The sequence below is a fragment of the Pristiophorus japonicus genome, chromosome 14, assembly GCF_044704955.1.
Source record: "Pristiophorus japonicus isolate sPriJap1 chromosome 14, sPriJap1.hap1, whole genome shotgun sequence".
Classification (NCBI taxonomy): domain Eukaryota; kingdom Metazoa; phylum Chordata; class Chondrichthyes; family Pristiophoridae; genus Pristiophorus; species Pristiophorus japonicus.
In genome coordinates, this window is record NC_091990.1 from 58,117,739 (window position 1) to 58,189,827 (window position 72,089).

At 47.5% G+C, this 72,089-nt stretch overlaps 2 protein-coding genes across 2 annotated transcripts in view; both read left to right on the forward strand.

Moving 5' to 3' along the window:
• Positions 1–12,065: 12,065 nt before the first annotated feature.
• LOC139279398 (PLAC8-like protein 1) lies at positions 12,066–39,083 on the forward strand. The gene is made up of 5 exons (XM_070898513.1): positions 12,066–12,151; positions 27,041–27,200; positions 31,452–31,588; positions 35,600–35,715; positions 38,848–39,083. The coding sequence occupies exons 2-4, from the start codon at positions 27,095–27,097 to the stop codon at positions 35,690–35,692; spliced, it is 336 nt and encodes a 111-aa protein (XP_070754614.1). The 5' UTR covers positions 12,066–12,151; positions 27,041–27,094; the 3' UTR covers positions 35,693–35,715; positions 38,848–39,083.
• Positions 39,084–52,639: 13,556 nt separating this feature from the next.
• oscp1b (organic solute carrier partner 1b) overlaps positions 52,640–72,089 on the forward strand; it is a 97,432-nt gene continuing 77,982 nt past the window's right edge. The window contains exon 1 of the mRNA XM_070899243.1: positions 52,640–52,838. Within this exon, the coding sequence (XP_070755344.1) occupies positions 52,727–52,838 (112 nt within the window). The 5' untranslated portion in view covers positions 52,640–52,726. The remainder of the gene's footprint in view (positions 52,839–72,089) is intronic.

The following is a 72,089-nucleotide window of genomic DNA, read 5'->3' on the forward strand; positions in this document are numbered from 1 at the left end:
CTCCCTCTCTCCCTGAACCCCATTCTCCCTCTGCCTCCATTCCCCAGTTTCTCTCTCTCCCCGAGCCCCCATCCCTCAGTCTCCCCGAGTCCTCATTCCCCAGTCTTCCCAAGTCCCCATTCACCAGTCTCCCCGAGCCTCCATTCCCCAGTCTCCCTCTCTCCCCGAGTCCTCATTCCCCAGTCTCCCCGAGTTCCCATTCCCCAGTCTCCCCGATTTCCCCATTCACCAGTCTCCCCGAGCCTCCATTCCCCAGTCTCCCTCTCTCCCCAAGTCCCCATTCCCCAGTCTCTCCGAGTCCCCCTTCCCCATCTCCCCGAACCCCAGTCTCCCCGAGTCTCCATCCCTCAGGCTCCCTCTCTCACCGAGTCCCCATCCCTCAGTCTCTCTCTCTCCCCAAGCCCCCATTCCTCAGTCTCCCTCTATCCCTGAATCCCATTCTCCCTCTACCCCCATTCTCCAGTTTCTCTCTCTCCCCGAGCCCCCATTCCCCAGTCTCCCCGAACCTCAGTCTCCCCGAGTCCCCATCCCTCAGCCTCCCTCTCTCCCCGAGTCCCCATTGCTCAGTCTCCCTCTCCGCCTGAACCCCATTCTCCCTCTGTCATGCATTCAACTATCATTGTAACCCATGCATAAGCTGACCTAAGTTGTACACCTTGAGAACATTGACCACAGGGAGCGAACTTGTGGGAGACACTCCTAAACTGGACTTTCCGGTATAAAAGGGGAAGCTCCACCCATCTTCAATCTCTTGAGGTCTTGGTAATAAAGGTAACTGGTCACAGAGTGACCTTCTCTCAAGTATGGACCTCGTGTGCATTTATACTGTATAGTAAGGACATATAATTGGCGACGAGAAACTGGGATTTAAACCATGCGAGCATGGCCACGAGCAGCACAGAAGAGAGGTACTGTGTTGGTGATGATTGGGACGACTTTATTGAGAGACTACAGAAAAGTTTTGTCACTAAGGAATGGTTGGGACAGGATTCGTCCGACAAACGCAGGGCTCATCTCCTGACGGTTTGTGGATCCAGAACGTACTCCATGATGAAGGACCTTCTAGCGCCAGAGAAGCCGGTGGACAAGACGTTTGAAGAGCTCAGTAAGTTGATTGGGGAACACCTTAAACCGGCGAGCAGAATGCACATTGCGAGACACCGGTTTTACACACACCAGCGGCGAGAAGGGCAAAGCGTTCCAGACTTCGTGGCAGATCTCCGGCGACTGGCGAGCCTATGTAAGTTCCCAGATGCATGCAGAGCGGAGATGCTGCAAGACTTTTTTATTGAGGGCATCGGGTACGCTGGGGTTTTCAGGAAACTGATTGAGACCAAAGACTTGACCTTGGAAACAGCGGCTCTGATAGCCCAGACAATTATCTCAGGGGAGGAAGAGACCAGAATGATGTATCACAAAAATCTTGGCTCAAATACGGGAAACGACCAGGTGGTCAACATTGTTAATGCGGCACACAGTTCTCTAGGCAGACAAGGGCAATCGGACATGCCCCAGCATGCAGTTGAACCCAAAGGGGGAATTCAACAGAGACAATGGCTAGCTGAACGGCGATTCATGCCATCGCAATGAACAATGCAGCCAGTAATGGGGCCATTAACACCTGTTAATGGTGCGCTTAAGGACAGTTACAGAGACAGTCAGAGACGATCGACTGATAATGGACCTTTTGTTTCCAACAATGGGGCCTTCAGCTCATGCTGGAAGTGTGGAGGCAAACACCCAGTCAGAGCTTGCAGTTACCAGCAATATACCTGCAGAAACTGCAACATCAGCGGTCACTTGGCGAATTTGTGCCGGAAGCCTGCAGCCAGGTTGATGTACAAGGAGGACGGGCCCGATGTAAGCCTAACGAGGCCAAATGAAATCGCTGGAAGCTGAAGTTCAGCGAGTTCATGTGGAGCACATATACAGTTCATATACCAGGATGCCACCGATAATGATGAAAGTGCTCCTCAATGGCATCCCAGTATTAATGGAGCTAGACACGGGACCCAGCCAGTCCCTGATGAGTATCAAACAGTTCGAAAGGTTGTGGGCGTCCAAGGCCAGGAGACCAAAATTATTGCCGATTGACGCACTGCTACGGACATATACAAAGGAGATCATTCCGGTGCCAGGCAGCGCCACAGTAGTCGTGACCCACAAGGATTCGGAGAACAGGTTGCCACTTTGGTTTGTCGAGGGGGACGGTCCCGCACAACTGGGGAGGAGTTGGCTTGCTGTCATGAACTGATAATGGGGCGATGTCAATACAATTTCTTCTGTGGAGAGAGTATCGTGCTCACAGGTCCTGGACAAATTTGACTCATTATTTCAACCCAGCATCAGCACTTTCATGGGAACCAAGATAGTGATTCACATAAACCCAGACGCCTGGCCAGTACACCACAAGGCCAGAGCGGTGCCGTACGTGATGCGGGAAAAGATAGAATGCGAATTGGACCACTTGCTGAGGGAAGACATCATCTTTCCAGTCGAATTCAGTGACTAGGCGAGCCCGATCATGCTGGTGTTCAAGGCGGATGGGTCAGTCAGAGTATGTGGCGATTACAAGGCCATCTTCAATCGGGTGTCACTCCAAGACCAGTACCCACTACCGAGAGCAGAGGACCTCTTTGCGATGCTATCCGGTGGCAAACATTTTTCAAAATTGGACCTGACCTTAGCTTACAGGACCCAGGAGCTGGCGAGTGAGTCGAAGAAGCTGACCACCATCACGACACACAAGGGGTTGTTTGAGTATAACAGATGTCCGTTCGGTATTTGTTCAGCCACCGCGATCTTTCAGTGAAATATGGAAAGCCTCCTCAAGTCGATTCCAAGGACGGTGGTTTTTCAAGACGACATCCTCATCATGGGTCGTGATACAGAAGAACACGTCCACAACCTGGAGGCGGTGCTATGCAGACTGGACCGGGTAGGGCTGCGACTGAAAAAGGCGAAGTGCGTCTTCTTAGCTCCAGAGGTAGAATTCCTAGGGAGGAGGGTAGCAGCAGACGGGATCAGACCTACTGCGTCCAAAACGGAAGCGATCCAGAGAGCACCCAGACCCGGTAACACGACGGAGCTGTGTTCGTTCCTGGGGCTCCTGAACTATTTTGGCAACTTTCTTCCTAAATTGAGCATGCTGTTAGAGCCGCTACATGTGCTCCTACGCAAAGGTCGCGATTGGGTCTGGGGGGACAGCCAGGAAAGGGCTTTTGATAGAGCGCCAAATTTGTTATGCTCCAACAAACTGTTAACGTCATATGACCCGTGTAAGAAACTAGTTTTAACGTGTGATGCGTCGTCCTATGGGGTTGGGTGTGTGTTGCAGCATGTGAATGCCAATGGTCAGTTACAGCCGGTAGCTTATGCCTCCAGAAGTCTGTCCCAGGCAGAAAGGGGCTATGGAATGTTAGAAAAGGAAGCGGTTGCATGTGTATATGCAGTAAAAAAAATGCACCAGTACCTGTTTGAAAGGAAATTTGAGCTGGAGACAGATCACAAACTCCTAACGTCCCTTTTGGCTGACAACAAGGCCATAAATGCGAATGCATCGGCCCGCATACAGAGGTGGGCACTTACATTAGCCGCCTATGACTGCACAATTCGGCACAGACCTGGCACTGAAAACTGTGCTGATGCACTCAGCAGGCTCCCACTAGCCACCACTGAGGGGGCAACTGAGCATGATGCTGAGATGGTCATGGCTGTTGAAGCTTTCGAAAGCGAAGGCTCCCTCTCTCCCCGAGTCCCCATCCCTCAGTCTCCTTCTCTCCCCAAGCCCCCATTCTCCAGTCTCCCTCTCTCCCTGAACCCCATTCCCCCAGTCTCCCTCTCTCCTTGAACCCCATTCTCCAGTCTCCCCCTCTCCCGATCCCCCATTCCCCAGTCTCCCTGAACCACAGTCTCCCTGAGCCCTCCTTCCCCAGTCTCCCTTTCTCCCCGAGCCCCCATTCCCCATTCCCCACACTTCCCTCCACTCTCAAGCTTCCTGATTGCGGACTCCCCATGGCCAGTTGGGACTCTCTGCCTGGGCTGGCCCTGAGCAGCAGCCAGTGACACGCTCCTTGGAAAATGCTGCAAAATGATTCTGTTTAAAATGAACACAGTTTAACTTCATTCTGACTCCTGACCCCAGGCTAACTATTATTAACCATTTACAGCACCTCACATCAGCATCTGTTGTTCGATTGGGTGCGCTGAGGCAGGAGTTTTAAATCACGGATCTCCCGGGCTGCTGGAAGCAGCGCTCCGGTCTGCTGATCTTCTTCGAAATAGTGCCATGGGACCTTTTACGTCCACTTGAGAGCAGACGGGGCTCGGTTTAACATCTGATGTGAAAGACGGCACCTCCGACAGGGCAGTTCTCCCTCAGCACTGCACTGGAGTTTCAGCCTAGATTTATGTGCTCAAGTCCCTGGAGTGGGACTATGAACCCTCAGCCTTCTGACTCAGAGGCGAGAGTTTGACCCACTGAGCCACCGCTGACACAGTTGGTGCTGGTATTCTGACGTATCACACAATCCACATGTGGCCAAGTCTGTTCATGAGATAGGCAGGTCAGCCAGTTTGGGATAATAATGTTTCTGACTTCAGAGTTCCGTGTCCCAATCCTCAGGGTTATTATCCGGTTCCTCTGAATGCTGCCGACAGAATCTGTTTTAGGTGATGATTTTTTGAGGGATAAAAACTGGCCAGGAGCCCTGGGCAAACTCCGCTGCTCTTCTTTGAAATAGTGCCATGTGATCTCTTACATCCACCGGAGAGGGGAGACGAGGCCTCAGTTTAAATATTTCATCTGAAAGGCAACACCTCCGCCAGTGCAGCACTCCCTCACTGTTGCACCGGAGTGTCAGCCTAGATTTTGCGCTTTAATGTGCTCTATAGATATGTGAAGAGAAAAAGATTAGTGAAGACAAATGTAGGTCCCTTGCAATCAGAATCAGGTGAATTTATAATGGGGAACAAAGAAATGGCAGACCAATTGAACAAATACTTTGGTTCTGTCTTCACTAAGGAAGACACCAATAACCTACCGGAAATACTAGGGGTCCGAGAGTCTATCGAGAAGGAGGAACTGAAGGAAATCCTTATTAGTCAGGAAATTGTGTTAGGGAAATTGATGGGATTGAAGGCCGATAAATCCCCAGGGCCTGATAGTCTGCATCCCAGAGTACTTAAGGAAGTGGCCCTAGAAATAGTGGATGCATTGGTGGTCATTTTCCAACATTCTATAGACTCTGGTTCAGTTCCTATGAATTGGAGAGTAGCTAATGTAACCCCACTTTTTAAAAAAGGAGGGAGAGAGAAAACAGGGAATTATAGACCGGTTAGCCGGACATCGGTAGTGGGGAAAATGTTGGAATCAATTATTAAAGATGTAATAGCAATGCATTTAGAAAGCAGTGACAGGATCGGTCCAAGCCAGCATGGATTTATGAAAGGGAAATCATGCTTGACAAATCTTCTACAATTTTTTGAGGATGTAACGAGTAGAGTGGACAAGGGGGAGCCAGTGGGTGTGGTGTATTTGGACTTTCAAAAGGCTTTTGACAAGATCCCACACAAGATTAGTGTGCAGAATTAAAGCACATGGTATTAGGAGTAATGTACTGACGTGGATAGAGAACTGGTTGGCAGACAGGAAGCAAAGAGTAGGAATAAACGGATCCTTTTCAGAATGGCACGCAGTGACTAGGGGGTACCGCAAGGTTCAGTGCTGGGACCCCAGCTATTTACAATATACATTAATGATTTGGACGAAGGAATTGAATGTAATATCTCCAAGTTTGCAGATGACACTAAGCTGGGTGGCAGTGTGAGCTGTGAGGAGGATGCTAAGAGGCTGCAGGGTGATTTGGACAGGTTAGGTGAGTGGGCAAATGCATGGCAGATACAGTTTAAAGTAGATAAATGTGAGGTTATCCACTTTGGTGGCAAAAACAGGAAGGCAGAATATTATCTGAATGGTGACAGATTAATAAAAGGGGAGGTACAACGAGACCTGGGTGTCATGGTACACCAGTCATTGAAAGTAGGCATGCAGGTACAGCAGGCGGTGAAGAAGACAAATGGCATGTTGGCCTTCATAGTGAGAGGATTTGAGTATATGAGCAGGGAGGTATTACTGCAGTTGTACAGGGCCTTGGTGAGGCCACACCTTGAATATTGTGTACAGTTTTGGTCTCCTAATCTGAGGAAGGACATTCTTGCTATTGAGGGAGTGCAGCGAAGGTTCACCAGACTGATTCCCGGGATGGCGGGACTGACATATGAAGACTGGATCGACTAGGCTTATATTTACTGGAATTTAGAACAATGAGAGGGGACCTCATAGAAACATATAACATTCTGACGGGATTGGACAGGTTAGATACAGGAAGAATGTTCCTGATGTTGGGGAAGTCCAGAATGAGGGGGTCACAGTTTAAGGATAAGGAGTAAGCCATTTAGGAGCGAGATAAGGAGAAACTTCTTCACTCAGGGAATTGTGAACCTGTGGAATTCTCTACCACAGAAAGTTGTTGAGGCCAGTTCGTTAGATATATTCAAAAGGGAGTTAGATGTGGCCCTTACGGCTAAAGGGATCAAGGGGTATGGAGAGAAAGCAGGAATGGGATACTGAAGTTGCATGATCAGCCATGATCATATTGAATGGTGGTGCAGACTCGAAGGGCCGAATGGCCTACTCCTGCACCTATTTTCTATGTTTCCATGTTTCTGACTCTGGAGTGGGATTCGAGCCCATAACCTTCTGATTCAGAGGTGAGAGCACAGGCAACTGAGCCATGGCTGGTCTCATTCGCTATCTATTCCAGCGATATGCCTCTTTGAATGGCTAAAATTGATTAAACTGTGGAGCATGAAGCAGATACCATGATCTTGGAGATTCTGGTAGAGCTGCACTACATGCCTCTTGACACACAATAGCTTGGTACATGATCAATGTGGTAGATGCATGAGTATCTGCATTCACTTTGCCGCAAGGGTATTATTAGCTTGGGCTTCAGATGATAATCTTTGCCTCTTAGGGGCCATTCTTCAAGTCTGCCTTCTCCTTCAAATAATATAAGCACAGAGGACTGTCTCAAAATTTATTTCATTCTGCTGCTGCTTTTCCCTGGAAAAAGTGACAAAGAGTCATCAGCCTGAAACATCAGGGTGGACTGGAAAGGTTAACTCTGTTTCTCTCTCCACAGATGCTGCCTGACCTTTTTTTAATGGGTGTGTGTATTTGTACTAACTGAAAGGCAGCCATTTCTCTGATTGGCTCTCCATGTTCATATGACCTATGGCTGATTGGTCCCCTTGGAGTATAAGCCACACCCTGAAGTTCCTCTGGAATGCGCAAGTGCTGCCTCCGCTAGTTGAAGACCCTTACCCCAGCACATGTGCTCCCTCCCACAGCAGAAGTCCCTTACCCCAATCCCCCCACCATAGATGGAGCATTGTGTGCAGATTGTTAACAGGTTTATTGGGTATGAAGTGAATAGTGACAGTGTCGTGACTTCTGGATTTCATCCACCCCAACGATGTCCCTTATAACACATGCACCGAGCTTGCACGCACCAAAGGCTTGGAAGAGCGTGATTCATCTTCCCTGAGTTCCCTCTCTCCACTCCGATCCTACCCCCCCCCCCAGTCTCCCTCTCTCTCTCCCCTTTCCCCCCCCCCCCCCCCGAATAAGCTCTCTCTCTCCTCCCAGGCTCTCTCTCTCTCTCCCCCGTCTCTCTATCTCCCCCCGGCTCTCTCTCTCCCCCCCACCCCCCAGGCTCTCACTCTCTCTGGCCACTATCACATTGCTTTTTGCGGACCTTGCAGCATTTCCAACAGTGACTCCAGAGGTAATTGATTGGCTGTGAAGCACCTTGGGATGACCTCTGGTGGTGAAAGACACTATAGAAATGCAAGTTGCTTTTTTATTCTTTTTAAAAAGTTATAAAATACCTAACACTGGCATAATGGGCAAGGAAGGATAGTCTGCCTTAGTAAATACAGCAGGTCATTACAGAAACAAAACAGGATAATAGTGACTTCTTCTTCCTGAAATCGTAGACCAACAGGTGATGGGGGCGGGGTTGGGGGAGGTAAAGAGAAGAGAGAACACTTTACCCTAACAGATATAAAGCCATGAAAAAACACGTTTTTTGAGCCAGAACAGGATGATAAAGTAAAGGAGAACTGCGACATACGGAATGGACTCCTTATAGAGGAGCCCACATTACAACCTGAAGAATTAAACTTTCCTTGCACATGGTGGACAACCATCAACTACCTCAGAACTGGTCACGGTCGATGCTGCTACCTTCTCCATAGGTGGAAGATTAAAGTATCCCCATCATGTGACTGTAGAGCTCCTAATCAGACCCAGGAGCACATCATCGAGCACTGCCCTCAGAGGGAATTCGCAGGCAGCCTACAAGATATCCACGCTGTTACCTGGATATTCAACTTGGATAGTGACGTTTGCATTACTTTGCTACTACCATATGAAAGAAGGTTAAGAAGCAGAAATGTAATAGAAAATACTGGACAAAGAAAAAAGCGGCATAAGACTCCAACCTTGAGAAAGTAGAGATAAGAGTGGGGCCTCAGCAGAAGCAATGGCCTGAACAGCTTCTTCATGCTGCATGACGCCAAGGCGGTCTCCTGCAAGAGAACTATTATCCCTGCACAAATAGGACTACAGGTTCTACCGCTGAACTGGGAACATATTCCTAAGACATCAGTAGAGAGAGAACCTTACCTTATTTATGGTATTGTTTGTCACAGCAGGATGTTAATATGTTTGTATTTCGTTTTTTACCATTATTCTGCTTTTGGTATAGAAACATAGAAACATAGAAAATAGGTGCAGGAGCAGGCCATTCAGCCCTTCTAGCCTGCACCGCCATTCAATGAGTTCATGGCTGAACATGAAACTTCAGTACCCACTTCCTGCTTTCACGCCATACCCCTTGATCCCCCGAGTAGTAAGGACTTCATCTAACTCCCTTTTGAATATATTTAGTGAATTGGCCTCAACTACTTCCTGTGGTAGAGAATTCCACAGGTTCACCACTCTCTGGGTGAAGAAGTTTCTCCTTATCTCGGTCCTAAATGGCTTACCCCTTATCCTTAGACTGTGACCCCTGGTTCTGGACTTCCCCAACATTGGGAATATTCTTCCTGCATCCAACCTATCCAAACCCGTCAGAATTTTAAACGTTTCTATGAGGTCCCCTCTCACTCTTCTGAACTCCAGTGAATACAAGCCCAGTTGATCCAGTCTTTCTTGATAGGTCAGTCCCACCATCCCGGGAATCAGTCTGGTGAATCTTCGCTGCACTCCCTCAATAGCAAGAATGTCCTTCCTCAAGTTAGGAGACCAAAACTGTACACAATACTCCAGGTGTGGCCTCACCAAGGCCCTGTATAACTGTAGCAACACCTCCCTGCCCCTGTACTCAAATCCCCTCGCTATGAAGGCCAACATGCCATTTGCTTTCTTAACCGCCTGCTGTACCTGCATGCCAACCTTCAATGACTGATGTACCATGACACCCAGGTCTCGTTGCACCTTCCCTTTTTCTAATCTGTCACCATTCAGATAATAGTCTGTCTCTCTGTTTTTACCACCAAAGTGGATAACCTCACATTTATCCACATTATACTTCATCTGCCACGCATTTGCCCACTCACCTAACCTATCCAAGTCACTCTGTAGCCTCATAGCATCCTCCTCGCAGCTCACACTGCCACCCAACTTAGTGTCATCCGCAAATTTGGAGATACTACATTTAATCCCCTCGTCTAAATCATTAATGTACAATGTAAACAGCTGGGGCCCCAGCACAGAACCCTGCGGTACCCCACTAGTCACTGCCTGCCATTCCGAAAAGTACCCATTTACTCCTACTCTTTGCTTCCTGTCTGACAACCAGTTCTCAATCCACGTCAGCACACTACCCCCAATCCCATGTGTTTTAACTTTGCACATTAATCTTCTGTGTGGGACCTTGTCGAAAGCCTTCTGAAAGTCCAAATATACCACATCAACTGGTACTCCTTTGTCCACTCTACTGGAAACATCCTCAAAAAATTCCAGAAGATTTGTCAAGCATGATCTCCCTTTCACAAATCCATGCTGACTTGGACCTATCATGTCACCATTTTCCAAATGCACTGCTATGACATCCTTAATAATTGATTCCATCATTTTACTCACTACTGAGGTCAGGCTGACCGGTCTATAATTCCCTGCTTTCTTTCTCCCTCCTTTTTTAAAAAGTGGGGTTACATTGGCTACCCTCCACTCGATAGGAACTGATCCAGAGTCAATGGAATGTTGGAAAATGACTGTTAATGCATCCGCTATTTCCAAGGCTACCTCCTTAAGTACTCTGGGATGCAGTCCATCAGGCCCTGGGGATTTATCGGCCTTCAATCCCATCAATTTCCCCAACACAATTTCCCGACTAATAAAGATTTCCCTCAGTTCCTCCTCCTTAATAGACCCTCTGACCACTTTTATATCCGGAAGGTTGTTTGTGTCCTCCTTAGTGAATACTGAACCAAAGTACTTGTTCAATTGGTCTGCCATTTCTTTGTTCCCCGTTATGACTTCCCCTGATTCTGACTGCAGGGGACCTACATTTGTCTTTACTAACCTTTTTCTCTTTACATACCTATAGAAACTTTTGCAATCCGCCTTAATGTTCCCTGCAAGCTTCTTCTCGTACTCCATTTTCCCTGCCCTAATCAAACCCTTTGTCCTCCTCTGCTGAGTTCTAAATTTCTCCCAGTCCCCAGGTTCGCTGCTATTTCTGGCCAATTTGTATGCCATTTCCTTGGCTTTAATACTATCCCTGATTTCCCTAGATAGCCACGGTTGAGCCACCTTCCCTTTTTTATTTTTACGCCGGACAGGAATGTACAATTGTTGTAATTCATCCATGCGGTCTCTAAATGTCTGCCATTGCCCATCCACAGTCAACCCCTTAAGTATCATTAGCCAATCTATCTTAGCCAATTCATGCCTCATACTTTCAAAGTTACCCTTCTTTAAGTTCTGGACCATGGTCTCTGAATTAACTGTTTCATTCTCCATCCTAATGCAGAATTCCACCATATTATGGTCACTCTTCCCCAAGGGGCCTCGCACAATGAGATTGCTAATTAATCCTCTCTCATTACACAACACCCAGTCTAAGATGGCCTCCCCCCTAGTTGGTTCCTCGACATATTGGTCTAGAAAACCATCCCTTATGCATTCCAGGAAATCCTCCTCCACCGTATTGCTTCCAGTTTGGCTAGCCCAATCTATGTGCATATTAAAGTCACCCATTATAACTGCTGCACCTTTATTGCATGCACTCCTAATTTCCTGTTTGATGCCCTCCCCAACATCACTACTACTGTTTGGAGGTCTGTACACAACTCCCACTAACGATTTTTGCCCTTTAGTGTTCTGCAGCTCTACCCATATAGATTCCACATCATCCAAGCTAATGTCTTTCCTCACTATTGCATTAATCTCCTCTTTAACCAGCAATGCTACCCCACCTCCTTTTCCTTTTATTCTATCCTTCCTGAATGTTGAATACCCCTGGATGTTGAGTTCCCAGCCCTGATCATCCTGGAGCCACGTCTCCGTAATCCCAATCACATCATATTTGTTAACATCTATTTGCACAGTTAATTCATCCACCTTATTGCGGATACTCCTTGCATTAAGACACAAAGCCTTCAGACTTGCTTTTTTAACACCCTTTGTCCTTTTAGAATTTTGCTGTACAGTGGCCCTTTTTGTTCTTTGCCTTGGGTTTCTCTGCCCTCCACTTTTCCTCATCTCCTTTCTGTCTTTTGCTTTTGCCTCATTTTTGTCTCCCTCTGTCTCCCTGTATAGGTTCCCATCCCCCTGTAATATTGCATAACCAGCAGTAATTTTGTTTCACTATTGTTCAACTGTAATTCTCATACACTATCCTTCAGCAAATCTGAATACTCAGATTCAATTAACAGTTGATTTCAACAGTGACAAGTGGATTGTAGGGTTCTGAGATGTTTTTGCGACACCACTTCTCATTCTCACTTCCACATTTCCCTGCTTAAAAAAGTCTAATTGCAAAGTTTGTACAAACAGAAATAACAACTGCTGCAGAAGGTAAGTCATTTGTCTACTGAAAAAGCGCATGATTCTTCTGTCTGCCGTTATTCATTCATTTAGATTAACTTTAAGAATATGAGTTTATTCACACGTCTGTTGACCCTCAAACCAGTGACATCTAAGGTTGCTGTTTAATTTATTAACCCCCTACCCCCAGTTTTCTCCCCTCCTGTGTTAAGGACGGAATAATGTACCAAAGGTGCCAATGGCCCTCCAGTGCAGTGGGAATGCACCCTGTGTGAGAAGGTCATTTAACCATGGAGGCATCACAGCCAAGCCTGGACTTGCCCTCATATGCACTAGCAAACTATCTAGCCAGGAGCACTGGAATAGTGACCTGTCGGAGGGATTCTGGCTGACTCTTCCCCTCCCTAGTCCCAGAGCACTGTGACCAATTCTGCCGTTCCAGCATTTTGCTTTTGTAGATATGTTTCCCCATTTTTCTATAAATTGGTAATCATTTGAAGAATGAAAAACAGTGGATCCCATTACTGCAGAGAAGCCAGCAAGGACTGTCAAAGAAAGAGGGACCATCAGGGAGCTAATCAATCTATATCTATTCCTTCTGAGACTGGTTAAATGCTGTAACATCTGTAATAGTTCAGTCTCCAAGGATTTCCCCTTCCCCCAACTTTCCCCTCTTTGTGAAGTCCTGCTAAGACACGGGTTGTCGTTGCACTGCTGGGTCTGCAGGGATGAGCCGAGACAGTGATTGTCGGCAGAATATTTGAGTGGAGAGTATCACAGCTGAGCCCAGTTCTAGACTTGCTGGACACGCACTTTCCAGCATGGTCACTGGATAGTGGCTGGGCCCAGCAGTCCTGGCTTGTCTTCCGTCACACCTCCCGAGCCTTGGGAGCAGGGGGCTGAGACCCCGGCTCAGACCAACTCATTCACACAGACTGACTATGGTAGCTGTGACATTCTGGTCTGCATGCATGTATCCACTGAATCAGTGAGGGAGAGCTTTCTCACAAGGGCAATGCCGGAAATATCTTCCTCTGTTGTCTCAGTAGATGTGTCGCTTGCACTGTAGTCTGTGCACTAGGTCCGTGCAGCAGAGTCTTGGTTAACCCTTGCCACTGAATCAAGACCTAGCTCTGTCAAGCCCGTGTGGTGGCTGGTGTGCAACGGCCACCGCACGTTAAAAAAATCCACGCACAGGCATCTTCCACTCTTCAGCATGTAGTTCGGGTCCTTCATTCGAAGCACCTGTGAACTCATCTTTTTTTGGCGTAGAAACAAGTCATCCTCGTTTTGAGGGACCACCTATGATGATGATGATTCCTAGTTACAGAGCCACATTGGTAGAAATGGAGCATTTTGTTCATGACAACTCTTTGCTGGAGCAATCCAAAACTAACCTCAGGGTCGCTTAATACTCTTGTGAAGCGCCTTGGGACATTTCACTACTTTAAAGGCGCTATATAAATACAAGTTGTTGTTGTCCCGCTCTCTTCCTGTATCTACCTCTGCTTCAAATGCTTATCAACACTTCCGTTAAAAGATGCTTCAACTATGAAAGAACTTACATTTATAAAGCGCCTTTCAGTTTCAGTGCGCCAAATGCTGTCCTAGCTGATATCAATTAACTCAGCACCAATGCAGCATTGCCTTTAAAAAAAATTAAGCTGTTGTTTCACTTTCCTGCTTGTTGGTTTACACTGCTCTGGTCGGAGCCGACAGGCAGCCACAGCATGGAGCTGGGTCTCTGTAGCAATCATTCTTAATGTTTGCAGTGTGCATTACCACAGGGCACATGCGGAGCTCAGTGACGGAGACCCAATCTCACAGCCAAGAGATTGGGATTCTTTTCTCTAGAAAAGAGAAGGATGAACGGCAATGTTCCACCTAATTTTTGGGGGCTGTGGTGGGTGGGGGGTGCGCGGCCCATTCACTGTTTCGTGCATGTGCAAAATTAACATTGGAAAAGCTAAGCAGGACTGGCAAACAGTTACACGGCCGCACAACTTAGAGGGATCGTTGCTGAGGGGTGACCTAATAGACATCATTAAAATGATGAAAGGGTTTGATAGGATAGATGTAGAGAAGATGTTTCCACTTGTGGGGAGACTAGGACTAGGTATCATAAATATAAGGTAGTCATTAATAAATCCAGTAAGGAAGTCAGGAGAAACTTCTTTACTCAGAGAGTAGTGAGAATGTGGAACTCGCTACCACAAGGAGTAGTTGAATCGAATAGTATAGGTGAATTTAAGGATAAGCTAGGTGATGGAGAAAGGAATAGAAGGATATTCTGATAAGATTATATTAAGTAAGGTGGGAGGAGGCTTATGTGAAGCATGAGCACCAATATGGACCAGTTGGGCCAAAAGGCTTGATTCTGCGCTGTAAAATTCTATGTAATTTTATATAACGTTGACTTTCTCCTTTGAAATCCTATTAATTCCTGTTTCGTGATTAGCTAAGGTCAGTTTGTTAAGAAATGGGAGTGATTTTACTTGCTGCAGTTTGTTACCTTGTTGAGTCACCAGATATTCACCACAATTGATGTAAGTCAAACATTGAATTCAGAACAGGAAGCCAGAGTCTGGTGAGAACTGGTGATTGTGCTCCTGCATTTTCACAAGACCCTAAAATAATTACGGACGATGTAGGCCATTCTTGGTTCAACCATCCAGAATGCCCTAAGGTCCACCCATTGTATCATCCAGTTGTTGCTTAAATGCTTCCAGGGATTTTGTCTCCACTCGTCTATCTCGTCGTCTATTCCACATGTTGACCACTGTTTGTGTGACGGAGAATTTCCTGATATCAGCCCTTAATTTTCCTTTTACTAATCTGAACCTGTGTCCCTTTGACCTACTCCAGTTTAAAGTAAATTTGTGAATTTATCTATTCCATACTATTTACTCCCAAAATACCTCTATAAGATCACCTCTCAGATGCATCCTTTTCAAGGGCTCAAAAGCTCAAGAGGCCGAAATTCGGTACTGCCTGCATTGAGGCGGTGACGTTGCCGGGGCACTACCTTTAGGGCTGGGCAGTGTCTACCGCCTCAAATTGTGATATTCAGTTGCTTTGCCCCAAGAGGAGTGCTAAGAGAAGCATTCCACACTCCTCTTTGGACGCTAACGGAGTGATAGCGAAGGAAGCCTACTCAATTTTTTGGCACTCAGATACCGGCATCCTAGCGCCTGAAGCTGGAAAAAAAAATCTTGGTGAAAATTTTAATGAACTGCACGCACACTTCCCCACTGCTGCAACAAATAAATACAAGTTGAAAAACTTACATTTCAGCACTTACCTTGCTCTCTGGACGATACTGCTCCGGGATCGTCACTGGACCAACTGCTATCCCCTGCCGGTGTTAGCACCAGGCGCTACGGCAGGCGAAAGAGTGAATTTAGCAAACGCGGGACTACAGCAGCATTGCACACTCGGTGACATCGTCGAGTAGGCGGCGCTAGCGAGCATAGCGCAATTTGTCAGCGCCACCACTAAACCTTCACTGAAGTTAACGGCAGGCGCTTACAGCACTGCGCTCAGGCATCGGATGTTTAGCAGCCGCTTAGCGCCCCTCTCTGGCGCTAATGGTGGCACTAAACAGCTGAATTTCTACCCCAAGTTTTTCCAGTCTTTTCTTTAACACTGGGGACGAGCCTTGTAGCTCTTTTCTGCACTGCGTCCAAGGCTTGAATTTCTTCATTGTGTTCATTCCCGTGACCAGAATTGGATACAGTACACGAGGTGCAATCTTACCAAAGCAACGTAGGAACAGGAGTAGGCCATTCAGCCCATCGGTCCTGACCTGCCAGTTTAATTATGCCTTCCTCCGACTTGTGTTCTATTCTTTTGGCTGCCCAGTTCAACACTTGGCTTTGTTGATTATGTTGTGCACTGTTTGGATATGCTGAGCATTAAGTCTGCTGAGACACCTAGGTTTCTTTTAATTGTATTGTTAGTTATCTCAAACAGTTCAAGGAGTAAAGTCTAACCACTTCTGATGGGTTCACCCCTAATCCTTCTTTACCTATTAATGTTCTTAGCTTCGCTATTTCTTTTGAGCTCAAATGAAATTCCCCTCTCTCCCACATTGCTAAAACTGCCTCTAACAAGCACATCTATACTAATGCCAAATGTTTCTTTTTCCCTCTATGACTCAATTCCAAAACTTGATTACTGTTTCTGTATCTGGGGAACACGAGAAAAAGCTGGTCACCTGATTGATGATCGGCCTCACAGCTCTAACCACTTCATTACTCTCGATCACAACCTCTCCCATCTGTCTCAATTTTAGCAATACTATTAAAGTCTTCCAGACTTTCCTCTCGTGTTGCTCCTAAGTTTGCAACTAAGTCATCCTCTGTGCTGCTCCTCCTCCCTGCATCGCTCATTCAAGACTCATTTCACTATCAAAAAACAGCACAGTCTCCTACTCTAGCTGATTTGTTCACTGTCCTCCCTCAGTATTTCTTTCCTCTTCAAATATACAGGCTTTTAAAACTCTAACTTGCTGTCGTCAAAAATACATGGGGTGGAAATTCGGTTGGAGGCCGATTAGGGCGCTAATAGCGGCGGATCGGTACATTTTGCACCGGAAATGGTTTGCATCGGCAGCCACAAAATTCATCAGCTGGGCCTTGAGTGTGGAACGGAGCGCTAAGCAAGATCTCTCTTAGGGCGCTAGGCCGGCTGAGCAACTGAAAACCCCGAGCCAAAGAGCCGGCCTCGGAACGCCCTAAGAGAGGCTTCCCTGTGAAAAAAAATCGGCAAATAAAACACAAAAAACATTCCCAATGCTTTGCTCACCACATAAACATAAATCGCAAAAAAAAACACAGCACACTTACCTCAGGTATTCATTCCTTCCCTCACCGCGGCCGGAAGAGCTCGGAATGACTGCTTTCCCAGGCAGTCCCACTAGGGCGCGCTCCGGGGCGCTATGGGTCCCGCTGCAGCCAAATTTCAGGACGGTGTCGCCACGGCTTGACTCTCCTGGGCGCTACTGCTCCACGCCCCCACAAAACCGGCACCAAATGTCCCGGCAGGGCACTGGAAGTTGGCCTCCCGCCCGTAAATCATTACCACTGCCATTACCGCAACTCCTGGGTGCGAGCAGAAGCGGCAACAGACTTAATTTCCACCCCATTGGCTCCTTTTCTACTGTTTATAACCTTGGCGATGTGCTACATTATGATCCTTGGACTCTATAGGTAACCCATCAGTACATTCTGATTTGCATTGTTCTGGCAAGTTGCGTGTTATACGACAGCGTAAAGACTGATTGATTGTGATTCGCACTGAAATGCTCATAATCTGTGGGCTTTTATCGCCTTCCCTTGGATTATTTATCTCAGTTTCATCCTCTTATTATGGTGAGAGGGTCACTTTCTCCTTCCCTTGCCTGGGCGCCCGTTGCTATGCTGTTTTATTTGGGAGGGGTTGATAATTTGACTGAACAAGTAGTTGCTTCAATAGTACCTGTTTTGTTTCGACCACTACCTTGTTGCCTTTCCGGAAACAGGGGAAGTGGGGACTTTGGGCAGAAAAACTTGATGTACAGTTAAGTTAGATAAAACATTTACCCTCCCTTCTGCCTCGCTTGCTATTTGCATTTGTCTCGTAGCGGTTTTTTACAACTGAGTGGTTTGTTGTGCCATTTCAGAGGGCAGTTAAGAGTCAATCACATTTCTGTGGGTCTGGAGTCACAGGCCAGACCAGGTAAGGACGGCAGATTTCCTTCCCTGAAGGACATTCGTGAACCAGAAGGGTTTTTACGACAATCCGATAGTTTCATGTCACCATTACTGATACTAGCTTTTTATTTCCAGATTTATTTAATTAACTGAATTTCAATTCCCCAGCTGCCGTGGTGGGATTTGAAATCACGTCTCTGGATCATTAGTCCAGGCCTATCCAGTACCATTATCACTATGCAACTATTCCCGTAAACTCTCCTATCAAACACTGCTGTAGGACCCTAACTCTCCCACTGAAGCTTGCCCCTCTAGAACCCTAATTCTTCCATCTAGTACCTGAGCTCGCTCACTGAAGCTTCTTCTCCATCTTACGATTAAGTTAGATTAAAAATTCAACCTCCCTCCTGCCTCACTTGCTACGTGCATTTGACTCTTACCTCAATTTATCTCATGCTTGAGCTGCTTCTCTCTATCAAATGATCACCTCTTTGTTCCTTTTAGTTGTGGACCCAGTGTGTTTATAGATGAGGTTGGGCCAGTCACTATTTTCAGTATTTCCCTGCAGCTTCTCTTTTTCTGTTTTCAGATTGTAGGTGGTTTCGATACCTATTTGCTTTTTTGCTTTCATGGTCAAAGTGGCATGGTGATGGCTTACCCACACTTCAGAGGGAACATAAGAACATAAGAAATAGGAGCAGGAGTAGGCCATACGGCCCCTCAAGCGTCCTCCACCATTTAATACGATCATGGCTGATTCGATCATGGACTCAGGTCCACTTCCCTGCCCGTTCCCCATAGTCCCTTATTCCCTTATCGGTTAAGAAACTGTCTATCTCTGTCTTAAATTTATTTAATTTTCCAACGTCCATAGCTCTCTGAGGCAGCAAATTCCACAGATTTACAACCCTCGGAGAGAAGAAATTCCTCCTCATCTCAGTTTTAAATGGGCGTCCCCTTATTCTAAGATCATGCTCTCTAGTTTTATTCTCCCCCATCAGTGGAAACATCCTCTCTGCATCTACCTTGTCAAGACCCCTCATAATCGTATACGTTTCGATAAGATCACCTCTCAATCTTCTGAATTCCAATGAGTAGAGGCCCAACCTACTCAACCTTTCCTTGTAAGTCAACCCCCTCATCCCTGGAATCAACCTTGTGAACCTTCTCTGAACTGCCTCCAAAGCAAGTATATCCTTTCATAAATATGGAAACCAAAACTGCATGCAGTATTCTAGGTGTGGCCTCACAAATACCCTGTATAACTGTAGCAAGACTTCCTTGCTTTTATACTCCATCCCCTTTGCAATAAAGGCCAAGATACCATTGGCCTTCCTGATCACTTGCTGTACCTGAATACTATCCTTTTGTGTTTCATGCATAAATGCCCCCAGGTCCCGCTGTACTGCGACACTTTGCAATCTTTCTCCATTTAAATAATAACTTGCTCTTTGTTTTTTCTGCCAAAGTGCATGACCTCACATTTTCCAACATTATACTCCATCTGCCAAATTTTTGCCCACTCACTTAGCCTGTCTATGTCCTTTTTGTGTCCTCCTCACACATTGCTTTTCCTCCCATCTTTGTATCATCAGCAAACTTGGCTACGTTATACTCAGTCCCTTCTTCCAAGTCGTTAATATAGATTGTAAATAGTTGGTGTCCCAGCACTGATCCCTATAGTACCCCACTAGTTACTGATTGCCAACCCAAGAATGACCTATTTATCCCGACTCTCTGTTTTCTGTTAGTTAGCCAATCCTCTATCCATGCTAATATATTACTCCCAACCCCGTGAACTTTTATCTTGTGCAGTAACCTTTTCTGTGACACCTTGTCAAATGTCTTCTGGAAATCCAAATACACCACATCCACTGGTTCCCCTTTATCCACCGTGTTTGTTACATCCTCAAAGAATTTCAGCAAATTTGTCAAACATTTATGGTTCATTCTCTGGTTGGCAACCAGTAAATAGTGGGGTGCTGCAGGGATCAGTGCTGGGACCCCAACTATTTACAATCTATATTAACGACTTGGAAGAAGGGACTGAGTGTAACGTAGCCAAGTTTGCTGACGATACAAAGATGGGAGGAAAAGCAATGTGTGAGGGGGACACAAAAAAATCTGCAAAAGGACATAGACAGGCTAAGTGAGTAGGCAAAAATTTGGCAGATGGAGTATAATGTTGGAAAGTGTGAGATCATGTACTTTGGCAGAAAAAATCAAAGAGCAAGTTATTATTTAAATGGAGAAAGATTGCAAAGTGCCGCAGTACATCGGGACCTGGGGGTGCTTGTGCATGGAACACAAAAGGAGAGTATGCAGGTACAACAAGTGACCAAGAAGGCCAATGGTATTTTGGCCTTTATTGCAAAGGGGATGGAGTATAAAAGCAGTGAAGTCTTGCTACAGCTATGCAAGGTATTGCTGAGGCCACACCTGGAATACTGCATGCAGTTTTGGTCTCCATATTTACGAAAGGATATGCTTGCTTTGGAGGCAGTTCAGAGAAGGTTCACTGGATTGATTCCGGGGATGAGGGGGTTGACTTACGAGGAAAAGTTGAGTAGGTTGGGCCTCTACTCATTGGAATTCAGGTGATCTTAGCGAAACGTATAAGATTATGAAGGGGTTTGACAAGGTGGATGCAGAGAGGATATTTCCACTGATGGGGGAGACTAGAACTAGAGGTCATGATCTGAGAATAAGGGGCCGCCCATTTAAAACAGAGATGAGGAAGAATTTCTTCTCTCCAAGGGTTGTAAATCTGTGGAATTCGCTGCCTCAGAGAGCTGTGGAAGCTGGGACAGAAATAGACAGTTTCTTAAATGATAAGGGGATAAGGGCTTATGGGGAGCAGGCGGGGAAGTGGAGCTGAGTCCATGATCAGATCAACCATGATCTTATTGAATGGTGGAGCAGGTTCGAGGGGCCGTATGGCCTACTCCTGTTCCTATTTCTTATGTTCTTATGTTCTTATTATGACTTCCCCTTCATGAATCCATCCTGACTCTGCCTGACCGAATTATGCTTTGCCAAATGTCCTGCTACTGCTTCTTTAATAATGGACTCCAACATTTTCCCAACCACAGAAGGACTAGCTGTTGTCTTGATGATGTTGGAAAGGTCCATCTCATTTTCTCCTCTACGCTCCTATCAGCAGAGCGTAAGAATATGATAAAAGTCAAGAATGAGAAAAGAACATTCGACCCATTGAAGCTTGTCCTGCAACTTTCCCTCTGAAGCTTGCCTCTCTCGGGCCCTAACTTTCCTATCAAACACTGCTCTACGCATGACTATTCTAATGTAATCCTGGCTGGCCTCCCACATGCTACCTTATGTAAACTAGAGGTGATCCAAAACTCGGCTGCCCATGTCCTAACTTGCACCAAGTCCTGCTCACCCATCACTCCTGTACTCGCTGACCTACATTGGCTGCCGGTTAAGCAACGCCTTGAGTTAAAAATTCTCATCCTTGTTTTCAAATTCCTCCATGGCCTCGCCCTTCCCTATCTCTGTAATCTCCTCCAGCCCCACGACCCCCCGGGGATGTCTGCGCTCCTCTAATTCTGCCCTCTTGAGCATCCCTGATTATAATCGCTCAACCATCGGTGGCTGTGCCTTATGCTGCCTAGGCCCCAAGCTCTGGAACTCCCTCCCTAATAGTCTCCGTCTCTCTACCTCTCTTTCCTCCTTCAAGACGCTCCTTAAAACCTACCTCTTTGACCAAGCTTTTCGTCACCTGCCCTGATTTCTCGTTATGTGGCTCGGTGTCAAAACTTATCATCTCATAATACTTATGTGAATCGCCTTGGGACATTTCATTATATTAAAGGCACTATGTAGATTCAAGTTGTTGTTCTCGGACAGTAACTCTCCCACTGAAGCTTGCATCTCTAGGATCCTAACTTTTTTTTTAGTTCATGGGATATGGCCATTGCTGGCAAGGCTTGCATTTATTGCCCATCCCTAATTGCCCTTGCGACAATGGTGGTGGGTTGCCTTCATGAACCATTGCGGTCCGTGTGGTGAAGGTACTCCGATGGAGCTGTTAGGGAGGGAGTCCCAGGATTTTGACCCAGCGACGATGAAGGAATGGCGATATACTTCCAAGTCAGGATGGTACATGATTTGGAGGGGACTTGGGACATGGAGGTGGTGGTCTTGCCATGTTACTACTGCCCTTGTCCTTCTAGGTGGCAGAGGTCGTGGGTTTGGGAGGTGCTACTGAAGAAGCCTTGACGAGTAGATGGTACACACTGCAGCCACGGTGTGCCTGTGGTGGAGGGAGTGAATGTTTAAGGTGGTGGATTGGGTGCCAATCAAGCGGCCTGCTTTGTCCTGGATGTTGTTGAGCTTCTTTAGTATTGTTGGAGCTGCACTCATCCAGGCAAGTGGAGACTATTCCATCACACTCCTGACTTGTGCCTTGTATATGGTGGAAAGGTTTTGGGGAGTCAGGAGGTGATGTGGCTGGTCCAGTTAAGTTTCTGGTCACTGGTGACCCCCAGGATGTTGATGGTGGGGGATTTGGCGATGGTAATGCCATTGAATGTCAAGGAATGGTGGTTAGACTCTCGCTTGTTGAAGATAGTCATTGTCTGGCTCTTGTGTGGTGCGAATGTTACTTGCCGCTTATCAGCCCAAGCCTGAATGTTGTCCAAGTCTTGCTGTATGCGAATGAACATTGTGCAGTCATCAGCGTACAAGCTCAGACTGCTGCCATCATGGCTGCATTTACCAGGGTGTCACAGCAGTCCAGCGATCTGTTCTCCAACAGATTACTAGGATTGCTGAGGTGCCATGCTGGGGTAGTGGCAGTGGCTTCATGGAGCATGAACCTGCTGTCCTCTCTCAGGATGACAGCAATCATCCTCCTACCACTGCCACTCCGCTAGTGCCTTGCTGTTACTTTTCTGCCAGCCAGGTCAGACTGCTGCTGCCCATGCCGAGGTGGTGCAGTCTAAAGCGGGGCCTTCTAGGCCCAGAGCTGCTTGAGGTCATCCTGCAAGGCCATCTGCAGTCTCCCCCACTGAAACTCAGCAGCCTCCCACCAGCCATGCTGCAATCACTGGGGTAGCACTTCATAGGACCATGAGGACAGGCAAAGGCACACGATAGACAGGCACTAAGTGAATGCACAATGGTGATTAGTTGAACTTGCATGGCACTGAAACTTACCACCTTGATCTCCTGCGCCCCGGAGATCAGGACATCATCCGGTGCACTGTGCCTCATTATCGCCCCGGATCTTAAATTTGCTTCTGCCACCTGCAGCATCACCGGTCGTCAACAACGGCAGCTACAGGAGGTGCTGTGATCTCGGCCGGCCGATTGGGGAGCAGTAATTAAGGCAGTGCTGGTCAGGCAAGCCAAAATGTTATCACCCCAGTGTGCTGTTCTTTAAATTCTTTCCATCCCGTGATTGAGCAGGCCTGCACTCTGAGTGCTTTGAGGCTGCTCTTCGTGGATTACGATGCCATCTCCGACCATTCCCAGCCTTGCCTTGAAATGGCCTCAGCATTGGCCCTTCCCTTTAAGGGCGGGAAGGAGCCGGTGGATCCGGCAGAGCTGCTCGGAACATTGTGCAACGCTCTGCCGCTACCGCCCCTCTTGCTCCCTTTAATGCTCCGAGGGAAGCGGTGCAGTGCTCCATTTCCCTCCAGGAGCGCTAAACCGGAAGTTTGCGTCTGATTCACTTGAGTAGCGCCCGGCGATAACTTTGCGCTCCCACAAAAGTTATCGCCCCAAACGGGGCGCTGCGCAATTTCTCGCCCTTTATATTCTCTGGAGTTTGAATGAATGAATGAGAGGTGATTTCAATGAAACTTCTAAAGTTCTTAGAGGACGTGACAGGGTATATGCCAAGAGGCTGTTTCCTTTGGCTTGAAAGTCTAGAACTAGGTATTGGCCATTTCGGACTGAGATGAGAGGGTTGTGAATCTTCAGCATTCTTTACCCCAGGGGACTATGTAAACTCAGTCGATGAGTATATTCGACACAAATACAAAAGCAAAATACTGCGGATGCTGGAATCTGAAATAAATTCAGAAAATGCTGGAAATCTCAGCGGGTCAGGCAGCATCTGTGGAGAGAAACAGAGTTAACGTTTTAGGTCTGTGACCCTTCGTCAGAACTTGCGAATGTTCAAAATTAACAAATTCTTAAGGAGCACTGAAAGGGGGAGGGGAGGAAAGAACAAAAGGGAAGGTCTGTGATCGGATGGAAGACAGGAAAGATTGGAGATTGGACTCAACATCAAGTTCAACAATTTCAGACCATAACCTCTGCCCATATTTGCTCCCTTTCCTCTTTTTTTTAACCCCTTCCCCCTCCCCCCGACCCCCCCAATCTTATGTATTTTTTCTCTCTCTCGATTTCCCAGAGCAGCTGGTAATTATTCCGCCATTCACACCCTATCTCAACTCATCTTTTTCTAACTTCTGTCATTACCATCTCAAGTCAGCCCATCGTCCTTTTTGTCTCTCAAATATCTCCTGCCTTACACCCTATCACAGACCTTCCCTTTTGTTTTTTCCTCCCCTCCCTCTTTCTGATTTAATGTAGAAGTTCAGCCATGAGCTTATAGAATGGTGCGGCAGGCTCAAGGGGCCAAATGGCCTATTTCTGCTCCTATTTCTTATGCTCTTGTCTATCTAACCCATACCATACCTGCCCCTGGGTGTGTTTGATGGGACAGTGTAGAGGGAGCTTCACCCTGTATCTAACCCCATGCTGTACCAGCCCTGGGAGTGTTTGATGGGACAGTGTAGAGGGAGCTTTAATCTGTATCTAACCCCATGCTGTACCTTCCCTGGGAAGTGTTTGATGGGACAGTGTAGAGGGAGCTTTACTCGGTATCTAAACTGTGCTGTACCTGCCCTGGCAAGTGTAGTCCCTGTTGTAACATAGGAAAACATTGTAGGATATAATAGGTATGTGATCAGTAGGGAAGCCTGCTATGGGACACTTGTACTGTACTTGCACTATATACATTGAAGTCTTTGGAAATAAAAATGGGGAGAGATGTACAACGGACTGCCGATTCACTTTCACCCATTTTAAACTTGCACAAAATCAAAATTACCCCCACTAACTCCTGGTAGAATAGAGTTCCTACGATTAAAAAAAATACTTGCATTTATATAGCATCTTTCACAACTTCAGCACGCCCCAAAGCACTTTACAGCCAATGGAATACTTTTTGAAGTGTAGTCACTGTTGTAATTTAGGAAATGTGGCAGCTAATTTTCGCATAGCAAGGTTCCACAAACAGTAATCTGATAATGATCAGATAATCTGCTTTAGTGATGTTGGTTAAAGGATAAATTTTGGCCAGGGCAAGATCTGTTCCCCTGTTCTTCTTCAAAATAGTGCCATGGGATTTTTATATACACCTGACAAGGCAGAATATCACTTTAATATCACATCTGACAGTGCAGTATTCCCTCAGTACTGCATTGGAAAATTAGCCTAGAGTGTGTGCTCATGGCTTGCAGAGTGAAACTTGAACCCACGACCTTCTTTCCCCGAGGTAAGTGTGCTACCAACTCATCACCATCATCATAGGCGGTCCCTCGAACATGGATGACTTGCTTCCACATGGGTTCACAACTGAGCTATAGCTGACACCTGATGCCACCTATTCTCTGGTAACTCTCCAAGCCTTACTTTGCATGTGTGAGCTCAAACAATAAGTGTTGGCAAGGTATTCAAGCCTGGAGTATCACAGTCAAGCCTGATCCCACCTTCATCCAACATCCAAAGTGTGACTACGTCCAGCAGAAGCAAGTGAAATAGTAATCAGGAGCGGGAAACCAAGCTGATTATTTCCCGGCCTATGGGCTCATGGGATTGGGGGTAATATACTAGCATGGATTGAGAATTGGTTAATGGAGAAAAAACAGAAAGTAGGAATAACCGGATCATTTTTATGTTGGCAATCTGTAACTAGTGGGATGCCGCAAGGATCAGTGCTTGGGCCCCAGTTATTTACAATCTACATCAATGATTTGGATGAGGGGAACAAATGTAATATAATCCAAGTTTGCCGATGATACAAAGCTAGATGGGAATGTAAGTTGTGAGGAGGATGCAAAGAGGCTTCAAGGGGATATAGATAGGCTACGTGAGTGGGCAAGAACATGGCACATGGAACATAATGTGGAGAAATGTGAAGTTATCCACTTTGGTAGAAAAAATAGATAAGCAGAGTATTTTTTAAATGGTGAGAGATTGGGAAATATTGGTGTTCAGAGGGACCTGTGTGTCATTGTACACGAATCACCGAAAGTTAACATGCAGGTACCGCAAGCAATTAAGAAAGCAAATGGTATGTTGGCCGTTATTACAAGAGGATTTGAGTATAAGAGTAAAAACATCTCACTGCAATTATATAGGGCCCTGGTGAGACCACACCTGCCGTACTGTGTACAGTTTTGGTCTCCTTACCTAAGGAACGATATACTTGCCATGGAGGGAGTGCAACGAAGGTTCACCAGACTGATTCCTGGGATGGGGGGATTGTCCTAAGAGGAGAGATTGAGTAGACTGGGCCAATATTCTCTCGAGTTTAGAAGAATAAAAAGTGATCTCATTGAAACATACAAAATTCTTACAGGGCTTGACAGGGTAGATACAGGGAGGGTTTTTCCCCTGGCTGGGGAGTCTAGAACTAGGGGTCACTGTCTCAGAATAAGTGGTCGGCCATTTAGAACTGAGATGAGAAGAAACTTCTTCACTCAGAGGGTGGTGAATCTTTGGAATTCTCTACTCCAGAGTGCTGTGGAGGCTCAGTCATTGAGTATATTCAAGACAGAGATCGACAGATTTTTGGATAGTAAGGGAATCAAGGGATATGGGGATAGTGCAGGAAAGTGGAGTTGAGGTAGAAGATCAGCCAGGATCTTACTGAACAGGGGAGCAAGCTCGAGGGAGCTACTCCTACTCCTAATTGTTATGTTCTGCCAAGTCCAGGGTAATTACTTGGTATTTACAGCACAGAAAGAGGCCATTCTGCCCAACAGGTCTGTGCCAGTGTATCTGCTGTCCCGGCTGAGATTACCTAACACAGCACAGGTTGATAGGTCAAATGGGGAAATTCTGGTCTGTGGTGAGTTGAGCCATTCGTGCATATCCTCTTTTTTTGTTTTCAAAATTAGATGTAATTCTGATGTTCGGGGAATCTAACTGTTTTCTCATCAGAAAAATTTGATGTGTTTTGCAGCCTGCGTATATCTCTTATCTTCTACATAAGGCATCAGTGTCACTACTCTCAAAGATGACATCGACGACTGTGATTATTCAGCAGCCTATGAGTCAGTTGAATGCAGGTACTGGGAACTGGAGCACAGGACTATGCAACATTTTTGAGGATATGTCTGTCTGTAAGTCCCTTGATCATTGAATTCTTTACTGTCTAATTGTAGCACGTTGAATTCAACTTGCTTTTATAAGTAACACTTTCCATTAACTTGTAACCAGGAAAGAGAGGAGAGGAGAGTTCTATATACAGGAGGATGTACTTTATGCTCAATCTATCCCCAAATGTCTATTTATAAAATGGCAAAAAATGCCTCGAGGTTTTTTAAAGACACATTTTAAAAATTTCATTGGAGACCCTCATGATTTGAACCACTGTAGTGACATCACTGACCAAGAGGCATCCCAGAGAGACTCCAGTATTTTATAGGTGGCCGCAAATGCAATTCCGCCTATACACAGAGTCAGCAGCATCTGATTCTATGGAACAACAACAATAACTTGCATTTATGTATCGATTTTAACCTGATAAAACATCCCTAGGTGCTTCAGACAAAATATGACATTGAGCTAAAGAAGGATACATTAGGACAGGTGACCAAACGCTTGGTCGAAATTGTAGGTTTGAAGTAGGAGTGTCTTGAAAGAGGTGGAGAGGCAGATAGGTTTGGGGAGGGAATTCCAGAGCTTAGGGCCTAGATAGCTAAAGACATGGCCACCAATTGTGAGGGGAAGGAATTAGGGGATGCACAAGAGGCCAGAGATGGAGGAACTCAGAATTCTCGGAGGACTGTAGGACTGGAGGAGGTTGCAGAGCGATACCCCTCACAGCTGGGCATGTCGTTTACCCAGCTATCAAAGCATATTCTAATGAAAGTAGAAAATAAAGTGGTGGTTTTAAATAAAGCATATCCCACCAAGAGTTTCTATTCCCTTTGAGACAATGTTGATTGAACGGAAAGGATATTCATCTACAGTGCGATTTGGTCCTGGGAATGCTTGATAGGAAGGTTTTCTCCTTAAACCTCTCTACCTCTATGTCTCCTCATTTAAGACGCTCCTTAAAACCTAACTATTTGACCAAGCTTTTGGTCACCTGTCCCAATATCACCTTGTCAGTGTCAGTATCAGCTGTGGCTCAGTGGGTAGCACACTTGCCTGAGTCAGAAGGTTGGGGGTTCAAATTTCAGTCCAGGATCTTAAGCATATAAAGCTAGGCTGACACTCCAGTGCAGTGTTGAGGGAGTGCTGCACTGTTGGAGGTTCTGTCTTTTGGATGAGACGTTAAACTGAGGCCCCGTCTGCTCTCTCAGGTGGATGTGAAAGATTCCATGGCATTATTTTGAAGAAGAGCAGGGGAGCTATCCCCGGTGTCTAGGCCAATATGTATCGTTCAATTAACATAAAAAACAGATTCTCTGGTCATTATCACATTGCTGTTTGTGGGAGTTTGCTGTGCGCAAGTTGGCTGCTGCATTTCCCACATTACAACAGTGACTACACTCCAAAAGTACTTCATTGGCTGTAAAGCCTTTTGCGATGTCCGGTGGTCATGAAAGGCGCTATATAAATCCAAGTCTTTCTTTATGTGGCTCGGTGTCAAATTTTGTTTGATAATTCCTCCTGTGAAGCGCCTCAGGACATTTTACTGCATTAAAGCTATATAAATGCAAATTTTTGTTGTTTTCAATTCCCCATTTCATGATTTTGATGAGCCGAAACTTTTGCCCACATTATTTTTTTAAATAGTTGTGGTATACGTTGGTGAGTTCTATGGCCTCCTTGTTTGTATTAGACTGAGTTTGGGGCACACTCTATAGTTCCTAATGGGTGTGGGTTCACTATACAAAGCAGCTGTAATCCAGTTTCAAATAACGCTAAGTTTGACAATCTCATTTGGAAATACAATAAGGGCTGCTAAGTTGGGAAATAGCAAAGTTAACTTGGAATCGTTGATGCGTGCATATTATGATGGTGTGACTTAGTGATGAAGAGGGGATGCATTTCCTGCATATCTTATTTCGTACTGTGTGGTATCTAATTGTGAGTTCTTGCTTCTGGTTAAACTATTTATAAGCTTTCACTTCTAACGATAAAGAGGAAGTCCTCAATGAACATCTGCACAATTGCATTCCTGTTCCTTTTTTAATAAATCAGTTATTTGTCTTTTCTCTTGTTTTGATCAGACTTTCCTTGGTTGAGAGAAAAAGCCAATTGTAGCCAATCTGTATGGTTTCCATTCTCTAACTGGGCTCCGCAACAGCCTGGGGGCAGCTCAGCATTGATTGCACCTCCATCTCTGTGGAACATCCATTGTTCAGGCTTTAGCACCTGCAGTATAGTGTCTTCTTTGGGAGACTGTGTGATGTAGCAAGTTAGCTCACCCCACTTTGACAGTTGAGATTTAGGTTGAAATCTGGCTCAGACCAATCTGCTGAAGGACTCTTCATTCTTCCAGATGCAAGAAAGACTAGGATTTATATAGTGCCTTTCACGACAACCGGACGTCTCAAAAGGCTCTTCGGCCAATGAAGTACTTTTGACGTGTAGTCACTGTTGTAATGTGGGAAACGCGGCAGCCAATTCGTGCACAAGCAAGCTCCCGCAAACAGCAATGTGATAATGACCAGATAGTCTGTTTTTTGTTATGTTGATTGAGGAATAAATATTGGCCAGGACACCGGGGTTAACTCCCCTGCACTCCTTCGAAATAGTGCCATGGGATCTTTTACATCCACCTGAGAAAGCAGTTAGTATGGGTGATAAAAATAGAAAAAGAATGAAAAGGAAGAGCTTGTATTTATATAGCAACTTTTACAACCTCGGGTTGTCCCAAAGTGCTCCATGACTGATGAAGTACTTTAAGAGTATTACTCGAAATGACTGTGGCTGGATGGGGGTAGGGGGTCCCCTGATATCTCAGTAAGGTCCTTGTCAATAAGGTCCAGGTCCGATTTCCGGTCAATGCTGAGTTCGCTGATTCCAGCCCGTGAGATAGTAGAGGTTCTACAATTGGCCACAGAGAGGGGAACATTCCTTGCTGGGCGTGCACATGTGTGGGGACAGGAACTGGCTTTGTGTGTGATGTCCATCTAGCCTGTTGACAGTCACAGTCAAAGGCTCACATAAGAATAATGGCCGCTTGGGCGAGGCTTGGGCGAGGCTCCATTCCAGCTGATTGTCCCACCACAGATGAAGTGAATGGATTTGGAAGAGGAGGTGAAAACAAAATTCAAATTTAGAACTCTACAGGGGAGGACTTAACTGAGGGCCGAGTAGATGCAGATAATTGCCTCCAAGTTACATTGTCACCCAGGAAGGTCATGGGGAGAGGTGGGGTGGGGAATGGAGAATGTCACACACTACTCTGTGCTTGACAGTGTTGTACCTGACCTGGCAGTGCTTGATATGGAGTTTTCCATTCCCCAATTCTGGACTTTGATGTGCAGAAACTTGTACCCGCACTATTTTTTTTAAATGATTGGGCTGTGCATTGAAGAGTTCTTCGGCTTCCTCATGAGAGTGCGTTGCTGTGTAAAGACTTCATAGGAGCAGATGCTGTAACCTTTAGGATACAACATAGTTTTACAATGTTGATTATAAATATTTTAGTCAAATTAGTGTTTATAAAAACTGTGGGAGACTGAAATGTGGCATGTAGTGTCATATTGCGATACTAGATTTACAAACCCAGTAAAATGGCTGTCAAGCCACTTTAACGGATCATGGTGCTCATCCCTTGCATTCCCTAGGTAACAAAGATTAGAAATAAGCCATTCCCCATTACCCTGGCTGCTCTGGTGTACCATCCAGTGGTTGGCACCAGAGTCCAGCATCACTGGCAGAGGTTTGAAAGGCAGCACCTGTTTACTCGCATTACTCCAGATTGTCATTATTATTAATTAATTTGGTCATCGCTGACAAGGCCATAATTTATTGCCCAGCCCTAGCTGCCCTGAGAAAGGGGTGGTGAGCCGCCACCTTGAACCGCTGCAATTCGTGTGGTCTAGCGGTTTGATATAACGGAGTGGTTTGCTAGGTCACTTCAAAGGGAAGTTAAGAGTTAATTACCTTGGTGTGGGTCTGGAGTCATATATAGACCAGACCGGACAAAGACGGCAGGTTTTCTTCCCCAAAGGTCATGAATGAACCAGTTGGGTTTTTATGACAGCTTCATGGTCACTTTTACTGATGCCAGCTTTTTTTTTTCTATCCATATTTTTAAAACTGAATTCAAATCCTCAAGCTGCCACATGGGATTTGAACTCATGCTTTCTAGATTACTAGTTCAATAACATCACCGTTACATTACTGTATGATAGTGGATGAATTTAGGGAGCAAAAAAGTACTTTAAAAGTAATATTTATTTTCACAGGCTGTTGTGGTTTCTTGTGCCCAATGTTTATGGGATGCTACTTGGCCAGTAGTTATGGAGAGAGTTGCTGTGTGGGTATGTTGCCTGGAGGTATGACTGCACTGAGAACTCACATGCGTCTTTCGTACGGTATCCAGGTAAGTGGATGATCTACTGTTGCTCTTCCTCAACCCTTTTCCCCCCATACAGATCTTTCCATTACTGAGGCCACTTATGATATTTAGTAGTTTGTGGGTCACCGCATTGCTCTTTCACCTCCGCAAACTGTGTTCGCATCTATCGCAGATTGTCGGGACAATATAATCGGCTCGGAGGCTTTGCACCAATTGTTCTGGCAGTGCCATTGTTTGGGCGTATGGGAATCCCCCTGTGGGTATTTTGGGGGGAGGAAGAAAGTGCAATGGAGGGATGCCATGTTTTAGGTGCTCCATGGGCAGATTGTGTCCATCTGCACCGGTGATCCCTCACCCCCCATTCCCCCAACCACCCGCGTTCACAGGCGTGTGCCTGGCAATAACCATGCAGAACTGTCAACACAGACTTGGAGACAGCAGACCACTGGATGCAATGCTACCGTTTTAAAAGTTCAATCTGGATACAGATGTCGCCAGCAAGGCTGGCCTGTATTGCCCAACCCTAGTTGCCCTCGAGAAGGTGGTGGTGAGCTGCCTTCTTGAACCACTGCAGTCCATCTAGTAAAGGTACAACCATGGTGTTGTTAGGCAGGGCGTTCCAACATTTTGACATATTGACGATGAAGGAACGGAAATACATGTCCAAGTCAGGATGGTGTGTGATTTGGAGGGAATCATGGACCTTCTAGGTAGTAGAGGTTGTCGGAGATGCTGCCAAAGAAGCATTGGTGAATTGTTGCAGCGCATCCTGTGGTTAGGACACACTGCAGCCTACTGCAAGGACACCTACAACTAATGAGTACCACAGAGTTGGCACTACCAGTGGCAGTAATGGTCTTCCTCTGATCCCTTCAGGCATGATGCTATACTGTACTATGGGGAAGGTGCTCTGAAGTGTGGTCCTCCCTCTTGCTGCCACCTCACTCTGCACCATTTCCACTTCACCGGCTATTAAATAAAAGGTTGGCAGGTTGTGCCAGTGAGTCATTTTCCTACTTCCACATTTATTGTACCTCACCATCTCCTGGGGCCTCTCTTCTACCATAGTCTCGATCACGAACAAGAACATCCCCAAACACTTCCATACATCCCTCACCACCCATATCTTCTAACCCTACCCAGTCACATTTCCTTCTGCATTCACCCCTGGAAAGAATTCTCCCCTAAGTCACGTACAAATTTCACACTCCCAACTGTCTGGCCCTCCAGTCGCCACAATACTTCTGCAGCTGTTGGATTTGCTCAACTGCTCCCACACCTCCATCTTTCATTAACATATACGCAGCAAAATCTTCACTGTCTCCCATCTCGATCCTTCCCCCGGTAAAGATTCCATATTTCAGTCCATGGGGTGCAGACATGAGAATGTCTGGTGCACAATTGGCTTATCCATCCATTACTAGATCTGGCTGGAGCACATCAAGCTCCACTGGGCGGCACTCCACTCTGCCAGAATTGCCCACTACTCCAGGATCATCTTGGAGAGCGAAGAAAACTGACAGCTTCTTTTCTCCATCACCAACCGTCTCTGAAACCCTTTTCTCCTGCACTCTCGATTCACCAGTGCAGGAAGCTCATGGACTTCTTTGTCACCAAGTTTCAGCTGCCTCTGCTTCTTCTCTGCCTTCTTCTAGCTCTCCAAATCTACTCTCCATCAGCTCTATCCCTACCTTAACTCTGAACCTCAGTCTCCCTCTAGTTTCTCTCTCATCTTCCCCATTGGCTCATCTGACTTTTGAGACCCACCTCCTATTCACTCGACCCCATCACCACTAAACTGCTGACCACCCAGCTTTTTCCTGCTCTACATGCTAGCTGATATTGTAACTGGTTCCTCTCCTCAGGGACTATCCCCTCTCTTTCAAAACTGCCATCGTCACCATCTCCTTAAAAAACCTACCCTTGACCACTTTGTCCTGGCAACCGCTCGGCTGATCTTCAAGCTCCCTTTCCAACGTCCTCAAATGTTTTCTCACCTCCCAGATTCATGCCCACCACTCCCAAAAGTCTTTGCTTGAATTCCACCAATCATGTATCAGCCCCTCCCACAGCACCAAAACAGCCCTAACAAAAGTATCTCCCATTGTCCCGCTTGGTAGAACTGCCCTCACTTGATTCCACTCCCTCTCCTTCCAATCATAACCTTAGCATTTCTACCAACAGCTTCTCTTCCCATCTTTACCAACAGCTTCTCTTCCCACCCTTTCCCCATCCTCTTCCTCATCTACATGCTGCATTTGGCAAAGTCAATCATGGAAATGGGATCAATTTCCATGTGTACACTAATGACAGCCAACTCTGTTTCTCCTCCACCTCTCTCAACCCCTCTGTGCTTTCAGACCACTTGTCTCACATCCAGTCTTGGATGTGTCACAATTTTCTTCAGCTAAATATTGGGAAGACCAAAAATATTATCTTTGGCCCCCGACACAAACTCCATAACCCCTTCCCCGACCACTGTTTCAGTCTGTACCAGACTGTTCACAACCACAACATCCTATTTCACACAGGACATAGCTTCCAACCCCATATACCCTCCATCACAAAGACTTCCATCTCCATAACGTCGCTCACTTCTGTCCATCTGCCACTGAAACCTTCAATCAGGTCTTTGTCACTTCCAGACTTGATATTCCAATCTTCTTCTTCTTGGGCAGTCCCTCGGAGTCGAGGATGACTTGCTTCCACACTAATATGAGTTCTTAGGTGACTAATCAGACCAAAGTGGGACCTACAGTCTCTGTCACAGGTGGGTGGGGTGCTTGGGTTGCCGTGCGCCCCTTCCGCTGTTTGCGCCTGGCTTCCGCGTGCTCCCGGCGAAGAGACTCGAGGTATTTGGCGCCTTCTCGGATGCTTCTCCTCCACTTTGAGCGGTCCTGCCAACCTTCCATCCTCCATAAATGTCCGCTTATTCAAAAATTTGTTGGTCCTATCCAATCCCGCACCCAGTCCTGCCCATCCATCGCCCCTGGTTTCAATGTCCTACATTGGCTCCATACCTCAAATTTTAAATTCTCATCCTTCAACCTCTCCACCTCCCACTCCTCCTTAAAACCCAGCTCCTTGACCAAGCTATTGTGGATCTCTTTTAATAGCTCCTCTTTTGGCTCGGCATCCACGTTATTTTCTTACGACATTGTGAAGCGCTTTTGGATGTACTTCTACGTTTAAGGTGCTCGATAAATTGTTGATATCGATGTTCCAGCCATTTTTGTTACCCAACTAATCTATACAAATGCTGAAAGAAACATTGAAAATATAGCACCTTGTAAAGGCTAGCACCATTTTTAACCCCATACCCCTTTAAAGTTATCTATAATCCATAATCCACGTGATTTCACACCCCATTGTGACAAACTCCCACCACCAGGCACATGTGTAGGAGCTTGCACACACTACGCAAGAGCAATCTGCAAAATCAGGTATGGTCAGCACACTAATAATTTGAAGGTGCTTATAACACCTCACCCCTCCCTCCCATCACCACCACAACCCCACCACCACCCACACCCGCCCCCCCCACACACCCCGCTAATGACCCATTAGGCCACTTTGCCACCCAGGTATTAAAATTTTCCCCTCGGGATCAGTCTGGTGTCTGTTCTCTGAACTACCTCCAGTGTTTGAATATCTTCCTTGAGTCTCAGTAACCAGACCTGGGTAGAATGCGGTTGGACATGAGGGCTATACAGTTTAAGCATGACTCCTTCTGATCAATGCTCTTCTGCTTTGACTTCTTCAGCTATTAAAGCGATAAGCTCTGGAATTCCCTCCCTAAACCACTCCGCCTCTCTAGCTTTCTTTATTCCTTTCAAGATACTCCTTAAAACCTATCACTTTCCTGCCCTAATATCTCCATGTGTGACTCGGTGTCAAATTTTGTGGGACGTTTTACTACGTTAAAGGCGCTATATAAATAGAAGTTGTTATTGTATTCTCTACTTTGTTGGCTGCTGCTCTGCAATAGTTGAACATCTCGAGTCAACTAACACCCTTCCCTTCTCCATTGTACAGGGAACCATCTGTGGTGACGCGATGATGACGTGCTGCTGTGGCACATTTGAAACTTGTCGAATGGCTCGCGAGATGCGTAAACATAATCGCTAGGCCTGGGAAGATAAAAATAAAAGGTGCCTCCTTTGTGAAAATCAAAGCCCCGCCTATTTTCCCCCTTCATTGTTTTTAATATTCCGGATGTGGACAACGCTGGCAAAGCTTTGGTTCCTTTCTAGCAAATGGTTGGCAAAGTGTCTTCTTGGTCCTCGTAAAAGTTGCTGTTCTTAAAAGGTGACCCTAAATAGTGTGCATCAGCAAACTGTGCGACCATGGAGCTGTGAAAGCTGAGTATAATCCTCCCCTCATCAAACACCCACACACCATTTTGTTCCTCTCCATTTCTCTTCCTCCTCCCATGAAGGTATGGAATTCTTTAATGGGATATGGGGGGTACACAAACAACAGTCACCCTTTGCTATCATGTCCAGGTGACCATTACCTGTATCTGAACCTTCAAAGTGTGAACTGGCAGCTGCTCGACCGTACACAACAACTGAGTGACCCCTGATCCCGTCCTCGCACACGGCCTTTGACCAGGGGATGCTGAATAGCCATCAGGTCCAGGAACCCTGGCGGATTTACCCTTCAATAACCATGGGGTAGCTTTGGCTAGTTGTAACACCCCTACCTGTAATGTATTTGCTTCATGGGTTCTTTGTTTAAGAATTCATAGCAACACATTGCTATTAAGAACTAGTTGGTTTATTAGCAAAGGTTTAACAATCACACTACACATTAGCAGTTCATCCACCAGGCTCACAACCACCTGCCTCATTGTGGATCCCCTGAAACCAACTGGCTGGGGTTTTATTGAGTCTTGTGAACATCACGTGACTGGCTCTACAAACTTGTGAGCATATTCACAGGGGCATACATTACACTACCCACTGCCCTGGCAAAAATCAGCTGACTCAGCACAGACCTATGATTAAATCTGTGATCTTCATGCTCTGTGTGGCTCAATTCTGCACCGGTATTTGTAGAATAAACCACCAGGGAAGCTACACAGACCACGGTTTTGATGAGAGAGGTGTACAGAGAGAAATAGTAATGGGGCGAGATGTAAAACGGGCTGCTGACTCGCTATCACTCGTTTTACACTATCCCACAAAGTTGGGAAATAGCCCAAAAAGAGAATGGAGGTAATGTTGACATTGGGTGATGGTGTAACAGACGTGATATCAGATCATAGAGTCTTACAGCATTGGAGGCCATTCGGCCCATCATGCATGTGTCAGCTTTTTGATAGTGCTATCCCATTAGTCCCACTCCCCTTCTTTCCCCATTGCCCTGTAAATGTTTTCCTTTTCAAGTATATATCCAATTTCCTTTTGAAAGTTACTATTGAATCTGCTTCCACCACCCTATCAGGAAATGCATTCCAGACCAAACAACTCATTGCGTCATTTTTTTTTCCTCATTCCCCCCCCCGACCCCGGTTCTTTTGTCCATTATTGTAAGGGTTCAATGGAATTGACAATCAGGAGAGATGTATAATGGGAGGTTGATTCGATTATCGCCTGTTGCACACTATCGCCCAAAGTCAGAATTACCCCGATATTTCTTTTTACCATTTTGCCCCCTTTTCTTCCACTCCTCATCTTCTGAAGTGAGCAACTCCCACTGGGGTACATTGCATCAGGCAATGGCTGCCCTTCGCTACATTTCCCAAATAACCATTCTGCAGGACAGTGAGCGTCAGTGAGCTATTTGCCTTGAGCTCATCATAGTTCAGCATGTCCTCGCCTAGCAGTGGCACACACTAGAGGGAGGGCAGACAGCAGCGAAGCACCATGATCAAAATACAGAAGAGGAAGGCAAGCAATTTTGAAAAGTAACTTCCTGCCAGGAAAATATTTCTCTTCTCTCCGAACCGCTGCTTCAGTCCCCATTGAGAAACAGATGCTTGGCGGCACGAGCCTCCAAAGTCAAGTATTGGACTCAAAGTTCAATTTAACCTGAATATTATTCTTTATTTTGCCCGACAAGGAGACAGCCAAGTGGGAAGGTGGGAAGTTCCTCGCATTGATTGTGCGCCCCTATTATTTTTCAACACAAATGTGATCGCGGCTTTGTGGCTAGCTCTTTTGTATGATTCGATACGTGTATGGGTTACTGGGACAAAAGTTAATCGGCGCTCGCTTTCGGGCACAAAGCCAGCAGTGAGGGCGCAACAACACACACCCGAACCAGGAGGCCCGAGGCCAGGAGGGAATTGGGTCTCAGGCTCCATTAATATTAATTGGGTAAGCTGACCTCGCCTGGCGCACTTCCACAGACAGCTTGTCCATTTAAAGGCAGTCCCAGGAGAAGGGGTGTGGAACACCAACATGTTGGTGTGGGGAGGGAGTGCAATCGGTATACTGTGGAACAGGGGAGCACTCCTGCTCATTTATATATCATCATAGGCAGTCCCTCGGAATCGAGGAAGACTTGCTTCCACTCTAAAAATGAGTCCTTAGGTGGGTGAACAGTCCAATATGAGAACCACAGTCCCTGCCACAGGTGGGACAGATAGTCATTGAGGGACATGGTGGGTTTTCCGCAAGCTCTTTGCGCTGCCTGCACGATTTCTGCATGCTCTCGGCGATGAGACTCGAGGTGCTCAGTGCCCTCCCGGGTGCACCTCCTCCACTTTTATATATGCAAGGGTCTTAACTCCTGTTTTAGGTAGCTGCCATGGGAGCCTGAAAAATCGCCCAAGCCAATCAGTGTCCCAACTGCAATGTTAAGTCTCCGAAATTGGCCCTTGTGGCCCACAAAGTCCAACTGCTACCCCAATAGATTCTCGGCCCGCCCTGATGGCCCAGGTGATTAAAGGCACCAACCACTATAGTGCTGAGCCATCGACTAGTCGGTCCCAGGCTCCAGCCACAGCTTGTGCTTGAGTTACCTCCTCTCAGACAGGGCTGCAGTGTGGGGGCTAATATCAGTCTCCTGTGACTGAAAGTACTATCAGCAGGGATCCTCTGACTGGCTGACATCCAGAGACTCCTGCTGGGATGGGCCTGCATGCGAGTATTGGATGAGGAGTGAGCTTGGATGTGATATCCCACATTCAAAACATCGCACTCCCGAAGAAAGACCACTCTGGGAAATACCAGGAGAGAAAGCCCAGTATGAGTCAGTTCCTTCTGAAGAGATGGGGAAAAAATTAGGAAAATTGTAATTCTTTTTGACCGTGCTAATTTTTTGATTTGTTACAGATAGCTACATGGGAGAAATACTTCTTCACTTCAAGTCTGATGTGTGCCCTGATACAGCTGCTGTGTACTTTGCCCAGAATATGTTTGGCTTGTAAACAATGCAAAGTTTGAGTAATGCTAGCTTTATTTGATTGATTTAAACATTTTATGTTATGCAAAACTTTGTGAATGCAACAGTGATAAATTAGATGCAATTCAACTTGGACAAAACCAATGTTCAGGCATGGTTACACAATAAAAAGTATTTAGTGTTTTCTTTATGTCATTTTTACATCTTTACTCTTAAGACGATACTCTTTGCAGATGACACTAAGCTGGGTGGCAGTGTGAGCTGTGAGAAGGATGCTAAGAGGCTGCAGGGTGACTTGGACAGGTTAGGTGAGTGGGCAAATGCATGGCAGATGCAGTATAATGTAAATAAATGTGAGGTTATCCACTTGGTGGCAAAACAGGAAGGCAGAATATTATCTGAATGGTGACCGATTAGGAAAATGGGAGAAGCATAGAGACCTGGGTGTCATGGTACATCAGTCATTGAAAGTTGGCATGCAGGTACAGCAGGCGGTGAAGAAGGCAAATGGTATGTTGGCCTTCATAGCGAGAGGATTTGAGTATAGGAGCAAGGAGTTCTTACTGCAGTTGTACAGGGTCTTGGTGAGGACACACCTTGAATATTGTGTACAGTTTTGGTCTCCTAATCTGAGGAAGGACATTCTTGCTATTGAGGGAGTGCAGCGAAGATTCACCAGACTGATTCCCAGGATGGCAGAACTGACATATGAAGAAAGATTGGATCGACTAGGCTTATATTCACTGGAATTTAGAAGAATGAGAGGGGATCCCATTGAAACACATAAAATTCTGACGGGATTGGACAGGTTAGATGCAGGAAGAATGTTCCCGATGTTGGGGAAGTTCAGAAGCAGGGGTCACAGCCTAAGGATAAGGGGTAAGCCATTTAGGACCGAGATGAGGAGAAACTTCTTCACTCAGAGAATTGTGAACCTGTAGAATTCTCTACAACAGAAAGTTGTTGAGGCCAGTTCATTAGATATATTCAAAAGGGAGTTAGATGTGGCTTTTACAGCTAAAGGGATCAAGGGGTATGGAGAGAAAGCAGGAATGGGGTACTAAAGCTGCATGATCAGCCATGATCATATTGAATGGTGGTGCAGGCTTGAAGGGCCGAAAGGCCTACTCCTGCACCTATTTTCTACGTTTCTATTTTTCTAAGCGTCTGGCCCTGGGTCAGTGTATGGGAGAATGGTAGTTACAGCAATGACTTACATACACTTAATAGTTTAAAGTCCATCCTGTGGGTGTCAGCCTTGGCTCAATGCTGGAATGTAGTTCGGGATCCGGCATATTAGGTCATTCACTGAAACACCTGTGAACTCATCCCTTTTCGGCATGGAAGCATGTCATCCTCATTTCGTAGACTGCCTATGATGATGAATGGTAGTGCTCTTGCACAAGAGTTACTAGGTCATAGGCTCAAGCCTGACTCCCGACTTGAGCACATAATCTAGGCTGATTAGGAAGAAGATGTTTAAGGAGGCCTCATCTGTCTTCTCAGGTGGTCATAAAAGATCCCAAAGGACTATTTGAAGAACAGCAGGGGATGTCTCCCCAGTGTCCTAGCCAATATGAGGCACATTCTGCAGACAAAGTCACTCTGTGACAGAACCTTTATTCACAGGACCAAGAAGTGTTGAAGATGGGTGGAGCTTCCTCTTTTATACCTGAAAGACCAGGCTAGGAGTGTCTCCCACAAGTTCACCCCCCTGTGGTCAAGGTGTGCATTTCTTAGGTGTATATAGTATGCAGTGTTGTTACATGAAGGTTAGAGTTACATGAAGGTTACATACATGACATCACCTCCCCCCCCCCCCCCCCGCCACGTCTTGTGGGGTCAAAGATTAAGTCTTTTGGGCGGTCAACACTCTCTCGTGGAGCGCTGCAGTTAGGGCTCTGGTTGTTGAGCCTTGGCATGCGTCTCTGTCCTCTGTGGTGATTCCGGCTCGTCCGGGCTGGCCGTAGGGACTGTGCATGCTGCTGAAAGTTCTTGTTGCTCATTCACTGGTGGTGGTGTGGGCAGCATCTCATGATTTTCCTCAGGTTCCTCAGTTCCATGCTGAACCTTTTTTTTAACTTGGTCCTGATGCTTGCGGCATATCTGTCCATTGTTAAGTCTGACCACTATGACCCTATTCCCCTCTTTGCCAATTACATTACCCTCAAGCCACTTGGGCCCCAAAGCGTGATTAAGAAGAAATATAGGGTCATTGATTTCTATACATCTCCCTTTTGACTTACGGTCATGGCACTCATTTTGGGACTGGCGCTTGCCCTAAACAATGTCTGACAGGGTTGGATGAATTGAGGGACAGCCGAGTTTTTAGTGTACGTTTCATGAGTAGTTCCGTAGGCGGGACTCCTGTGAGCGAATGCGGTTGGGACCTATAGACCAGCAGGAGGCCTGATAGGCGACATTGAAGGGAGGGTCCTTGAATCTTGAGCATGCCTTGTTTTATGATTTGGACCGCACGTTCCGCCTGGCCATTGGAGGCCGGCTTGAACGGTGCTGTCCTGATATGTTTGATGCCATTATCCGACATGAACTCCCGGAATTCATAGCTAGTGAAACACGGGCTGTTGCCACTAACCAGGATGTCCGGCAAGCCGTGGGTCACAAAGACTCTCGACAGTGGTGGATGTCGTGCACAAATTCAATATGATGCACTCGATCCATTTCGAGTACGCATCAACAACAATGAGGAACATTTTTCCCATGAACGGGCCCGCGTAGTCTATGTGAATACGTGACCATGGCCTGGTGGGCCAGGGCCACAGGCTGAGTGGGGCCTCCCTGGGGGCATTGCCCAGTTGGGCACACGTCGTGCACCTGCAAACACAGTGTTCCAGGTCCGAGTCAATTCCTGGCCACCATACATGTGACCGGGCAATGGCCTTCATTAGCACGATGCCTGGGTACTCGCTGTGGAGTTCCCTGATGAATGCTTCCCTTCCCCTCTGGGGCATGACTACCCGGCTGCATCATAGTAGGCAGTCGGCTTGGATGGAGAGCTCATCCATCCGCCTGTGAAACGGTCTGACCTCCTCAGGGCATGCTCCGTGTGCGGGCGCCCAATCCCCAGTCAGGACACATTTCTTAATCAACGGGAGGAAGGAATCTCTGTTGGTCCAGATTTTGATCTGGTGAGCTGTGATGGGGGAGCCTGCACTGTCAAAAGCATCAACAGCCATGACCATCTCAGCGCTTTGCTCCGCTGCCCCCTCAGTGGTGGCCAGTGGAAGCCTGCTGAGTGCTCAGCGCAATTTTCGGTGCCTGGCCGGTGCCGGATGGTGTAATCATATGCAGCCAGCATGAGAGCCCATCGCTGTATGCGAGCTGACGCATTGGCATTGAGAGCTTTGCTGTCTGACAACAGGGATGTTAACGGCTTGTGGTCCGTTTCTAACTCGAACCTTCTGCCAAAAAGGTACTTGTGCATCTTTTTCACCCCGTAGACCAATGCGAGTGCTTCCTTTTCAACCATCCCATATCCCCTTTTTGCTTGGAAGAGCGACCTTGGCCCTCATCATTACTCTGCTGCAACACGCACCCAACCCCATAGGATGATGCATCACATGTCAAAACCAATTTCTTACAGGCGTTGTACAGGGTCAACAGCTTATTAGAACAAAGCAGGTTCCGCGCCCGATTGAAAGCCCGGTCCTGACAGTCCCCCCAAAACCAATCGCAACCCTTTCGCAGGAGTACGTGTAGCGGCTCCAACAATGTGCTTAAGTTTGGCAGAAAGTTCCCGAAATAGTTCAAGAGTCCCAGAAATGAACGCAACTCCGATGTGTTGCCGGGACTGGGCGCACGACGAATCGCCTCCGTTTTGGATTCGGTAGGCCGAATCCCGTCTGCAGCAACACTCCTGCCCAAAAACTCGACCTCTGGGGCCAAAAACACACACTTGGACTTCTTTAGTCGCAGGCCTACCCGGTCCAGTCGGCGTAGCACCTCCTCCAGGTTGTGGAGGTGTTCCTCGGTGTCTCGACCCACAATAAGGATGTCGTCCTGAAATACGATTGTTCCAGCGATGGATTTGAGCAGGCTTTCCATATTCCTTTGAAAGATAGCGGCCGCTGATCGAATGCCAAAGGACACCTGTTGTAGACAAACAGCCCCTTGTGCGTGGTGATGGTGGTCAGTAGCTTGGATTCTTCGGCCAGTTCCTGGGTCATGTAGGCTGAAGTGAGGTCCAACTTGGTGAATGGCTTGCCGCCTGCTAGCGTGCCAAAAAGATCCTCCTCTCTCGGAAGCGGGTATTGGTCTTGTTGTGACACTCGGTTGATAGTGGCCTTGTAGTTGCCATAGATCCTGACCGAGCCATCCGTTTTTAGGACAGGGACGATGGGGCTTGCCCAGTCGCTGAATTCAACGGGCGAAATTATGCCCTCTCTTAGCAACCTGTCCAACTCACTCTCAATTTTCTCCTGCATCACATACGGCACAGCTCTGGCTTTATGGTGCACTGGTCTGGCGTCCAGGGTGATGCGTATCACTACTTTGGTACCTTTGAAAGTCCCGACACCAGGTTGAAATCGTGACTCAAATTTCTGTAGGACCTGTGAGCATGAACTTCGCTCCACAGATAAAATGGCGTGCACATCCCCCCATTTCCAGTTCATCTCGGCTAGCCAGCTCTTCCCCAAAAGCGCGGGACCATTACCCGGGACAATCCAGGGTGGCAGCCGATTCTCTGATCCATTATTTGTGGCCACCAACATTGCATTGCCTAGCACTGGGATGATCTCTTTGGTGTACATCCGTAATTGCATGTCAATGCATTCTAGTTTGGGTCTGCTAGCTCTGAGTGGCCATAGTTTCTTGAATTGTTGGACACTCATAAGTGACTGGCTGGCCCCTGTGTCCAGCTCCATGCGTTCCGGGATGCTGTTTAATAGGACTTTCATCATCATAGGTGGCGTTTTTGTATATGAGCTATGGATGTTTGCCACCTGAACCCGCTGACCTTCAGTGTCCATTGCTGTGTCCCAAGCATCACCCTGCCTTGCAGACCCCTCTTGTGGTTCATCTGCCTCATAAATTAGCCTCACTGTGGGCTTCCTGCACATTCTGGCTAAATGTCCACTGAAGTTACAATTTCTACAGATGAATTGTTGGAGCCTGCAGGTTTTTGCAGCATGTCTGCACCCCGCACCTCCAGCATGAGCTGAGATTGTTGTGAACAAAAGAGCTATTACCAGGCATTCCTCTCTGATTGTCTCTTTGATTACTCTTGAACACTCTGTTTGTGGGTGTCAATGGTCCCACCCCGGGACATATTGTCCCTTGTGATGGTGTAAATGTCCATTCAACCTGCCATTGTCTCTGTTGAGGACCCACTCTAGAGTCTGTTACTGCCTGAGTGGTGTCAAATTGCCCTTGCCTGCCTGCGGGGTTCTGAGTCGCATTTACTGTGTTAACTCCCTGCTCCATCGCCACGTTGGCAGCAGAGTTGCGTGCGTATATTATCTTGGTTTCCCCCTCCCCCGCCATGAAGGTCTGAGCCATCAACGCCGCCACTTCCAAGGTCAAGTCCTTGGTCTCAATTAGCTTTCTGAAAATCCTGGCATGCCCAATGCCCTCAATGAAGAAATCCCTTAACATCTCCCCCTGCAGGCATCTGTGAACTTACAGAGGCTGGCCAAGCGCCGAAGGTCCGCAACAAAGTCCGGTATGCTCTGTCCTTCCTGACGTCGGTGTGTATAGAATTGGTGTCGGGCCATGTGCATACTGCTCGCTGGTTTGAGGTGCTCACCGATCAGTTTGCTGAGCTCCTCGAAGGTTTTGTCCGCCGGCTTCTCGGGTGCGAGCAGGTCTTTCATCAGCATCTTAGGTCCACAACTGGTCAGTAGATGCGCCCTTTGCTTGTCAGCCGCTGCCTCTGCCAGCCAGTCCTTCGTGACAAAGCTCTGTTGGAGCCTCTCAACGAAATCGTCCCAGTCCTCACCAACACAGTACCGTTCCTCTGTGCTACCGGTGGGTGGCCATTCTCCTGAGTCATTGATTCCTGTTTCTTGTCGCCAAATGTTGTGTCCTTACACACTACTATAAATTCACATGAGGCACATTTGCAGACAAAGTCACTCTGTGACCTAACCTTTATTCACAGGACCAAGAAGTGCTGAAGGTGGGTGGAGCTTCCCCTTTTATACCTGAAAGACCAGGCTAGGCGTGTCTCCCACAAGTTTAACCCCTGTGGTCAAGGTATGCATTTCTTAGGTGTAAATAGTATGCAGCGTTATTACATGAAGGTTACAGTTACATGAAGGTTACATACATGACATCTTCAGGATAGAGAGAGGAAGACAACCAATACAAAAAATCAAGGCTCAACTTATAGCCGCATTGCCAATGGTTTGCACAAATAGTCAGCTATTTTGGAGCGCTGTTTGTGTGTGCGTGGTTCCCGAACTAAGACACTTAAAAAAAAATGGCATCCAGCATCTCGAGTTGGTTTGGTCCAGAACCGTCTTAAAAGTTGCTTCTGCACATGCACCATCTCTCGCACGCGCTCAGTGGAGTTCAGAGCACGAGTGGGTCCTGTGCTGGCTTCACATAGCTTCCACTCGACTGGGGTGACTTGCTCGGTTTCGAACTATAAAGTCAGGTTTTCTTCATTCATTCTGGGCATGTGGGCGTCACAGGCAAGGCTGGCATTTATTGCCCATCCCTAGCTGCCCTGGAGAAGGTGGTGGTGTTGGGCTTTCTTAAACGGCTGCAGTCCCTGTGGTGAAGTTATTCTCACAGCGCTGTTAGGTTTTGAGGTGATTGCCCAGCAATCTCGAACGACAAAAAACAGGTAGAAAAATCTGGCTTTTCGACAGGTGCCTTTAATAAAAATCTGTCAGATTCAGCAGTGGGCTTCCTCACAGTCACAGTCATAGAGTGGTCTGACTAAACAACCGCCCTCCTCCTCCGCCCCAGTACCTCATCACAAGAGCGTTCCTGGTGAAGAATGTGTAGGAGAGCCATCAGTCGGGCTCAACAATCTTTCAGCTATGCAGAATAAAACCTCTGTTCTGACACATTGAGATGCAGTATATGAACTTCGTGAGGCCTCTATTACGCACTTAACGTAGTAAAACGTCCCAAGGCACTTAACAAGAGTGGTATCAATAAGAAACATTTTTGACACCAAGCCACAGAAGGAAATATCAGACAGATGACCAAAAGCTTAATCAAAGAGATAGGTTTTAAGGGACATCTTAAAAGAGGAAAGGTAGAGAGGAGGAGAGGATTAGGGATGGAATTCCAGAGCTTAGGGCCTTGCAGCTGAAGGCACAGCTACCAATGGTGAAGCGATTAAAATCAAAGATGCACAGGAGGCCAGAGTTGGAAGAGCGCAGAGATCTCAAAGGCTTTTAGGGCTGGAAGAGGCTACAGAGATAGGGAGGGGCGAGGCTATGGATGGATTTGAAAACAAGAATAAGGATTTTTAAAATTGAGGCATTGTCGATCCAGAAGCCAGTGAAGGTCAGCGAGCACAGGTGTGATGGGTGAACGAGATTTGGAGCAAGTTAAGATACAGGCAACAGAGTTTTGGATGAGTACAAGTTTATGTAGGATGGTAGATGGGAGATTGGCCAGGACAGCATTGGAATAGTCAAGTCTCAAGGTAATAAAGGCATGGATGAGGGTTTCAGCAGTGAGCTAAGGCAGGGTCAGAGTCGAGTGATGCTACAGAGGTGGATGTAGGCAGTCTTGGTGATGGAGCAGATATGTGATCGTAAACACATCTTGGGATCAAATACAACACCAAGGTTGCGAACGGTCTTGCTTAGCTTAAGACAGTTGCCACGATGGAAATGGTGGTCAGGGAATGCAGATTGTGGCGGGAACCGAAGAAAATGGCTTCAGTCTTCCCAATATTTAGTTGAGGAAATTTCTGCTAATCCAATATTGAATGTCAGACAAGTAATGTGACAAATCAGAGACAGAGGAGGGGTCCAAAGAGGTGAATATGAGCTAAGGATGAGTATCGTCTGCATACATGTGGAACCTGAGGTCTTTTCGGATGACATCATTAACGGTGACCATGAAACTATTGGATTGTTGTAAAAAACCATCTGGCTCACTAATGTCCTTTAGGGAAGGAAATCTTCCATCCTTACCTAGTCTGGCCTATATGTGACTCCAGACCCACAGCAATGTGGTTAACTCACAACTGCCCTCCAAAATAGCCTGGAAAGCAACTCAGTTGCACGTAACCACTACAAAAAACAATAATAAGAATAAAACAGGAGGGACCACCCGGCATCGGCACCAGCTACGGACACAATGGCACAACCAGCCCAGTCGTCCCGGAAAACTCTGCCTCGCCAACATCTGGGGACTTGTGCCAAAATTGGGAGAGCTGTCCCACAGACTAGTCAAGCAACAGCCTGACATAGTCATACTCACAGAATCATTCCTTTCAGCCAATGTCCCAAACTCCTCCATCACCATCCCTGAGTAGGTCCTGGCCCACCCAGATGTGGCAACACAGTGGTATACAGTCGGGAGGGTGTGGTCCTGGGAGTCCTCAATGTTGACTGTGGACCCCATGAATCCTCATGGCTTCAGGTCAAGCATGGGCAAGGAAACCTCCTGCTGATTACCATCTACCACCCTACATCAGCTGATGAATCAGTACTCCTCCATGTTGAACACCACTTGGAATAAACACTGGAAGTAGCAAGGGCACAAAATGTACTCTGGGTGGGGGACGTCAATGTCCATCACCAAGAGTGGCTCGGTAGCACCACTACTGACCGAGCTGGCTGATTCCTGAAAGACATAGCTGCCAGATTGGGCCTGTGGCAGGTGATGAGAGAACCAACACGAGGGAAAAACCTACTTGACCTCGTTCTCAATAATCTACCTGTCGCAGATGCATCTGTCCATGACAGCATTGGTAGCAGTGACCACCGCACAGTCATTGTGGAGACGAAATCCCGTCTTCACACTGAGGACACCCTCCGTCGTGTTGTGTGGCACTACCACCATGGGGTAGATTCAGAACAAATCCAGCAGCTCAAAGCAATGCATCCATGAGGTACTGTGAGCCATCAGCAGCAACAGAATTGTATTCCACTACAATCTGTAACCTCATGGCCCGGCTTATCCCTCATTCTACCATTACCATCAAGCCAGGAGACCAACCCTGGTTCAATAAGGAGTACACAAGAGCATGCCAGGAGCAGCACCAGGCATACCTAAAAATGAGGTGCCAACCTGGGGAAGCTGCAACACAGGACTACATGCACGTTAACAGCGGAATCAGCATGCTATAGACAGAGCTAAGCGTTCCCACAATCAATGGATCAGATTAAAGTTCTGCAGTCCTGCCACATCAAGTGGAGAATGATGGTGGACAATTAAGCAACTAATGCGAGAAGAAAGCTCCATGAATATCTCCATCCTCAATGATGGCGGAGCCCAGCACGTGAATGCAAAAGACAAGGCTGAAGCATTTGCAACCATCTTCAGCCAGCATTGCTGAGTGGATGATCCATCTCGGCCTCCTTCCGAGATCCCCACCATCACAGAAGCCAGTCTTCTGCCAATTCGATTCACTCCATGTAATATCAAGAAGCAGCTGAGCGCACTAGATGCAACAAAGGCTATGGGCCCCGACAACATCTTGGCTGTTGTGCTGAAGACTTGAGCTCTAGAACTAGCTGTGCCTCTAGCCAAGCTGTTCCAGTACAGCTACATCACTGGTATCTACCCGACAATGTGGAAAACTACCCAGGTATGTCCTGTCCACAAAAAGCAGGACAAATCCAATCCAGCCAATTACCTCCTCATTAATCTACTCTCAAATCATCAGCAAAGTGATGGAAGGGTTCGTCAACAATGTTATCAAGCAGCACTTACTCACCAATAATCTGCTCACTGATGCCCAGTTTGGGTTCTGCCAGGACCACTCGGCTCCAGATTTCATTACAGCCTTGGTCCAATCATGGACAAAAGAGCTGAATTCCAGAGGTGAGGTGAGAGTGACTGCCCTTGACATCAAGGCAGCATTTGACCAAGTGTGGCCTCAAGGAGCCCTAGTAAAACTGAAGTCAATGGGAATCAGGGGGAAAACTCTCCACTGGCTGGAGTCATACCTAACAAAAAGGAAGATGGTCGTGGTGGTTGGGGGTCAATCATCACATCCCCAGGGCATCACTGCAGGAGATCCACAGGGTAGTGTTCCAGGCGCAACCATCTTCAGTTGCTTCATTAATGACCTTCCCGTCATCAGAAGTGGGGATGTTCGCTAATGACTGCACAGTGTTCAGTGCCATTGGCAACTCCTCAAAGAATGAAGGATTGGGAAGAGAAGCCAAGGCAGCTGATACTCTGGCTATGATTAGATAGATAGATAAGGTAGAAAAACATCGCAAGGCGTTTTGTCAAGATATAATCAGGCAGAAATGGTCACTGAGGCACAGGAGATATTAGGACAGCTGAGCAAAAGCTTAGTAAAAGAGGTAGGTTTTAAGTAGCATCATAAAAGGAAGAGGGGGAGAGAGAGGTAGAGGCAGAACAGATTGTGCAGGGATTTGCAGAGTTTAGGGCCTAGGCGGCTAAAAGCATGGCTGCCAAGTGTGGGGCAAAGGAAGTGGGCGATGGACAAGAGTCCAGAGCTGGAAGAATGCAGATATCTCCAGGGTGGAGGGGGGGGGGCAGGGGGAGGGTTGTGTAGCTGGAGATTACAGAGATAGGGAGGGGCAAGGCCATGGAAACAAGGATGAGAATTTTAACATCAAGGCGTTGCTTAACCGGGAGCCAATGTCGGCCAACGAGCACAGGGAGGGGAATGGGTGAGCGGGACCTATAAGGACACGGGCAACAGAGTTTTACAAATGTCTGGACTTAACCTGCGCCCCAGCAATTAAACACCCGTTTGTGACCTAGGGTCATCAACTCTGGTTGGCAAGCCTTTTTCCCCATGTCCAATATTTCTATAACTAATAAACAAATGTGTTCAGAGAAAATGAAAGAAAAGCACAATGTTCTTTATACCACTAGAATTTTTTTCCTGGGTTGCTTCCAGCAGTGTCCTGGAGAATAATCTTCAATCCTCGAGACTCCAGGGCATCATTGGCGGTCCCTCAAAGCGAGGATGACTTGCTTCCATGCCAAAAAGGGATGAGTTCACAGGTGTTTCAATGAAGGACTAATATTCCGGATCCCAAACTACATCCTGAAGAGTGGAAGATGCCTGTGCATGGATTTTTTTAACGTGGGATGGCCGTTGCACTCTAGCCACCACACATGGATGAACTTCAGCAATTGTACATCCCAGTCTGGAGTAATAATAAAACGGGGAAGGTGGCTCAACCGTGGCAAACAAGAAATTTAGGACAGTGTTAAATCCAAGGAAGAGGCATATAAATTGGCCAGAAAAAGCAGCAAACCTGAGGATTGGGAGAAATTTAGAATTCAGCAGAGGAGGACAAATGCTTTAATTAAGAGGGGGAAAATAGAGTACGAGAAGAAGCTTGCCGGGAACATGAAAACTGACTGCAAAAGCTTCTATAGATATGTGAAGAGAAAAAGATTAGTGAAGACGAACGTCTTCTTGCAGTCAGGTCCTTGCAGTCAGTTTCAGGTGAATTTATGACAGGGAACAAAGAAATGGCAGACCAATTGAACAAATATTTTGGTTCTGTCTTCACGAAGGAAGACACAAATAACCTTCCGGAAGTACTAGGCGACCAAGGGTCTAGTGAGAAGGAGGAACTGAAAAATATCCTTATCAGACGGGAAATTGTGTTAGGGAAATTGATGGGATTGAAGGCTGATAAATCCCCGGGGCCTGATAGTCTGCATCCCAGAGTACTTAAGGAAGTGGACCTAGAAATAGTGGATGCATTGGTGATCATTTTTCAACAGTCTAACGACTCTGGGTCAGTTCCTATGGACTGGAGGGTAGTTAATGTAACACCACTTTTTAAAAAGGGAGAAAGAGAGAAAGCGGGTAATTATAGACCGGTTAGCCTGACATCAGTAGTGGGGAAAATGTTGGAATCAATTATTAAAGATGAAATAGCAGCGCATTTGGAAAGCAGTGACAGGATTGGTCCAAGTCAGAATGGATTTATGAAGGGGAAATCATGCTTGACAAATCTTCTGGAATTTTTTGAGGATGTAACGAGTAGAGTGGACTAGGGGGAACCAGTGGATGTGGTGTATTTAGACTTTCAAAAGGCTTTTGACAAGGTCCCACACAAGAGATTGGTGTGCAAAATCAAAGCACATGGTATTGAGGGTATTATACTGACGTGGATAGAGAGCTGGTTGGCAGACAGGAAGCAGAGAGTCGGGATAAACGGGTCCTTTTCAGAATGGCAGGCAGTGACTAGTGGAGTGCTGCAGGGCTCAGTGCTGGGACCCCAGCTCTTTACAAAATACATCAATGATTTGGATGAAGGAATTGAGTGTAATATCTCCAAGTTTGCAGATGACACGAAGCTGGGTGGCGGTGTGAGCTGTGAGGCGTACGCTAATTCACTAAATATATTCAAAAAGGAGTTAGATGAAGTCCTTACTACTAGGGGGATCAAGGGGTATGGCGAGAAAGCAGGAATGGGGTACTGAAATTGCATGTTCAGCCATGAACTCATTGAATGGCGGTGCAGGCTAGAAGGGCCGAATGGCCTACTCCTGCACCTATTTGCTATGTTTTCTATGTAAGAGGCTTCAGGGTGATTTGGACAGGTTAGGTGAGTGGGCAAATGCATGGCAGATGCAGTATAACGTGGATAAATGTGAGGTTATCCACTTTGGGGGCAAAAACACGAAGACAGAATATTATATGAATGGTGGCAGATTAGGAAAAGGGGAGGTGCAATGAGACCTGGGTGTCATGGTTCATCATTCGTTGAAAGTTGGCGGGGAAGAAGGCAAATGATGTGTTGGCCTTCATAGCTAGGGAATTTGAGTATAAGAGTAGGAAGGTCTTACTGCAGTTGTACAGGGCCTTGGTGAGGCCTCACCTGGAATATTGTGTTGAGTTTTGGTCTCCTAATCTGAGGAAGGACATTCTTGCTATTGAGGGAGTGCAGCGAAGGTTCACCAGACTGATTCCCGGGATGGCAGGACTGACATATGAGGAGAAACTGGATCAACTGGGCCTTTCTACATTGGAGTTTAGAAGGATGAGAGGGGATCTCATAGAAACATATAAGATTCTGACGGGATGGGACAGGTTAGATGTGAGAAGAATGTTCCCGATGTTGGGGAAGTCCAGAACCAGTGGACACAGTCTTAGAATAAGGGGTTGGCCATTTAGGACTGAGATGAGGAGAAACTTCTTCACTCATAGAGTTGTTAACCTGTGGAATTCCCTGCCGCAGAGAGTTGTTGATGCCAGTTCATTGGATATATTTAAAAGGGAGTTAGATATGGCCCTTACGGCTAAGGGGATCAAAGGGTATGGAGAGAAAGCAGGAACGGGGTACTGAGGGAATGATCAGCCATGATCTTATTGAATGGTGATGCAGGCTCGAAGGGGCGAATGACCTACTCCTGCACCTATTTTCTATGTTTCTATGACAGAGTTAGGTCTTGGTCCAGGGTCAAGGCCAAGACCTTGCTCTGTCAAGCCCATTGTGACCAGCAGCAAGGTGAGATTTATGGTCGGCGGCACACAAATAGCTCAGCTCTCCATCCCTTTAATTAAACACCTTTAAACACACCAGGCAGTGAGGGCGACGCTGAGTGGTGCAAGTGCGATTGCGTCACTCACCTGGCAACGGAAGCGTCAAGGCAACAGCGAGCGGAGCGCGGGTCCGGCCAGGCCCAGATTCTCCCGGCCGCGACATGTCGCTGCGGACACTACCTCTACTCTTCATTAACCTGGGCGGAGAGATGCTCTACATCCTGGACCAGCGGCTCCGGGCCCAGAACATCCCGAGCGACAAGGCCAAGAAAGGTAGTGAGGCCCGCGGCCTGGGGGAGGGGAACCGAGCGGTGGGTGGGCGCAACACCGGGCCCAACGGCTCAGTAATCTGTCCACAAAAACACCCAGTTCCCGGGTCAGTAATCTGTCCACATATACACCCAGTTCCCGGGTCAGTAATCTGACCACAATATACACCCAGTCCCCAGGTCAGTAATCTGACCACAATAGACACCCAGTCCCCATGTCAGTAATCTGTCCACAATATACACCCAGTCCCCGGGTCAGTAATCTGTCCACGTATACACCCAGTCCTTGGGTCAGTAATCTGTCCACAATATACAACCAGTCCCCGGGTCAGTAATCTGTCCACATAGACACCCAGTCCCTGGGTCAGTAATCTGGCCACAATATACAACCAGTCCCCGGGTCAGTAATCTGTCCACATACACACCCAGTCCCCGGGTCAGTAATCTGTCCACATGTACACCCAGTCCCCGGGTCAGTAATCTGTCCACATGTACACCCAGTCCCCGGGTCAGTATTCTGTCCACATGTACACCCAGTCCCCGGGTCAGTAATCTGTCCACATGTACACCCAGTCTCCGGGTCAGTAATCTGTCCACATATACACCCAGTCCCTGGGTCAGTAATCTGGCCACAATATAAAACCAGTCCCCGGGTCAGTAATCTGTCCACATATACACCCAGTCCCAGGGTCAGTAATCTGTCCACATATACACCCAGTCCCCGTGTCAGTAATCTGTCCACATATAAACCCAGTCCCCAGGTCAGTAATCTGTCCACATATACACCCAGTCTCCGGGTCAGTAATCTGTCCACACATACACCGAATGCCCGGTCAGGAGTCTGTCCTCATTATACACCCAGTCCCCGGGTCAGTCAACTGTCCACATATACACCCAGTCCCCGGGTCAGTAATCTGTACACATATACACCGAATGCCCGGTCAGTCATCTGTCCACATATACACCCAGTTCCCGGGTCAGTAATCGATCCACATATACATCCAGTCTCAGGGTCAGTAATCTGTCCACAGATACACCCAGTCCCCGGGTCAGTAATCTGTCCACATATCCACCCAGTCACCGGTTCAGTAATCTGTCCGCAATTTTCACCCAGACCCCAGGTCAGTAATCTGTCCACATATAAACCCAGTCTCCGGGTCAGTAATCTGTCCACACATCCACCGAATGCCCGGTCAGGAATCTGTCCACAATATACAGCCAGTCCCCGGGTCAGTAACCTGTCCACATAGACACCCAGTCCCTGGGTCAGTAATCTGGCCACAATATACAACCAGTCCCCGGGTCAGTAATCTGTCCACATAGACACCCAGTCCCTGGGTCAGTAATCTGGCCACAATATACAACCAGTCCCCGGATCAGTAATCTGTCCACATATACACCCAGTCCCCGGGTCAGTAATCTGTCCACATATACACCCAGTCCCCAGGTCAGTAATCTGTCCACATATACACCCAGTCCCCGGGTCATTAATCTGTCCACATGTACACCCAGTCCCCGGCTCAGTGATCTGTCCACATACACACCCAGTCCCCGGGTCAGTAATCTGTCCACATATACACCCAGTCCCCGGATGAGTAATCTGTCCACATACACACCCAGACCCCGGGTCAGTAATCTGTCCACATGTACACCCAGTCCCCGGGTCAGTAATCTGTCCACATGTACACCCAGTCCCCGGGTCAGTATTCTGTCCACATGCACACCCAGTCCCCGGGTCAGTAATCTGTCCACATGTACACCCAGTCACCGGGTCAGTAATCTGTCCACATATACACCCAGTCCCTGGGTCAGTAATCTGGCCACAATATAAAACCAGTCCCCGGGTCAGTAATCTGTCCACATATACACCCAGTCCCCGGGTCAGTAATCTGTCCACATATACACCCAGTCCCCGGGTCAGTAATCTGTCCACATATACACCCAGTCCCCGGTTCTGTAATCTGTCCACAAAAACACCCAATCTCAGGGTCATAATCTAGCCACATATACACCCAGATCCCGGGTCACTAACCTGTTCACAAAAACACCGAATGCCCGGTCAGTAATCTGTCCAAATATACACCCAGTCTCGGATCAGTAATCTGCCCACATTTACACCCAGTCCCCAGTTCAGTAATCTGTCCACAATATACGCCCAGTCCCCAGTTCAGTATTCTATCCACATTTACACCCAGTCCCCGGGTCAGTAATCTGTCCACCTATACACCCAGTCTCCGGGTCAGTAATCTGTCCACATGTACACCCAGACTCCGGGTCAGTAATCTGTCCACATATACACCCAGTCTCCGGGTCAGTAATCTGTCCACATATACACCAAATACCCGGTCAGTCATCTGTCCACAATATCCACCCAGTCCCCGGGTCAGTCATCTGTCCACATATACACCCAGTCACCGTTTCAGTAATCTGTCCACAATTTTCACCCAGACCCCAGGTCAGTATTCTGTCCACATATACACCCAGTCCCCGGGTCAGAAATCTGTCCACATATAAACCCAGTCTCCGGGTCAGTAATCTGTCCACATATACACCGAATGCCCGGTCAGTCATTTGTCCACATATACACCCAGTTCCCGGGTCAGTAATCTGTCCACATATACACCCAGTCTCTGGGTCAGTAATCTTGCCACATGTACACCCAGTCCCCGGGTCACTTACCTGTCCACATATACACCGAATGCCCGGTCAGTAATCTGTCCACAATATGCACCTTGTCCCCGCATCAGTAATCTCTCCACATATACAGCCAGTTCCCGGGTCAGTAATCTGTCCACACATACACCCAGTCCCCGGGTCAGTAATCTGTCCACATATACACCGAATGCCCGGTCAGTCATCTGTCCACAATAGACACCCAGTCCCCGGGTCAGTCATCTGTCCACATATAGCCCCAGTCACCGGTTCAGTAATCTGTCCACAATTTTCACCCAGACCCCAGGTCAGTATTCTGTCCACATATACACCCAGTCCCCAGGTCAGTAATCTGTCCACATATACACCCAGTCCCCAGGTCAGTATTCTGTCCACATTTACACCAGTCACCGGGTCAGTAATCTGTCCACATAAAAACCCAGTCCCCGGGTTCATAATCGATCCACATATACACCCAGTCTCTGGGTTCATAATCTGTCCACATTTACACCCAGTCACCGGGTCAGTAATCTGTCCACATATACACCCAGTCCCCAGGTCAGTAATCTGTCCACATATACACCCAGTCCCCGGGTCAGTAATCTGTCCACATGTACACCCAGTCCCCGGGTCAGTGATCTGTCCACATACACACCCAGTCCCCGGGTCAGTAATCTGTCCACATATACACCCAGTCCCCGGATGAGTAATCTGTCCACATACACACCCAGACCCCGGGTCAGTAATCTGTCCACATGTACACCCAGTCCCCGGGTCAGTAATCTGTCCACATGTACACCCAGTCCCCGGGTCAGTATTCTGTCCACATGCACACCCAGTCCCCGGGTCAGTAATCTGTCCACATGTACACCCAGTCACCGGGTCAGTAATCTGTCCACATATACACCCAGTCCCTGGGTCAGTAATCTGGCCACAATATAAAACCAGTCCCCGGGTCAGTAATCTGTCCACATATACACCCAGTCCCCGGGTCAGTAATCTGTCCACATATACACCCAGTCCCCGGGTCAGTAATCTGTCCACATATACACCAGTCCCCGGGTCAATTATCTGTCCACATATACACCCAGTCCCCGGGTCAGTAATCTGTCCACATATACACCCAGTCCCCGGGTCAGTAATCTGTCCACATATACACCCAGTCCCCGATTCTGTAATCTGTCCACAAAAACACCCAATCTCAGGGTCATAATCTAGCCACATATACACCCAGACCCCGGGTCACTAACCTGTTCACAAAAACACCGAATGCCCGGTCAGTAACTTGTCCAAATATACACCCAGTCTCGGGTCAGTAATCTGCCCACATTTACACCCAGTCCCCAGTTCAGTAATCTGTCCACAATATACACTCAGTCCCCAGTTCAGTATTCTATCCACATTTACACCCAGTCACCGGGTCAGTAATCTGTCCACCTATACACCCAGTCCCCGGGTCAGTAATCTGTCCACCTATACACCCAGTCTCCGGGTCAGTAATCTGTCCACATGTACACCCAGACTCCGGGTCAGTAATCTGTCCACATATACACCCAGTCTCCGGGTCAGTAATCTGTCCACATATACACCAAATACCCGGTCAGTCATCTGTCCACAATATCCACCCAGTCCCCGGGTCAGTCATCTGTCCACATATACACCCAGTCACCGTTTCAGTAATCTGTCCACAATTTTCACCCAGACCCCAGGTCAGTATTCTGTCCACATATACACCCAGTCCCCGGGTCAGAAATCTGTCCACATATAAACCCAGTCTCCGGGACAGTAATCTGTCCACATATACACCGAATGCCCGGTCAGTCATTTGTCCACATATACACCCAGTTCCCGGGTCAGTAATCTGTCCACATATACACCCAGTCTCTGGGTCAGTAATCTTGCCACATGTACACCCAGTCCCCGGGTCACTTACCTGTCCACATATACACCGAATGCCCGGTCAGTAATCTGTCCACAATATGCACCTTGTCCCCGCATCAGTAATCTCTCCACATATACAGCCAGTTCCCGGGTCAGTAATCTGTCCACACATACACCCAGTCCCCGGGTCAGTAATCTGTCCACATATACACCGAATGCCCGGTCAGTCATCTGTCCACAATAGACACCCAGTCCCCGGGTCAGTCATCTGTCCACATATAGCCCCAGTCACCGGTTCAGTAATCTGTCCACAATTTTCACCCAGACCCCAGGTCAGTATTCTGTCCACATATACACCCAGTCCCCAGGTCAGTAATCTGTCCACATATACACCCAGTCCCCAGGTCAGTATTCTGTCCACATTTACACCAGTCACCGGGTCAGTAATCTGTCCACATAAAAACCCAGTCCCCGGGTTCATAATCGATCCACATATACACCCAGTCTCTGGGTTCATAATCTGTCCACATTTACACCCAGTCACCGGGTCAGTAATCTGTCCACATAAAAACCCAGTGTCTGGGTCAGTAATCTGTCCACATATGCACCCATCCCCGGGTTCGTAATCGATCCACATATACACCCAGTCTCTGGGTTCATAATCTGGCCACATATCCACCCAGACTCTGGTCATAATCTGTCCACAATATACACCCAGTCCCCGGGTTAGTAATCGATCCACATATGCACCCAGTCTCTGGGTTAACAATCTGGCCACATATACAGCTAATCCCCGGGTCAGTAAACTGTCCACATATACCCCCAGTCCCCAGATCAGTAATCTGTCCGCATATACACCCAGTCCCCGATTCTGTAATCTGTCCACATTTCCACCCAGTCCCCGAATCACTAATCTGTCCACATACACACCGAATGCCCGGTCAGTAATCTGTCCACAATATACACCCAGTCCCGGGTCAGTAATCTGTCCACATATACACCCAGTCCCCGGGTCAGTAATCTGGCCACAATATACACCCAGACCCCGGGTCAGTAATCTGGCCACAATATAAAACCAGTCCCCGGGTCAGTAATCTGTCCACATATACGCCCAGTCCCCGGGTCAGTAATCTGGCCACAATATAAAACCAGTCCCCGGGTCAGTAATCTGTCCACATATACACCCAGTCCCCGGGTCAGTAATCTGTCCACATATACACCCAGTCCCCGATTCTGTAATCTGTCCACAAAAACACCCAATCTCAGGGTCATAATCTAGCCACATATACACCCAGACCCCGGGTCACTAATCTGTTCACATATACACCGAATGCCCGGTCAGTAATCTGTCCAAATATACACCCAGTCTCGGGTCAGTAATCTGCCCACATTTACACCCAGTCCCCAGTTCAGTAATCTGTCCACAATATACACCCAGTCCCCAGTTCAGTATTCTGTCCACATTTACACCCAGTCCCCGGGTTAGTAATCGACCCACATATACACCCAGTCTCTGGGTTAATAATCTGGCCACATATCCACCCAGACTCGGGTCATAATCTGTCCACAATACACACCGAATGCCCGGTCAGTCATCTGTCCACAATATACACCCAGTCCCCGGGTCAGTCATCTGTCCACATATACACCCAGTCCCCGGGTCAGTAATCTGTCCACATATACACCCAGTCCCCAGGTCAGTAATCTGTCCACATATACACCCAGTCCCCGGATCAGTAATCTCTCCGCATATACACCAAGTTCCCGTGTCAGTAATCTGTCCACATATGCACCCAATCCCCGGGTCAGTAATCTGTCCACATGTACACCCAGTGTCCGGGTCAGTAATCTGACCACATATACTCTCAGTCCCCGGGTCAGTAATCTGTCCACATATACACCCAGTCCCCGGGTCAGTAATCTGTCCACATATATACCGAATGCCCGGTCAGTCATCTGTCCACAATAGACACCCAGTCCCCGGGTCAGTCATCTGTCCACATATAGCCCCAGTCACCGGTTCAGTAATCTGTCCACAATTTTCACCCAGACCCCAGGTCAGTATTCTGTCCACATATACACCCAGTCCCCAGGTCAGTAATCTGTCCATATGTGCACCCAGTCGCCGGGTTAGTATTCTGTCCACATATACACCCAGTCCCCGGGTCACTAATCTGTCCACATATACACCCAGTCCCCAGGTCAGTATTCTGTCCATATGTACACCCAGTCACCGGGTCAGTAATCTGTCCACATATACACCCAGTCTCCGGGTCAGTAATCTGTCCACACATACACCGAATGCCCGGTCAGTAATCTGCCCATAATGTACACCCAGTCCCCGGATCAGTAATCTGTCCGCATATACACCCAGTCCCCGGTTCAGTAATATGTCCACATATACACCCAGTCCCCGGATCAGTATTCTGTCCACATAAACACCAAGTTCCCGGGTCAGTATTCTGTCCACATATACACCAAGTCCCCAGGTCAGTAATCTGACCACATATACCCCCAGTCCCCAGGTCAGTATTCTGTCCATATGTACACCCAGTCACCGGGTCAGTAATCTGTCCACATATACACCCAGTCTCCGGGTCAGTAATCTGTCCACACATACACCGAATGCCCGGTCAGTAATCTGCCCATAATGTACACCCAGTCCCCGGATCAGTAATCTGTCCACATATACACCCAGTCCCCGGGTCACTAATCTGTCCACATATACACCCAGTCCCCAGGTCAGTATTCTGTCCATATGTACACCCAGTCACCGGGTCAGTAATCTGTCCACATATACACCCAGTCTCCGGGTCAGTAATCTGTCCACACATACACCGAATGCCCGGTCAGTAATCTGCCCATAATGTACACCCAGTCCCCGGATCAGTAATCTGTCCGCATATACACCCAGTTCCCGGGTCAGTAATCTGTCCACATATACACCCAGTCTCCGGGTCAGTAATCTGTCCACATATAAACCCATTCTCCGGGTCAGTAATCTGTCCACACATACACCGAATGCCTGGTCAGTAATCTATCCACAATATACACCCAGTCACCGGGTCAGTAATCTGCCCACATGTACACCCAGTCCCCGGTTCAGTAATATGTCCACATATACACCCAGTCCCCGGATCAGTATTCTGTCCACATAAACACCAAGTTCCCGGGTCAGTATTCTGTCCACATATACACCAAGTCCCCAGGTCAGTAATCTGACCACATATACCCCCAGTCCCCAGGTCAGTATTCTGTCCACATATACACCCAGTCCCCGGGTAAGTAATCTGTCCACATATACACCGAATGCCCGGTCAATAATTTGTTCACAATATACACCCAGTCCCCGGGTCAGTAATCTGTCCACATATGCACCGAATGCCCGGTCAGTCATCTGTCCACATATACACATTCAGGAAAGATAGAATAAAAGGAAAAGGAGGTGTGGTAGCATTGCTGGTTAAGGAGGAAATTAAGGCAATAGTTCGGAAGGACATTAGCTTGGATGATGTGGAATCTATATGGGTAGAGCTGCAGAACACCAAAGGGCAAAAAACGTTAGTGGGAGTTGTGTACAGACCTCCAAACAGTAGTAGTGATGTTGGGGAGGGCATCAAACATGAAATTAGGAGTGCATGCAATAAAGGTGCAGCAGTTATAATGGGTGACTTTAATATGCACATAGATTGGGTTAACCAAGCTGGAAGCAATACGGTGGAGGAGGATTTCCTGGAGTGCATAAGGGATGGTTTTTTAGACCAATATGTCGAGGAACCAACTAGCGGGGAGGCCACCTTAGACTGGGTGTTGTGTAGTGAGAGAGGATTAATTAGCAATCTCGTTGTGCAAGGCCCCTTGGGGAAGAGTGACCATAATATGGTGGAATTCTGCATTAGGATGGAGAATGAAACAGTTAATTCAGAGACCATGGTCCAGAACTTAAAGAAGGCTAACTTTGAAGGTATGAGGTGTGAATTGGCTAGGATAGATTGGCGAATGATACTTAAGGGGTTGACTGTGGATGGGCAATGGCAGACATTTAGAGACCACATGGATGAATGACAACAATTGTACATTCCTGTCTGGCGTAAAAATAAAAAAGGGAAGGTGGCTCAACCGTGGCTATCAAGGGAAATCAGGGATAGTATTAAAGCCAAGGAAGTGGCATACAAATTGGCCAGAAATAGCAGCGAACCCGGGGACTGGGAGAAATTTAGAACTCAGCAGAGGAGGACAAAGGGTTTGATTAGGGCAGGGAAAATGGAGTACGAGAAGAAGCTTGCAGGGAACATTAAGACGGATTGCAAAAGTTTCTATAGATATGTAAAGAGAAAAAGGTTAGTAAAGACAAACGTAGGTCCCCTGCAGTCAGAATCAGGGGAAGTCATAACGGGGAACAAAGAAATGGCGGACCAATTGATTTGGTTCGGTATTCACTAAGGAGGACACAAACAACCTTCCGGATATAAAAGGGGTCGGAGGGTCTAGTAAGGAGAAGGAACTGAGGGAAATCCTTATTAATCGGGAAATTGTGTTGGGGAAATTGATGGGATTGAAGGCCGATAAATCCCCAGGGCCTGATGGACTGCATCCCAGAGTACTTAAGGAGATGGCCTTGGAAATAGTGGATGCATTGACAGTCATTTTCCAACATTCCATTGACTCTGGATCAGTTCCTATGGAGTGGAGGGTAGCCAATGTAACCCCACTTTTTAAAAAAGGAGGGAGAGAGATAGCAGGGAATTATAGACCGGTCAGCCTGACATCGGTAGTAGGTAAAATGATGGAATCAATTATTAAGGATGTCATAGCAGTGCATTTGGAAAGAGGTGACATGATAGGTCCAAGTCAGCATGGATTTGTGAAAGGGAAATCATGCTTGACAAATCTTCTGGAATTTTTTGAGGATGTTTCCAGTAGAGTGGACAAAGGAGAACCAGTTGATGTGGTATATTTGGACTTTCAGAAGGCTTTCGCCAAGGTCCCACACAAGAGATTAATGTGCAAAGTTAAAGCACATGGGATTGGGGGTAGTGTGCTGACATGGATTGAGAACTGGTTGTCAGACAGGAAGCAAAGAGTAGGAGTAAATGGGGACTTTTCAGAATGGCAGGCAGTGACTAGTGGGGTACGACAAGGTTCTGTGCTGGGGCCCCAGCTGTTTACACTGTACATTAATGATTTAGACGAGGGGATTAAATGTAGTATCTCCAAATTTGCGGATGACACCAAGTTGGGTGGCAGTGTGAGCTGCGAGGAGGATGCTATGAGGCTGCAGAGCGACTTGGATAGGTTAAGTGAGTGGGCAAATGCATGGCAGATGAAGTATAATGTGGATAAATGTGAGGTTATCCACTTTGGTGGTAAAAACAGAGAGACAGACTATTATCTGAATGGTGACAGATTAGGAAAAGGGGAGGTGCAAAGAGACCTGGGTGTCATGGTACATCAGTCATTGAAGGTTGGCATGCAGGTACAGCAAGCGGTTAAGAAAGCAAATGGCATGTTGGCCTTCATAGCGAGGGGATTTGAGTACAGGGGCAGGGAGGTGTTGCTACAGTTGTACAGGGCCTTGGTGAGGCCACACCTGGAGTATTGTGTACAGTTTTGGTCTCCTAACATGAGGAAGGACATTCTTGCTATTGAGGGAGTGCAGCGAAGGTTCACCAGACTGATTCCCGGGATGGCGGGACTGAAATATCAAGAAAGACTCGATCAACTGGGCTTGTATTCACTGGAGTTCAGAAGAATGAGAGGGGACCTCATAGAAACGTTTAAAATTCTGACGGGGTTAGACAGGTTAGATGCAGGAAGAATGTTCCCAATGTTGGGGAAGTCCAGAACCAGGGGACACAGTCTAAGGATAAGGGGTAAGCCATTTAGGACCGAGATGAGGAGGAATTTCTTCACCCAGAGAGTGGTGAACCTGTGGAATTCTCTACCACAGAAAGTTGTTGAGGCCAATTCACCAAATATATTCAAAAATGAGTTAGATGAAGTCCTGACTACTAGGGGGATCAAGGGGTATGGCGAGAAAGCAGGAATGGGGTACTGAAATTGCATGTTCAGCCATGAACTCATTGAATGGCGGTGCAGGCTAGAAGGGCCGAATGGCCTACTCCTGCACCTATTTTCTATGTCTATGTTTCTATACCCAGTTCCCGGGTCACTAATCTATCCACATATACACCCATTCCCCGGGTCAGTAATCTGTCCACATATACACCCAACCCCCGGGTCAGTAATCTGTCCCCAGAGACACCCAGTCCCCGGGTCAGTAATCTGTCCACATTTACACCCAATCCCTGGGTCAGTAATCTATCCACAATATACACCCAGTCCCCGGGTTAGTAATCGATCCACATATACACCCAGTCTCTGGGTTAATAATCTGGCCACATATCCACTCAGAATCGGGTCATAATCTGTCCACAATACACACCCAGTCCCCGGGTCATTAATCTATCCACAATACACACCCAGTCCCCGGGTCAGTAATCTGTCCACATATACAGCTAATCCCCGGGTCAGTAATCTGTCCACAATTTTCACCCAGACCCCAGGTCAGTATCCTGTCCACATATACGCCCAGTCCCCGGGTCAGTAATCTGTCCACATAAACACGCAGTCCCGGGGTCAGTAATCTGTCCACATATACACCCATTCCCCGGATCAGTAATCTCTCCGCATATACACCAAGTTCCCGTGTCAGTAATCTGTCCACATATGCACCCAATCCCCGGTTCAGTAATCTGTCCATAATATACACCCAGTCCCTGTGTCAGTAATCTGTCCACATATACTGCTAGTCCCCGGATCAGTAATCTGTCCACATTACACCCAGTCCCCGGGTCAGTAATGTGCCCACATGTACATCCAGTCCCCGGGTCAGTAATCTGTCCGTATGTACACCCAGTCCCCGGGTCAGTAATCTGTCCAAATATCCACCCAGTCCCCGGGTCAGTAATCTGTCCACAGATACATCGAATGCCCGGTCAGTAATTTGTCCACAGTATACACACAGTTCCCGGGTCAGTAATCTCTTCGCATTTACATCCAGTCCCTGGTTCAATAATCTGTCCACAATATACACCCAGTCATCATGTCAGTATTCTGTCCACATTTCCACCCAATTCCCGGGTCAGTAATCTGTTCACAATATAGACCCAGTCCCCAGGTCAGTAATCTGAACACATATACTCCCAGTCCCCTGATCAGTCATCTGTCCGCATTTGCACCCAGTCCACGGGTCAGTAATCTGTCCACATATACACCCAGTCCCCGGGTCAGTAATCTGTCCACATATACACCCAGTCCCCGTGTCAGTAATCTGGCCACAATATACACCCAGTCCCGGGGTCAGTAATCTGTCCACAATATACACCCAGTCCCCGATTCTGTAATCTGTCCACATATACACCCAGTCCCCGGGTCACTAATCTGTCCACATTTACACCCAGTCACCGGGTCAGTAATCTGTCCAGATAAAAACCCAGTGTCTGGTTCAGTAATATGTCCACATATGTACCCAGTCCCCGGGTTCGTAATCGATCCACATATACACCCAGTCTCTGGGTTAATAATCTGGCCACATATACACCCAGTCCCCGGGTCAGTAATCTGTCCACATAGACACCCAGTCCCCGGGTCAGTAATCTGGCCACAATATACAACTAGTCCCCGGGTCAGTAATCTGTCCACATATACACCCAGTCCACGGGGCAGTAATCTGTCCATATCTACACCCAGTCCCCAGGTCAGTAATGTGCTCACGTGTACATCCAGTCCCCGGGCCAGTCATCTGTCCGCATGTACACCCAGTCCCCGGGTCAGTAATCTGTCCACAGATACATCGAATGCCCGGTCATTAATTTGTCCAAAGCATACACCCAGTTCCCGGGTCAGTAATCTGTCCACATTTACATCCAGTCCCCGGGTCAATAATCTGTCCAAAATATACACCCAGTCATCAGGTCAGTATTCTGTCCACATTTCCACCCAGTCCCCGTGTCAGTAATCTGACCACATATACACCCAGTCCCCAGGTCAGTAATCTGGCCACATTTACACCCAGTCCGCCGGTCAGTAATCTGTCCACATATACACACAGTCCCCAGATCAGTAATATGTCCACAACATACACACAGTCCGCTGGTCAGCAATCTGTGCACATATACAACCAGTTCCCGGGTCAGTAATCTGTCCACATATACACCCAGTCCCTGTGTCAGTAATTTGTCCACATTTCGACCCAGTCCCCGTGTCAGTAATCTGTCCACATATACACCCAGTCCCCGTGTCAATAATCTGTCCACAATATACACCCAGTCCCCGGGTCAGTAATCTGTCCACATATACACGCAGTCCCCGGATCAGTAATCTGTCCACATATACACCCAGTCCCCGTGTCAGTAATCTGTCCACAGAGACACCCAGTTCCCGGTCAGTAATCTGTCCACAGAGACACCCAGTTCCCGGTCAGTAATCTGTCCACAGAGACACCCAGTCCCCGGGTCAGTATTCTGTCCGCATATACACACAGTCCCCGGATCAGTAATCTGTCCACAACATGCACCCAGTCCCCGGAGCAGTAATCTGTGCACAGCATACACACAGGTCCCGGGTCAGTATTTTGTCCGCATATACACCCAGTCCCCGGATCAGTAATCTGTCCACATATACACACAGTCCCCGGATCAGTAATATGTCCACAACATACACCCACTCCCCGGTTTAGTAATCTGTCCACAACATGCACCCAGTCCCCGGGTCAGTAATCTGTCCACAACATACACCCAGTCCCCGGATTAGTAATCCGTCCACAACATACACACAGTCCCCGGGTCAGTAATCCGTCCACATATACACCCTGTCTCAGGGTCAGTAATCTGTCCACATATACACCCAGTTCCCGGATCAGTAATCTGTCCACAACATTGACACAGTCCCCGGGTCAGTAATCTGTCCGCATATACACCCCGTCCCCGTGTCAGTAATCTGTCCACAACATACACACAGACCCCGGGTCAGTATTCTGTCCACATATACACCCAGTCCCCGGATCAGTAATCTGACGACAACATACACCCAGTCCCTGTGTCAGTAATCTGTCCACATATACTCCGAATGCCGGGTCAGTAATCTGTCCACAACATACACCCAGTCCCCGGGTCGTTAATCTGTCCACAGATACATCGAATGCCCGGTCAGTAATTTGTCCACAGTATACACACAGTTCCCGGGTCAGTAATCTCTTCGCATTTACATCCAGTCCCTGGGTCAATAATCTGTCCACAATATACACCAGTCATCATGTCAGTATTCTGTCCACATTTCCACCCAATTCCCAGGTCAGTAATCTGTCCACATATACACCCAGCCCCCAGGGCGGTATTCTGTGCACATATACACCCAGTCCCCGGGTCAGTAATCTGTCCACATATACTCCCAGTCCCCGGGTCAGTAATCTGGCCACATATACACCCAGTCCCCTGGTCAGTAATCTGTCCACATATACACCCAGTCCCCAGATCAGTAATATGTCCACAACATACGCACAGTCCGCTGGTCAGCAACCTGTCCACATATACACCCAGTTCCCGATCAGTAATCTGTCCACATATACACCCAGTCCCCGGGTCAGTAATCTGTCCACATATACACCCAGTCCCCGTGTCAGTAATCTGTCCACAGATACACCCAGTCTCCGGGTCAGTAATCTGTCCACATATACTCCGATTGCCGGGTTAGTAATCTGTCCACATATACACCCAGTCTCCGGGTCAGTAATCTGTTCACACTATACACCCAATTCCCAGGTCAGTAATCTGTCCACATGTCCACCCAATCACCGGGTCAGTAATCTATCCACATATACACCCAGTCCCCAGGTTAGTAATCTGTCCACATAAACATCCAGTCTCTGGGTCAGTAATCTGACCACAATTTCCACCCAGTCCCCGGGTCAGTAATCTGTCCACATATAAACCCAGTCCCCGGGTCATAATCTGTTCACAATATACACCCAGTCTCTAGGTCAGTAATCTGTCCACATATACAACCAGTCTCTGGGTTAATAATCTGGCCACATATACAGCTAGTCCCCGGGTCAGTAATCTGTCCACAATCTACACCCAGTCCCTGGGTCAGGAATCTGTCCACAATGTACACCCAGTCCCCAGGTAAGTAATCTGTCCACAACATGCACCCAGTCCCCGGGTCAGTAATCTGTCCACAACATACACCCAGTCCCCGGATTAGTAATCCGTCCACAACATACACACAGTCCCCGGGTCAGTAATCCGTCCACATATACACCCTGTCTCAGGGTCAGTAATCTGTCCACATATACACCCAGTCCCCGGATCAGTAATCTGTTCACAACATACACACAGTCCCCGGGTCAGTAATCTGTACGCATTTACACCCAGTCCCCGGATCAGTAATCTGTCCACATATACACCCAGTCCCCGGAGCAGTAATCTGTCCACAACATTGACACAGTCCCCGGGTCAGTAATCTGTCCGCATATACACCCCGTCCCCGTGTCAGTAATCTGTCCACAACATACACACTGACCCAGGGTCAGTATTCTGTCCACATATACACCCAGTCCCCGGATCAGTAATCTGACGACAACATACACACAGTCCCCGGGTCAGTAATCTGTCCACATATACTCCGAATGCCGGGTCAGTAATCTGTCCACAACATACACCCAGTCCCCGGGTCGTTAATCTGTCCACATATACACCCAGTCCCCGGTTCAGTAATCTATCCATAATATACACCCAGTCCCTGTGTCAGTAATCTGTCCACATATACACCGAGTGTCGGGGTCAGTAATCTGTCCAAATATCCACCCAGTCCCCGGGTCAGTAATCTGTCCACAGATACATCGAATGCCCGGTCAGTAATTTGCCCACAGTATACACACGTTCCCGGGTCAGTAATCTCTTCGCATTTACATCCAGTCCCTGGGTCAATAATCTGTCCACAATATACACCCAGTCATCATGTCAGTATTCTGTCCACATTTCCACCCAATTCCCAGGTCAGTAATCTGTCCACATATACACCCAGCCCCCAGGGCGGTATTCTGTGCACATATACACCCAGTCCCCGGGTCATAATCTGTTCACAATATACACCCAGTCCCCAGGTCAGTAATCTGTCCACATATGCACCCAGTCCCCGGGTCAGTAATATATCCACATATACAACCAGTCCCCCGGTCAGTAATCTGTCCACATATACAACCAGTCTCTGGGTTAATAATCTGGCCACATATACAGCTAGTCCCCGGGTCAGTAATCTGTCCACAATCTACACCCAGTCCCTGGGTCAGGAATCTGTCCACAATGTACACCCAGTCCCCAGGTCAGTAATCTGTCCACAATATACACCCAGTCCCCGGGTCAGTAATCTATCCACATATACAACCAGTTCCCGGGTCAATAATCTGTCCACATATACAACCAGTCCCCGGGTTAATAATCTGGTCACATATACAGCTAGTCCCCGGGTCAGTAATCTGTCCACAATCTATACCCAGTCCCTGGGTCAGGAATCTGTCCACAATGTACACCCAGTCCCCAGGTCAGTAATCTGTCCACATATACAACCAGTCCCCCGGTCAGTAATCTGTCCACATATACAACCAGTCTCTGGGTTAATAATCTGGCCACATATACAGCTAGTCCCCGGGTCAGTAATCTGTCCACAATCTACACCCAGTCCCTGGGTCAGGAATCTGTCCACAATGTACACCCAGTCCCCAGGTCGGTAATCTGTCCACAATATACACCCAGTCCCCGGGTCAGTAATCTATCCACATATACAACCAGTTCCCGGGTCAATAATCTGTCCACATAGAAACTCAGTCCCCGGGTCAGTAAACTGTCCACAACATGCACCCAGTCCCCGGGTCAGTAATCTGTCCACATATACACACAGTCCCCGGGTCAGTAATCTGTCCACATATACACCCTGTCTCAGGGTCAGTAATCTGTCCACAATATACACCCAGTCCCCGGATCAGTAATCTGTCCACAACATACACACAGTTCCCGGGTCAGTAATCTGTCCACATATACACCCAGTCCCCGGATCAGTAATCTGTCCACAAAATACACACTGTCCCCGGGTAAGTAATATGTCCACATATACACTCAGTCTCCGGATCAGTAATCTGTCCACAACATACACCCAGTCCCCGGATTAGTAAGCTGTCCACAACATGCACCCAGTCCCCGGGTCAGTAATCTGTCCACATTTCCACCCAGTCCCCGGGTCAGTAATCTGTCCACAACATACACACAGTCCTGGGGTCAGTAATCTGTCCACATATTCACCCAATCCCCGGGTCAGTAATCTGTCCACAATATGCACCCAGTCCCCGGATTGGTAATCGATTCACATATACACCCAGTCTCTGGGTTAATAATCTGGCCACATATACAAGCAGACTCGGGTCATAATCTGTCCACATTATACACCCAGTCCCCGGGTCAGTAATCTATCCACAATATACAACCAGTCCCCGGGTCAATAATCTGTCCACAATATACACCCAGTCCCCGGGTCAGTAATCTGTCCACATGTGCACCCAGTCCCCGGGTCAGTAATCTGTACACATATACACCCAGTCCCCGTGTCAGTAATCTGTCCACAATATACACCCAGTCCCCGTGTCAGTATTCCATTCACATAGACACTCAGTCCCCAGGTCAGTAAACTATCCACAACATACACCCAGTCCCCGGGTCAGTAATCTGTCCACATATACACACAGTCCTCGGGTCAGTAATCTGTCCACATATACACCCAGTTCCCGGATCAGTAATTTGTCCACAACATACACACAGTCGCCGGGTCAGTAATCTGTCCAAATATACACCCAGTCTCCGGATCAGTAATCTGTCCACATATACACCCAGTCCCCGGATCAGTAACCTGTCCACATATACACCAAGCCCCCAGGTCAGTATTCTGTCCAGACGAACACCCAGTCCCCAGGTCAGTAATCTGGCCACATTTCCACCCAGTCCCCGGGTCAGTAATTTGTCCACAACATACACACAGTCCTGGGGTCGGTAATCTGTCCACATATACACCGAATGCCCGGTCAATAATTTGTCCACAATATACACCCAGTTCCTAGGTCAGTAATCTGTCCGCATTTACACCCAGTCCCCGGGTCAATAATCTGTCCACATATACACCCAGTCTCAGGGTCAGCAATCTGGCCACATAGATACCCAGTCCCTGGGTCAGTTATCTGTCCGCATATACAACGAAGGCCCGATCAGTAATCTGTCCACAATATGCACCTTGTACCCGCGTCAGTAATCTGTCCTCATGTGCACCCAGTTCCCGGTTCAGTAATCTGTCCACAATTTCCAACCAGTCCCCAGGTCCGTATTCTGTCCACATTTCACCCAGTCCCCGGGTTAGTAATCTGTCCACATATACACCAAGCCCCCAGGTCAGTATTCTGTCCAGACGAACACCCAGTCCCTGGGTCAGTAATCTGGCCACATTTCCACCCAGACCCCGGGTCAGTAATCTGTCCACACATACACCGACTGCACGGTCATTAATCTGTCCACATAGACACACAGTTCCCGGGGCACTAATCTGTCCACACATACATCGAATGCACGGTCTGTAATCTGTCCACATATATACCCAGTCCCCGGGGCACTAATCTGTCCGCATACGCACCGAATGACCGGTCAGTAATCTTTATCAATTGACACCCAGTCTCCGGGTCTATAATCTGTCCACAAAGACACCCTGTCCCTGCGTCAGTAATCTGCCCACATATATACCCAGCCCCTGGGTCAGTATTCTATCCACATATACACCCAGTCCCTGGGTCAGTATTCTGTCCACATATGCACCCAGTCTCCGGGTCAGTAATCTGTCCACATATATACCCAGTCCCCAGGTCAGTATTCTATCCACATATGCACCCAGTCCCTGGGTCAGTAATCTGTCCACATATGCACCCAGTCCCCGGTTCAGTAATCTGTCCACAGAAATACCCAGTCACTGGATCAGTAATCTGTCCACAGAAACACCCAGTCACTGGATCAGTAATCTGTCCACATACATAGCTAGTCCCCGGGTCAGTAATTTGTCCACTATATACACCCAGTCCCCGGGTCAGTAATCTGTCCACATATGCACCCAGTCCCCGGGTCAGTAATCTGTCCACATATGCACCCAGTCCCCGGTGCAGTAATCTGTCCACATATGCACCCAGTCCCCGGGTTAGTAATCTGTCCATTTATACACACAGTCCCCGGGTCAGTAATCTGTCCACAACATACACACAGTCCCCAGGTCAGTAATCTGTCCACATGTACACGCAGTCCCCGGGTCAGTAATCTATCCACATCAACACCTAGTCTCTGGGTCAGTAATCTGACCACAATATACATCCAGTCCCTGGGTCAGTTATCTGTCCACAATATAAGCCCAGTCCCCGGGTCATAATCTGTCCACAATATACGCCCAGTCCGCGCGCGGGTCAGCAATCTGTCCACAGATACACCCAGTCCCCGGGTCAGTAATCTGTCCACAATATACAACCAGTCTCTGGGTTAATAATCTGTCCACAACATAAACACAGACTCGGGTCATAATCTGTCCACAATATACAACCAATCCCCGGGACAGTAATCTGTCTGCATATACACCCAGTCCACGGGTC

Coding starts and splice junctions, on each gene's coding strand:
- LOC139279398 (XM_070898513.1), top strand. CDS start 27,095: ATGACATCGACGACTGTGATTATTCAGCAGCCTATGAGTCAGTTGAAT. Junction 27,201..31,451: donor TTTTGAGGATATGTCTGTCT/GTAAGTCCCTTG, acceptor TTATTTTCACAG/GCTGTTGTGGTTTCTTGTGC. Junction 31,589..35,599: donor GTCTTTCGTACGGTATCCAG/GTAAGTGGATGA, acceptor TCCATTGTACAG/GGAACCATCTGTGGTGACGC.